The sequence below is a fragment of the Ursus maritimus genome, unplaced genomic scaffold, assembly GCF_017311325.1.
Source record: "Ursus maritimus isolate PB19 unplaced genomic scaffold, ASM1731132v1 scaffold_23, whole genome shotgun sequence".
NCBI lineage: Eukaryota > Metazoa > Chordata > Mammalia > Carnivora > Ursidae > Ursus > Ursus maritimus.
In genome coordinates this window covers 29,353,654-29,416,562 of record NW_024424786.1, presented here as the reverse complement: position 1 = coordinate 29,416,562, position 62,909 = coordinate 29,353,654, and the positions used below count along the sequence as shown (strand labels likewise).

The following is a 62,909-nucleotide window of genomic DNA, read 5'->3' as shown; positions in this document are numbered from 1 at the left end:
TCTCTCTCTCTCTCTCTCTCTCTCTCTGTCTCTGTCTCTGTCTCTCTCTCAAATAAATAAATAAATCTTAAAAAAAAAAAAAGGACATAGAGAAATTGGAGAGAGACCAAAGAAACCTGTAAATTGCTAGGGAGGTGAAATGTAATCAAGTACTATTGTATCTTTGAGAGAAATAAGGAGGTTTGACCTCATAGCCGTACACCTCGTATTTACAAGCATCTCTGAAGAATGGTTGCCATGAGGATGCCAAACAGTTGCTCCTCGTTTCCATTAGGGGTAGAGGGAAAGAATCTATTTTAAGAAAAAAAAAAATTTAGTTTACGCTAGGAAGAGTAAGTGATTTAAGAAGGGACTTCATATTCAGTGGTTTAGGAATGAGACAAATTAGTCAGGTAGTGGGACGTCAGTCCTGCTTTTTTTGTTGTTCTAAACTCGCATGGAGACTGGACTGGGCAACTGTTTGCATTCCCTTTAAGCGGCGCTTTGGGTAAATATTTGATGATTGGTTGAAAGGTAACTAGGGGCGGGAAGGGAGGGACGTCCCTGGCGAGTTTCAGTTACCCGCGCCCTCTAGTGGTGGGACTGGGAAAGAAGGGGCCGTTCACTGTTGGGCTGAGCACCCAGCGTCAGGGCCCTACCCTCCGCCCTTTAGTTGTGCAGACACACGCAGTGTGCAACCTCGGCATTCCTATTCCCAAGATTTCGCACCCACAAAGCCTACTTTGATGTTCTTTGAACGCTTCAGCTTGAGAACCTGTAAAACTTATAGAGACTTACGGATCTAAAAGCCAGACTCCTTGTTCCATTCCCAGCTCTGCCATGAACTCTCAAATTACTGGGCAAGGTACTTAGCCTTTCAGTGCTTCAGTTTCCTCATCTGGAAAATGGAGATGATGATGATGATGGTGATACACGTGCAGCATGGAATTGGAGCATGATAAAAGCCTCAGAATTGAGAGTCCAGGAACAAGACTCTCACATATCTGGGTATTTATTCAGGACAAAGATATCTTTATACAGAAGTGGGGTAAGGTGGTTCTTCTTGTAATGGCAATTAGTCAAACAGATATCCCGATGTGGAAAAAAGAAGAAAGAAAGAAAGAAAGAAAGAAAGAAAGAAAGAAAGAAAGAAAGGAAGAAAGAAAGAAACTTGACCCCTATCTCAGAACATACACATAAATCAATTCCAGATAGATTATATGCTTAAATGTGAAAAGTAAAACAGTAAATAAAGCATTGGGAAGATTATATAGGAGAAAATTCTTATGACCTTGAGGGCAGACAAAGAATTCTTAAATAAGACATGGGACGTGTTAACCATAAATGAAAAGATTGATAAATTGAACTACATTAAAATTATGAACATTTTTTTATCTTTTTTTTTTAGTTGAAGTATAGTTGACATACAATATTATATTAGTTTCAGGTGGATGGCATAGTGATCCAACAATTCTCTACATTATGCAGTGCTCACCACAGTAAGTGTTGTCACCACCTGTTAGCATACAAAGTTATTACAATATTATTGACTATATTCCCTATGCTGTACTTTTCACATTCATGACTTATTTATTTAATAACTGGAAGTTTGTACCTCTTAATTCCCTTCCCCTGGTTTGTCCACCCACCCCACCCTCTGGTAACCAGAGTTTGTTCTCTGTAATTATGAGTCTGTTTCTGGTTTTACTTGTTTGCTTTGTTATGAACCTCTGTTTATCAAAAAACATTATTTAGAGAGTGAAAAAGCAAGCCACAGAATGACACAAGATCTTTGTAACCCTTGTAATTCTTAAAGAGCTCAGATACAGAATAAAAAAGCAAAAATAGGGGCGCCTGGGTGGCACAGCGGTTAAGCGACTGCCTTCAGCTCAGGGCGTGATCCCAGTGTTCTGGGATTGAGCCCCACATCAGGCTCCTCCGCTATGAGCCTGCTTCTCCCACTCCCCCTGCTTGTGTTCCCTCTCTCGCTGGCTGTCTCTATCTCTGTCGAATAAATAAATAAAATCTTAAAAAATAAATAAATAAATAAAATAAAAAAGCAAAAATAGACAGGCAATGCAATATGAAACTAAGTCAAACTCGGATAGACACCTTCTCTCCCACGAGGGGTAGATATGCAAGATGCCAGTGAGCACAGGAAAAGGTGCCCACCTGCATTAATTAGTTCATGGGGGAAATACAAATAAAAACCACAAGATACCATCATAAACCCACTAACATGGATAAAGTTAAAAGGATGGACAAAACCAAGTGTGGGGGAAGATGTAGGCAACTGAAACACTTACACACTGTTGTTGCGAGTGTAAACTGATAACAAACACTTTAGGAAGCTGTCTGGTGTTATATGCTAAATTTGAAAGACCGAATATCCTACAGATTGCAAACAATATACCCTCCAACCTAACAAGTTAACCCCTAGCACATGCCTAGCAGAAATTTGTCCACATGTACACCAAAACACATTGTCAAAGGTTCAAAATAGCCAAAGTAAAATCAATGAATCACAGAAGTAGTAATTAGTAAAAATGTATACTGCATACATCAAAAAGGCAGCTTGCAAACCAGAGCAGTCAGAAGAGAACATGGAATGCTACCTAAGGGTATATTGTTATAAAGCAGTTTAGACAGAAAACAATGACCGTTTATTCTCGGTGATTGGTTACAATATGAAAATTTTCAGTGGTTACCCCATATTAACCTTGGGAAACTGTTCAAGTTTTGCTTATCCTTTCCAGAGGCAGAAGCAAGAAACAATCCAGGTCCAGTTAGTGCAAAAAAAAGGTAAATTAAGCTTTGTCTGCATGGCTACAACTGGTGCTGTCTGCTCAGGGAGCCTCCAAGGCTAGCCTCTATCTGTCCTTGACTTTCACAGCTTGTATGGAAATATTCACTGTAGTAGCATTCTTAGGAGTATTCTTAAACGGGAAACAGCTCAAATGTCTCTAAGCAGTAGGATGGATAAATAACTTATTGGTCACTCAAACAAAGGAATACTGTACAACAGTTAAAATGAGCAAACCATAGCTACATGCATACATTCAGGGATGAATCTCACACATGTTTTAAAACAGATTTTATTTTTAAGTAATCTCTACACCCAGCGTGGGGCTGAAACTTACAACCCCAAGATCAAGAGTCGCATGCTTCACCGACTTAGCCAGCCAGGTGCCCCTGATCTCACAAATTTAATATTGAACAAAAGAAGTTGGACACAAAAGCAAACATTTATATATGTACGTATCCACCATATAAAGTTCACAACCTGGTGTTAATGGCCAAAGAAGTAGAAACAACCCAAATGTCCATCATCTGATGGACGGGTAAACAAACGAACGTGGTATATCCATTCAGTGAAATATCACTTAGCGATAAGCAGGAAGGGAGTACCAGTAGACGCTTCACCGTCCACGACCCTTGAAAACATCTTGCTAAGTGAAAGATGCCTGTCACAAAGTAACCACATATTGTAGGAATCCATTTATATGAAATGTCCAGAACCGGCAAATTCATTGAGACAGAAAATGGTTTTCTAGGGCAGGGAGGGCTGGGGAGAAATGGGGAGTAACAGCCAATAGATACTGAATTTTGGGGAGAGGGTAATGAAAATGTTCTAAAACTGATCATGATGATGGTGGCACGACTCTGAATTCAACAATGGGTGAATTGTATGGCATGTGAATTGTGTCTCTATAAAGCTATCACTTAAAAAAATATATAAAGGGCATTATAAATAAAAAGTAAAGTAAGCCTCAGTTCCAGAGTGGGACTTTAAAAAGACAGGTCTTCCACTCAGAAATACCAAAGTCAAAAAGCAGTATTTATATCAAATTTGCATATAAAAGCACTAGTTTTTTTTATTGATGTCATGGGGTCTTTTATTTATCTGAATATATGCACTGGATTAACAGGTACAGTATTTTAAACAGATGAGTGTGTTGGTGTCCATATTAAAAAGATTTTCGGCTCATAAATTAGAAACAAAACCAAAAACTAACCTAATCCATGGTGCTAGATTTCACATGCCAGGAGGATGGTGACTACGGACCAGGAGGGAGGGCTAGAGAAGGGGGCACCTAGGGGAGTTTCTGGGGTGCTAATGATGTTCTATTTCTATTTCCCTCGGAGCCTTCCCAGACTCTTCTGCTGATCAAAGGAACTGAGGAAGCTGGACGGGCAGGATCTGAGTTCTTACGGACACACCCGGGTTTCTACCCGAGCAGGAAGCAGCCAGGATTATTGCTTTGTTCAGTCCTAAGGAGGCCTCACCCTCTGTCAACCACCAAGGGACAAGTTGGGCCTAACTTCCTGCTAGCCATGCCAGAAACTTGTAGCCTTGAATAAAGGACCAAGGAAATAGGCAAGTGAGTGCTTTTCTGATCTTTGCCGCAGCAGACCAAGAGCATACAGGATGTTCCTCTCCAGATGGGGGTGGGCCAGGGGCCTATGGCCAGCGGGGGATGGGCAAGCGACTGTGCTCCCATCTCCTGGGACTGAGACCTCAAGTCACCCCCAACACTCAGGAAAGCTGCACTCCATTCTCCCCACCCTGAGAGGCAAGGTCCCAGCCTAGATGTCGGACCACCCAGTAAGAAAGAGTAAATGCAAGAAAGAAAAACCAGGAGGAAGGGCAAGGGAACGGGGGTATGGCACTTGGTTTAATGTCAAAACTGAAATTTCAAGGTTCTTGCTCAAGAGGATGGCAACTACTCTTTGGGCTCACGGGAGGGAAGTGTGGTGTGTGTGTTTGCAGGTGTGTGTGTGGCGGGCACGAGAGGGACAAAGGGCACGTGTAACGGGCCTCTCAGCCACCAGGAAAAAGGACCTCGCTGCTGAGCCTTTCTCTGCTCATCTGTCTCTGAGGCCTGGGGAGAGATGACGTATTTGAGGTGACAGTTTCGTGGGAGAGTTGCCTCAGCCTGCCCTTAATTACAAGCCTCTGCTGGAGGAGTGCAGCCTCACGCACCGCCACCCCCTGAGACTGGGCTTTGGCCACTAACACAGAATCGCGGTCTTCGCTGAGATATTAGCATTTGTTCGCCCTTCCCTCCACCTTTTAATTTAAAAGGATGAAGTGCTAGAAATGGAACCTTCCTTCTCGAGGACATCAGAGACTGACTCCTTCTATGAAGGAAGCATCTGGTGACGGCTTGCTTGCCTTCTGTGTGGTGGGATATACTTTCCAAAGGGGTAGGATGAAGGGTGGTGGAAGGAGCCCACGTAGCTGCCACCCTGTGCCCCAGATGCCTGGGGCCCCTGAGTCAAGCCGGAAACTGCATGTATGTGACCTTTGTCCAAATCCTTCTGGAGTCAGGTAACCAAAACCTTCGAGCTAGCTGAAGCAAAAAGCAAACATACATTGGGAGGACACAGGAACATCTTGTGGGACCCCAGGGCCTAACATGCGTCTTGCTTTACTGGGATTGAAAGCAGGGATCATTAAAGACACTGGATACGGGGCAGCCATCCTCCCTCTGTTTCTCTTTCTCTGGGATCCCATGGTCTCCTGTTTGCTTCTTTTTGCAACCTTCTCCATTTTCTGTCTCTGAAGATGTGTTTTCTCTGCCTGCTCTGTGTACAAGGCCAAACATGGCTGCCCCGTAACTTCCAGCTGGTACTAGGAGAAGACTACCAGTATCTTTCAGATCCCGATTCAGGAATGGTGGCTGGCCTAGGATGTTGGTCCAGCCAGCAGGTGCAGGGGACGGGAGGCTGTGGTCCAAATGTGGAGAGAGGGCATCCCCCCATGAGCGAGGGGGGGTGGTAGAGATGGAGGTTCGTGTGCTGAGCAGACATTAATTATCATTGCCCTTGCTTATAAGGGTAGTAATCGTTCACTGGGCAAACCTGACCAAGTGCCTCCTGGGTCAGGCTCCAGGAAGGTTCTCAAAGATACAGGGTTGTGTTAGACATAATTCTTGCCCTTTGAGAAACTTACAGTGAAGGAAGCAAGCATATTAACATTTTTTCTTGTTATATGTTTCATGAGAAGTACAATAATAGAGTTTTGTGCCAACTAAGATCATAAGATCACAGAGGAATATTAATAGGGAATATTTGTTGAGTTTTGCTCTATGCCAGCCACTATTCGCTTAACCCTTGACATAACCCTGTAAAGTAGGGTCTGTTACATTCACTTTGTCTTAGCAATGACCTCCATTTGCCAAGGAGGACACAGGCTCGGAGCAGCTGAGCAGCCTCTAAATGACAGCTGGGAAGCAGGGAGCAGGGATTCCAATGCAGGTCTGGCTGAGTGTAAAACCTAAGGTCTTCCCGCTCCAGCAGCAGAGATTCTAGAAAATACCAAGGAATTCTATGTCAACGATATTTCAATAAAAAAATAAAGAGGATAGCGGCGCCTGGGTGGCTCAGTCAGCTAAATGCCCGACTCTGGGTTTTGGCTTAGGTCATGATCTCAGGTCCTGGGATTGGATTGAGCCCCACATTGGACTCCACGCTCAGCTGGGGAATCTGCTTCAGATTCTCTCTCCCTCTCCCTCTGCCCCGTCCCCTGCTGGTGTGCACTCTCTCTGTCTCTAAAATAAATACACTAAAAAGTCTTTAAAAAAATAAAGACGATAAAACTAAATTTAAATTGTTAAAAAAAAAAAAGCCAGCTATGAAATAGTACGTATAAAATGATCCTGTCTCATTTATGTATGTTTTTGGGAAAAGGTTACACGTGTCTCTAAATTTATAAAAACAAAGAGATAATGAGTCAGAAACACATACTAAAAGGTAGTAGAAGTCTGGGGTAGCTGGGTGGCACTGTTGGTTAAGTGTCCAACTCTTGGTTTCAGCACAGGTCCTGATCTCAGGGTCGTGAGATCAAGCCCCCTGTAGGGTTCTGTGCTCAGCGTGGAGTCTCCTTGGGCTTCTCTCTCTCTCTCCCTCTGTCCCTCCCTCCACTGCTCATGCTCTCTCTCTCACTCTCTCTCAAATAAATAAATCTTTTTTAAAAAGGTAATAGGAGCAAACATTGGGGAGGGTGACATAATTGTGTTTTCAGGGTCGGGTTACCGAGGTGGGGGAGGGATGGAGTAGGGGGAAAATTGACCCTATACGTTTCTGGACCGTTGAATTTTTAAAATATGCATTGTTTGATTTGTGGTTAATTAATACATTTTTTCAAAAGATGTACCAGGTAAACAAATTAGCTCAAAAAAAGAAAAAAGAAAATGCCAAAGGCAATGACTTCGCTTAGTCCTCATGCAAAGTTAACATGTCCCCATCCACAGTGAGGGACTTCTTATCAAGGGGTGAGGACTTTGCCTTCCTCTGCTCCCCACCATCTCACTCCCAGATGCCCCATAGCCCTGCTTCTTTTTGCAGAAGGAGGAGAGAGAGGGAGGTGATAAGGCCCTTCCCATGCCTGCCAGCAATTAGGTGGGGTCCAGGAACAAGATTCCAGCCTGTCCAGGGCAAATGTTCCTAGGTGTTCGAAATGCAGAGTCTGACTCCAGAGGCCTGGGGCAAGGCCTGGGAATTTGTGTTTTGAACTTCTTTTTACTCTTTCATTTTCTTTTTCCTTTTTTTTTAGTTTTTAAAAAAATTGGGGTAAAATATACTTCACATAAATATACCACTTTTTGATTTTTAAGTATATAATTCATAGCCATTAGGTACATCCACAATTTTGGGTGACCATCACCACTATCCCTCTCCAGAACTTTAAAAATCATCCCAAACAGAAACTCTGTGTCTGTAAGCAATAATTCCCATTCCCCGTCACCAGTCCCCGTATTCTAGTCTTTCTCTCAGTTTGCCTTTTCTAAGAACCTCATTTAAGTGGAATCATGCAGTATTTGTGCTTTTGTGTCCGGTTTATTTCACTTAGCATAATGTTTTCAAGGTTTGCACGTTGAAGCATACATCAGAATTTTGTTCCTGTTTAAGGCTGCATAATACTCTGTTGCATGTGTATTTTGTCTATCCGTTCATCTGTCCGTGGACACTTGGGTTGTTTCTACCTTTTGGCTATCGTGAATAATGCTGCTCTGAACATTGGTGTACTCTTCTTTTTAAATAATTTTATTGAGATATAATCTGCATGCCAAAAACACACACAGAGGCTAAGTGTGCAATTCAATGTTTTTACTACATTCACAGAGCTGCATACCGACTACCGCAGTTTTATTTTGGAACTTTTTTCTGACTCCAAAAAGAAGCCCCCAAACCCATTAGCTGTCACTCTCCATGCCCTTACCCCCGACCCCATCCCTGAACAGGCACTAATCTCTTTCCTGTCTCTAGACATTTGCTTATTCTGGGTATTTCATATAAATGCAATCATACATTATGTGGTCTTTTGTACTTGGCTTCTTTCATTTTTTTAAAAAGCTTTATTTATTTATTTGAGAAAGAGGGGGGTGGGGTAGGGGGAGTGGGAGAGGGAGAATCTCAAGCAAGACTCCACACCGAGGAGCCTGACACGTGGACTCAACCCCACGACCCTGAGATCAGGACCTGAGCCGAAATCAAGAGACCAACGCCCAACCAACAGAGCCACCCCGGCGCCTGCCATTCAGCATAATGCTTTTAAACTTCCGCCATTGCTACTTCTTTTGCAAGTAGCATGTTTTTAGAACCCAGCCCCACTCGCTTGTTAGCGTATGGTCAACGCGTGCTTTGAGCTACGAAGGCAGACTTGCCACAGGCGCTATGGACAGAAAAGCCAAAAACAGTTACTATCCAGCCCTTTATAGAAAAAGTTTGCAAACTCGTGACTTAGGCCCTCTGTGTTGTGACTTGGTATTTTTTGTTGTTGTTGTTTGTTATTTTTTGGCATCTAAACTGATAAAGGTCCTAAAAAAGAAAGAATAGAAGGAGGAGAAATTGATGCCAAGAATCCAGGTCAACAAAAGCCACCACTCTTGGGCCAGAGTCTCCTACCCAGCCGGCCAGAGAAACACCGTGCAAGCAAACCCGCATGGCCTGGGAGCCAGGAGGCAGAGCTGCTCAACAGGAGAAGTGACCTTTCCTACCAGGCGATGATGACTTGGGGCCCTGAGCAATATGGTGAAAGCTACAGAGAAGAGGATAGTTATGGGAACTGCACTGGCCTTTCCCGTGGAAAAATAAGCGGCAAAGTAAATGAAGGTTCTGTTAAGGGCAAGAGCTTCTGCAGACCCCGGATGCTGGAGCTAGAGAGGCAGCTCAGCTCAACATCCGGGTGAACCTTGGAACATCCTGAGACAGAGAACTCTCCCAGGGCTTGCTTATCTTCTTCCTCCCATGTGATCAGCTGCTTGTGGGCTGGGGATCATTTACACGACACTTACAAAGAGCCTCTGTGCCAGAGTCTCTTTGCCAGGGCTGGGGATTCAGACAGGAGCAGGAGAGGCTCCATTGCTACCGTCAAGGACCTTACAGTCCAGTGGGGGAGACACTTTCCTCCCTGTGGAGGAAGGGCATAGGGGCTCAGAGATCATGTCACAAGAGCGAATATATATTAAGCGCTAACTGTGTCCCAGGGACCTGCTCAACTCACGTGATCCTCACAACAATTTGTGAGATGGATTATTTTATTATTGCTACTTTACAGATGAGGAAACCGATGCACAGAAAGGTTAAGGAACTCATGTAAGGTCACACAGCTAGACAGAGCTGGGATTTAATCCAGGCAGTCTGGTTCCAGCATCCAAGTTGGGTGGATAAAGGAGGGCTTCTCTGAGGAACCAAGTGTTCACTGTTGTCCATTTCTTACTCTCTGTCTTGACCAAACTTTAGTGAGGCTTCTCTGTTGCCTACAGGCCGGTGAACTTTGCTTGTCCCAAGCCTGAGCAAGCACAAAAAAATAGAACGTGTCTCCCCTTATCAGCTTCTGGAAATGTGCTGACCACAGTCAAGACCCTGTTCCTATCAGACCCCACCGGTCATTTCCCATTGCCTGTCTGGTTTCCCCTCTAGAGATTCTGCTTGCCTCCTCCTTTATTCTGTAAAAGAAAAACTTTTTTTTCTGCTGGATATTGAGATGCTCGCAGATTTCTGAGACAGAAGTGTTCTCTCTTGTGCTATAGTCTCTTTCTAACAAAAGCATCTCCCTATCTATATCCAGATTTTGTTTTTATTGGACAATGTTTGAGCTGAGATTTGAGGGGGTAGCAGGTGCAACTCTATGAAGAAAGGAAGGTGTTGCAGGTAGACAGAATAGCATGTACAAAGGTCCTGAGGTGAGTGGGAATATTGAGCACTTGAAGAAATAAAAGATCAGATGTTAAGTGAAATAAGCCCCAGATCAAGCACCTAGGTTCCCTCTATCTTTCCACTCATCTGTCCTCAGATGTTGACTGCTTCCTTCAAGGTGGCAATATGGCTACAGCACTCCACACACCTTATGGAACCCTTCTTCTTGCTCCTTTGTAACAGAGAGAAAGTCTTTAGGGAAGCACCCCATCAGACCTGCCCCCAGGTCTCATTGCCGAGACCAGTCCATTACCAACGTGATTTAGACCAATCACAATTCACCCTTGGGTCATGGCCTCAGGGAGACAAGAGCTCACTGGACACTTGAACAAAATGAGGACTCTTCTGGCCAGAAAGAGCGGGTTATGGGTGAACAACCAGCAGTGGCTGCCATTTGCTCCTGTTGTGAACACAATTCTAAACCTGAGGAATTTTGGGGAGAAGGTGATGGGACGGAATTGACTCTTGCAATCTCAAAATAAGCTATGAAGCTACCTGAAAACATTCCTTACAATAACAGAAGGCTTTGTTAGTATTATGACTGGTATGTAACCATTGCTATTATTTGTAATAATATTATAATATTATAATAGTATTATTACACTAGGTGTCCCTGTCATTTGGCAAAGACGTGGTGGTGGCGGGGCAGTGGGGTGTGTGTGTGTGTGAAACCTTTCACATACTCTAAGGCCCCTAAATGTTTATGATACTCATTGCTGCTGGAAAGTGGTGGAAACAGCCAGAGAGACCCCCTTGGGGACCCTTGTCTTGGGGGAGGTGGGGAAAGAAGAATGTTTTAACTGGGACCGGCAAAGGGGCAATGCCTATTATCTCTGGTTCACAGGGATACCGCCATCTCGGCCTGTGGATTCCCTGTCCTATCAACCTCTCACGGATGTGACAGGCTGCTAAAGAAGTTATACTCTAAGAAAGAGGCGTGAAAGGTGGCCCGAGGCTGAATGCAATCCATGCAGGAGCCACGGAGCCGACGTGGTCGCTTATAAATTTGAGCCATTGTTTAAAAATCAGATTGCACATAAATGTTCAGATTTCCAGCTTCTTTGGCAACTTTAGACATTCTAGCGATATAAACCCTCACTCCCAAATGGCAACAGGTGACAGGAACTGAACTGCAAATCCCTTGTTTACAATTGTCCACCACAGTGCCCCCCGCCGCCCCCCCAGCTCCCTTCCTCATTTAAATTCCCGGTTGTCCCTGTTGGTGTTTTCATGAGTTCACTCCTGTGCTTTAAAAAAAAGGGGGGTTTCATCTTTCCTGAAAATGCAGCGGGAGGGAAGGAGCAGCGATCCACTGGGCAGATGAGGGCAGCAGGGACGGAGGCAGCATGGATTCCTGGCCTGTCTAGGTCCTGCCAGCTCACTCTCTCCCACCCAGCAGGCTGGACGGCGGCTCTGGGCCGGCCTCGGAGCTGAATCTGCAGGCCAGCGTGGCAGAGGGGACAAAGTCACACCCTTCTTTCTGCTGCGAGCTTCCCTCCAGGGATCGCATCTACTGTGTACGTCCTAGACGGTCTGCTCAGCATGCACTATGCATTGTCTCATCCAATTATCATAGTGCCGTCCGCAGTCGCAACTATTATTATCCTCACTCCACATATTAGGCCAACAAGGCTCAGAGACATCAAGTCATTTGCCTAGGGTCACACAGCAAGGAAGTGGCTAGGAAGCTGAGACGAGCGAGGTTAACTCACTCAGCTGAAGACACCCAGCCAACAGATGGCAGAGCTGGGGTTCCAGCTCAGGTCCAGTTGACTCCAAAGCCTAGAAGTTGAAAGCTGGTGGCCAGAGGGGGCACACTGGCTTGGCCAGCAGTATTTTTGGAAATGAGGAATTTTTTGCCCTTTGCTGGGCTTCCTGGTCCCCAGTTTGTCACAGGTCCCACTAATACCTGTTGATTCGCACCCTGGCCTCTTCCCTCACGCGTGTTACTTGCTTGGCCTCTGGAGAAGATGACAACCTTCATGTCCTTTCCATGTCCTCTTGCCTCCCTGCAGAGTCCAGCTCAGATGACTTGGAGCTCTTAGTTCTAGGCCAGAGCTGGAGGTCCGTGTTTGCCTTTGTCGACCCCACCCCACCAGGCATTATAGGAGTCGAGGGCAAAGATCAATGAAGTATGGTTAGGGGGCGCCTGGGTGGTTCAGTCTTTAAGCCTCTGCCTTCGGCTTAGGGCGTGATCCCAGGGACGTGGGATCGAGCCCTGCATCGGGCTCCCCGTTCGGTGGGAAGCCTGCTTCTTCCTCTCCCACTCCCCCTGCTTGTGTTCCCTCTCTCACTGGCTGTCTCTCTCTCTGTCAAATAAATAAATCAAATCTTAAAAAAAAAAAAAGAAGTATGGTTAGAGTTCAGGTTCAAGTTCAGGTTCAGCTCCATGACCATGATGCTCCATGCCTCGGTTTCCCCATCTGTGAAATGGGCATGCTAATAGGACCTGTCTCAGATGTTAACACATGTGAAGTGTTTAGAAGGGCACCTGGCATATGGTGAGTATCCAACAAATGTTAGTAATGATAATATAATAATAATAATAGTAATTCTTATTGAAAAATTATTATGGTGGTGCTCCACGGAAGGGCACTGGCCTGGATTCTGCCCCATGACACTGTGACCTTGGGCAAATCAGTCACAGTCTCCCAGCCACAGGCTTGTCTGTGGAATCTGGGGCTGGCCTCTCATTTCCATTATAAATTCCCCCCTGGGGGCTCAACCACAGCCTGCTGTCTTCCCTCCCCGCCGATAGTGCCTCTCCTCCCCCACATCCTCGCAGCCTTCCTCCCAGCACACCTGGGCCAGGTGCTCCAGCTCAGCGGGCTCTGCTGGCCCCGTGTCAGCTGGTTTCAGACCCTAAATTTGGCCCTTTCACAGAAACCAAGGTTTGTGGTGGGGGCAGGGCGAGAGTGAGGGCTGTGTCTGGGGAGGCAGCTTCCCCACTTGACTGGTGCTGTGAGAAGCAAGCAGGGTCAGGAGGGCTGAGAGCCATGCTGGACCTTGTCATCGGCCTGGGCACGTCATTTGACCCTTACGGGCCTTGGTTTTCTTATCTAGCAACTAAATTTCATGTGTGTTGATGCCTTAAATCATCACGTGATCTCTTCAATTAAAACAGCCTCCTTTTCTTTCAGAAGAGGAAAGGCTCAGAGAGGTTAAGTGATTTAGCCAAGTCCACACAACTAGAGTATGATTTGAGTCAGTCCTTTAACCCCCAGATCTAGTCTCCTTTCATCTTTATTTTTTTTCCTTTTATCTTTAGATGAAAGGTAAAAGCCATGGGTTTATGGTTGAGAGACAGACTGCCTGGGTTTGAATCCTAGTTCTGCCATTTATTAGCTGTGTGACCTCAGACAAATTGCTTAACCTCTCTGTGCCTCAGTTTTTCTCACCTGTGAAACGGGAAATGATAATTGGACCCACACAGAGTTGTTATGAGGATTAAATAAATTATTCATATGTGTAAAACACTTTCAGCAGCGCCTGACACTTAGTAACATTTATTTAAGTATTGCTGAAATAATAAAACAGCTCCCCTTCAATCAGGCACATGATCTCAAGCATGTAAAAAAAACACTCTAGATCAGGACCAGAAGACCCGTGTTCCACTTCGGGCTCCGCCACTAATTTGTTCTATGCCCTCAGAGACCTCCTTTATTTATTTATTTTTTTAAAGATTTTATTTATTTATTCGACAGAGATAGAGACAGCCAGCGAGAGAGGGAACACAAGCAGGGGGAGTGGGAGAGGAAGAAGCAGGCTCCTAGCGGAGGAGCCTGATGTGGGGCTCGATCCCATAACGCCGGGATCACGCCCTGAGCCGAAGGCAGACGCTTATCCGCTGTGCCACCCAGGCGCCCCCAGAGACCTCCTTTAAACTTTCTGTGCCTTAGTTTCCTTAGCTACAAAATGAGGGGCTTGGACAAGCTCATCGATGAGCGGCACTTTTTGAAAAACATCAAAACTTGTTTGATCATATTTTCTTATCTAATTCAGTCTATCGAATATTCCAGTGTAGTGGGTGTTGCCCGGGCAGCTGTCCCAGCACCCCTGGGGAACCACCCAGGAGCCCCGTAGCCGTGGTCTGGGTGACGTATGTGACTTTACTCAACCCAATCATACCTTCCTCCCAGGAATTGGAGAAGTGGACCCCAAAGGGAGACTGAACCATATCACAGGTGGCACTCAGGCAGGAAGGTCATGAATTCCTGCTCAGGTAGCTGTAGGGCTCTGGTTCCTGCTCTTGTTTTTTTTTTTTTTTAAAGATTTTATTTATTTATTTGAGAGAGACAGAGACAGAGACAGTGAAAGAGAACATAAGTGGGGAGGAGAGGGAGAGGGAGAAACAGGCTGAGGAGGGAGCCTGATGTGGGGCTCGATCCCCAGATCCTGAGATCATGACCTGAGTCACCCAGGCACCCCATGGTTCCTGCTCTTTCTGAGGCTTGGCCTATCTTGAATTCCTGAAATTCAAATATCACTCCTCCCCCATTTACTTAGGCTAACCTATCAATTATCTATCACTGCATAACCAATCACCCCATAATTTCGAGGCTTAAAACACCAATTTCCTGTTTCTCTAGATTCTTCAGGTTGGCTGGATGGCCCTTCAGCCGGGTGGCCCTTTGGCTGATCTTAGGGACACTTGTGTGGCTGAAGAGGGTGTTGGCTGGGGTGACTTAGTTCTCTTCCCTGCGGCCTTCCCATATGGATAGCTTAGGCCACCTGAGGGTGGTCTCCGGATTGTGAGGGGGAGAAACAGAAGTCCAGTTAAGGCCTGGCCTCCGAAGCCCCAGAATATTGCTTTTTCTGTATTCTCTTGGTCAGAGCAAGCACAAGGTTGGCCCTGATTCAAGGATTCAATAGACCCCACTTCTTGGTGGGAGATGCAGTGTGTGCATTGGGGGTGGGAGGAAAGGAAGGTGCTGGGTGTGCAGACAAATACCACAACTACTTGCAGTGGATTTCTTAGTTGCAGGACAAAAGTAACGTAAGTAACAGATCTTATGATTTACATATTCCCACCTAGCACACTCTGATTTCGTTTCTTACCAGCTCTCGGCCACCTGGGCCTTGCCTTTCTTCACTCGCACCAACCACACTCCCACCCCAGGGCCTTTGCACTTGCTGATCCCTCTGCCTGGCACATCCTGACCCCAGATCTTCCCACTGCTCCTTTGTTACTTTTAGGTCTATACTCACATCTTTACTCAGAGAGGTCTTTTCTGATCCCTGAACGAGTCATACCCCTGACATTGCCGGTGCCCTAATTAGGCCTTCTCTACTTCGTGGGACCTGCTGTGTATTATTTACTTTTTGTCTTTTTGTTTACTGTTGTTCTTTTCTCAGCAAGCTCCAAGAATGCCAGGACTACGGTCTGCCTGGATCTCTGATGTATGCCCGGCTCATGGTAAGTACTCAAACGTTTACCAAAAGAAAGAATGAATTTCATGCTTTTTAGATATTACACTATTTTTTTTAAGATTTATTTATTTATTTATTTATTTATTTATTTATTTATTTGACAGAGAGAGAGACAGCCAGCGAGAGAGGGAACACAAGCAGGGGGAGTGGGAGAGGAAGAAGCAGGCTCCCAGCGGAGGAGCCTGATGTGGGGCTCGATCCCAGAACGCCAGGATCACGCCCTGAGCTGAAGGCAGACGCTTAACGACTGCGCCACCCAGGAGCCCCTAGATATTATACTATTAATATACAAAAAGTTGTGATGAGAGGCAGCTTAAATGACATCACAGATGATTCTAGAAGGTGAGGCAGGGAGCTTATACCAAGGCTGGATAATCTCAATGACTCTTGCCCTTTCCAGTTCTGCTAGTCCATGACTATAAGCACTATTCAAAGTGCTTTGAAGATCTAAAGGCATGATATAAACACCTGTTATTACTACTGAGAGGGTGCTTGGGAGTTCTGTGAAGGACGGGGCTTGGGTTCATTGTACCTGTGATCGAATGGGGTTCCTCACTGAGCTGCGGGAGTAAATCCATATGTGTGTCATCTGTATTCCCTACACCTCATGGGTTACCAAGGGGCCGTTGTCAATGGAGAGCCTGCCATAAGAAGGGCTGTATTGCGGTAATGCATACCCCCAGTTGTCTTGGACTCTCCTCCCATGGGAAGCGGGGACTCTGTCTCCTACCCTTGATTCTGAGTGGGCTTGTAATTGCTTCAACCAATAGAGAAAGGCAGAAGGGACATGACGTGACTTCCAAGCCTGGATCAGAAAAGGCCAGCTAACCTGCTCTTCATGGGACGTGAACTCTGGTGGATACCAGTAACCAGTAAGGGGTCCCACCACCCTGAGACCACCATGCTGGAGAGGCCAAGCACAGATCAATAGTAAGAGGAATAGGCTATTTCTTTAGTGCTTTCTCCTTCCCAGAAACTTCTAGAGTCCTAATGTCCCATGCTCTGCTTGACATTCCCCACTGGATGATGTCTTGTTCCAACCAACCATCCAACCCCTCAGACTTAACATGCCCCAAAATAAACTTTTGTTCCCAAGCCCACCTCTCACCCCTTAGTCTTCCCTGTCCAATAAATGGCCCCTTCCCCAGTTCTGTAAGCCAGGGTCTGGCATTATTTTTGCATTCTCCCTTTCTCTCAACCCTACAGCCAATCCCTTTGAAAGGTCTATTGGCTTTACCTCCGAAATGCGTCTCAAATCTGTCCTCTCCCCTTCTCTAGGGCCACCACCCTGATCTAAGCCAGCATCATTTCTTCCTTGGCTTCCGCTGCAGCCTCCCGACTGGTCACCCTGACTCCCTGACGGTGCCTTTGCAGCCCTTGCGTTTCGTGCCCGTTCAGTCTCCTCGAAACAGCCAGAGGGATTTTTTAAAGTTTTATTTATTTGTTAATTAATTAAGTAATTAATTGCATTGTTAATTTTAATTCTAGTGTAGTTAGCACACAGCGTTATATTGGTTTCAGGTGTACAATATGGTGATTCAACAATTCTAGATATTGCTCTGCGTTCACCATGATATGTGTACTCTTTAACCCCCTTCACCTATTTCTCCCCTTCTCCCCCGCAGGATCGTCTTAAGATATAAATCAAGGGGCGCCTCGGTGGCACAGCGGTTGGGCGTCTGCCTTCGGCTCAGGGCGTGATCCCGGCGATCTGGGATCGAGCCCCACATCAGGCTCTTCTGCTATGAGCCTGCTTCTTCCTCTCCCGCTCCCCCTGCTTGTGTTCCCTCTCTTGCTGGCTGTCTCTATCTCTGTCGAATAAATAAATAAAATCTTTAAAAAAAAAAAAAAAAGATATAAATCAAGTCATGGCGCCCCCAGTGGCTGCCCATGGCACTGAGAGTAAATCTAACCTCCCTGGGCTCAGTGTCTCGCTCCCTAGCTGGAGCTTGGCCTCTGACCCCTCTCTTTCTACTCCTCCCTGTGGTGAGTGGAACCAAAAGGAACCAGTGTTTCCCAGTAATGTCAGGAAGTTGCTAAATCTACTTCTACCCCTTTTCCTATTTCTGGGATTTTTGTCTTCCCCTGTGAGGAGGAACCCAGTGGGAATGACCAGTTGGGTTCCCTAGCTCTGTTCCCGCCACCCTGACCTTCACTCTGGTCCTTGATCACGCCCAGCTCTTTGCTCTCCTCAGGGCCTTTGCATGGGCTGTAAGTTCTGCCGGAACACCATTTCTCTAGCTCTTCCTATGACTGGTTCCTTCCTATCATTTGGGTCTGAGGTTAAAAGTTGTGCTCACAGGGCATCTGGGTGGCCCAGTCAGTTAAAGAGGCCGACTTTTGATTTCTGCTCTGGTCTTGATCTCAGGGACTCGTGAGATCTAGCCCCAGGCTCCTCGCTCAGCATGGAGTCTGCTTAAGACTCTTTCTCCCTCTCCCTCTGCTCCTCCCCCACTGCTCTCTCTCTCTCTCTCAAATAAATAGATAAATCTTAAAAAAAAAAAAAAAGAGGGGCGCCTGGGTGGCACAGCGGTTAAGCGTCTGCCTTCAGCTCAGGGCGTGATCCTGGCGTTACGGGATCGAGTCCCACATCAGGCTCTTCCGCTATGAGCCTGCTTCTTCCTCTCCCACTCCCCCTGCTTGTGTTCCCTCTCTCGCTGGCTGTCTCTCTCTGTCAAATAAATAAATAAATAAATCTTTATAAAAAAAAAAAAAAAAGAGTTCACCGAGAGGCCTTCTCTGACTAGAAGAAGTTTCCTGTCTGATAGTCTCCATTTTGACTATTTGTTTGTCTCCTTCGTTGTTCTTACCACACTGTTTACAGTGTCTTGTCCTCTGCTTGTCTCACCAATGCGTGGGGCACGGTTAGTTCCCGATAAAGAGATGGTCGATTGTTGATGTTGATAATAGTGTTAAAAAAAGAAACCCACAGGCCCAAAAGGGTGTCCCCACCTAACTGCAGTTTCACCCCTCCCCATCCCCCCCCAGAGATGTAGGCTTAACCCGTCAGTCAGGATATTTTTCTTTCCATCATTGCCAATTGGTCTCTAGGTCTTCTCCATATCCCAGAGAAAGATGACGTAATCGGCATGATGGGACACTTTGCTTTTCCCCTAGCAAACATCTTCCTCTGGAATAATCCTTTTCCTTTGCTAATAACTCTCTTGCCCCCACCGTCCATCTAGATCAACTTTCCACTTTGTACAACTCCTCCGAGTTCCTCTCTCCCTGCTGGATGGGATGCTGGAAAGTTCACCTAAACACTCACATCCCACTTACACCTCTCAAAATCTTTTTCTCCCAAAATTATGTTTAGATGACCCGCAAAAACTTCGGTAGACACTAAACAAAATCAGACATCACCCTAAGCTAACTTTTCTTGCTGACACATTTTGCAACAGAGAGAACGTGAACTCATTTAATCTTTAGTAAACCTAGTTAGAATAAAATTATTATCTTTAATGCTGATCCCTCTAAATGTAGTTTTTTTAAAGTGGAGCCCAAATGCTGATCTCTCTAAAGACATACCTGTTTAAATTAAATTAAAAAAATTGAAAAAACCAAACCCTGAACTAGCTTTTATTTACAAAATATTATCCTAGGTCACAAGAACTTGAAAAACATTTGGGTTAATTTCTCTTATATTTCTGAGAGTTTTCAGAATCCTTAACTTACAAATGCACTTGTTTTTTAGCCAATTGAATAGAGCTCTTTACAAATAAATTTTAGTAAAACTATACAGAGGTAGGAATATATTTCACATTTACAACATACATGTGTTATAGACACACACATGAGATACAGACACACGCAAACGTACAGACAGACACAGAGAACTCACAGCTTTTGTTTTAAATGTTTAGCCATGAGATGGGTATGATAATGCAAACTTGCGAATTTATAAAAGATCAGTTGTATCCAAATTTTGTTTGGCAGTTGTAGTCTGAGAAATTCACCTGCTCAGATGGCTGAAAGCTTTTTTTTTTCTTTTCTTTTTATGGGGGGGAAGGGGCAGAGGAGAGGGAGAGAGAGGATCTTAAGCAGACTTCACGTCTAGCGAGGCTCAGTCTCATGACCATGAGATCATGACCTGAGCCGAAATCAAGAGTCAGGCTCTTTACTGACTGAGCCACCCAGACGCCCCAGATGGTTACAGCTTTTTACTAATACTTGTGGAGAGGACATTTTAGATTTATGTTTGTCTTTGAGATGTAATCTCTAATTATCTCCTAGGGTATTTACATGCCAATCTGGTAAAATTTACATCTTCAAGGAACAGAGAGAGGAGGTTCAGTTTTCTTCCAGGAGATTTAGTACCTTTGGATGGTGACCCCTGTCTCAGTAAAATGGGGTAGTGTTGCCTTGTCATTAGGGCAGTGCCCTGTAAAAATACTTCTCCGGACTTAAGGTCAAATGGGACCTCTTTAGAGTTGGAAATGGAAGAGGAGGTCATTTGGGTCACTGTGGTCATGGAATTGATAAACCCATTAGATCATGTCAATTTCGTGGAGCAGGAGATGGGCTTCATCTTGAGGTTTTCCACTCACTGTGAAGCTTAGCAGTGGTCACTGTGATAGAAGGGTTGAGCACGGAGCCAGGCAATCACCATCCCAGTGAGAAGGAGGGCCCTGGTACAAATATGGGTAGCTTTAGGGGCCTATGCTTTCCCATTTCCCTCTTCCTCCTCACTGGAGGCCCTGATAACCCTGCCAACTTTCCCTTTGGTGGCAGGGATGCCTCGAGAGGCGTGCTTTTAGGTCTGTCCAGTTCAGGGGAAAGCTGATGGGGCTCAGGATTGTGGGGTCTCTTTGAAGCATATGGCTAAGATGGATCTTTAAGAAAGTTATGGATTTGGGGGTTTTTAGAGATATCAGCCAGCTGACACCTTTTGGCAGCTATAACAACTCAGAGACTATTCCAAACGAACAAGAAAACCCACAGTAGCTGATCAGTTCCCCTCTCTTCTTGTGCATAAAATCTTTACTGGAGGTTTGAATTTCAGTTCAGGTATAGTTTTTGATCTCAGTTTCTGCTTATTATTATTTTTTAAGATTTTATTTATTTATTTGCGAGAGAGCACACGTGCGTGCAAGAGAGAGATCATGAGCAGGGGGGAGGGGTAGAGGGAGAAGCAGACTCCCCGCTGAGCAGAGAGCCTGATGCAGGACTCGATCCCAGGACCCCGGGATCATGACCTGAGCCCAAGGCAGACACTTAACTGACTGAGCCCCTCAGGCGCCCTCTGCTTCTTCTTTTATCCTATAATTTTAACCTTACTTGTTACTGGAAAATTTTGGATGATGTTACAGTGAACCCTCTTCGTAGATGGCCACTCCTTTCCAGGGTGTCCCAAGAGACTTCTCCAGGATTAGGATCTGCCTCCACTAGCACAATATACACCGGGTCTTTCGGAAAACCCCCCAGGCCTCTGGAGCCCCATTGCAGAGTCTTGGCTTGTTGGTATGCATGGCACCGAATAACGCCTAGAATGACATGTAGCACCCACAAGGGTCTGCATTTGTCAAGGAGCTGGTGTTCCTCCTCAGGGCTCTTAGGAGGCATTGGAACCATATGCTGAGGACATTTATAGGTCCATTATTTTTTATTTTTTTGGGTAGTGACGATAGCCTTGCTATCTAACCCACCCTCCTTAGCTCTCCTTGGCCTTGAGTCTATAAGACCCTTATGCACATTAATAGTCAGTTACAGCCTTTGTAATTAGTGGTCTAATTGTCTCATTAGGCCGTATGGCCTTGATCGTGCTGCTCTGGGGAGATCATTGGATAATCATGGCAGCTGTGAACTTTCAGATGGGGCTACCTCAGGCAACATGCTGCAGAGGCAGTATGCGACAGCCAGCCATGGTGTGACAGACCCCAGCAAGCCTCGTTCCTTTTCCAGATGGTGTCACCCACCTGACTTGGGGGGTCGGTAAGCAGGTCACAGGTAACAAGGGCATTCCCCCTGGTGAATTGCAAGGGCGATCATGCAATCCTGCCGACTCTACTGATCATTTTGTGTTGATCTCAGCCTGTCAGCAAGCAATGTTGTTTGGGACCAGCCCCTGTGGTTGCTATGATTGCAAGACACCCTTCAGCAATAACCATCAAGAAACTTTGAAAAAATAAAGGTTTATTACTCACAGGATCTGGAAACTACACGGCACGCCTGGGCCACACAGTGATGTGGGGGGCATGTGTGGGGGGGAGACGGAGAGAGTATGAGAGAGCACAAACAGGCTGTTCTACTTTTATTGGGGTCGAGGGTTTTGCGGGCTCACTCTTTATTGGTGAATTCAAAATATAAGAGTGGAAATTTAAAGTGTAGGAAGAGAAAAAAACCAAACAAACAAGTGGCCCAAATGATCAGTTACTGAAATCAACCAAGATCTTGAAAACAAAGGGGCCTCTGATGGGGGAGGCAGCCTGGCTCTTTGTCCCGTTCTGTGGCTGGCAATCTCTGATGATCTCTGACGTGGATGCTTCAGCCATCGGAGCTAAGTCAGGCACTTGCTTTGCAGAAAAGAAAAGAACCCCAACTGTCAGGGTTTACGTGATAGTGTCTTACTCCCACTTTTCATGAAATCCACACTCCATTCAGGGCATGAGGCCCTACTCACTTGCTTAGAAATCACCGTGAATTAGAAGACCACCCTCCCCAACCTTTCCCTGTGGGGCCTAAAAACATTAGGGAATTACCCCAAGGAGATGGAACGGAATGTGCAACAGAGTTGTGAAGGCTGTCCTGAGGCCCCGGGGCAGGGGTGGGGGGAGGAGAAGCGTCTTTCAGCCCTAACCTCAGGGAAGAAACACAAGTGTTCATGTATCACCTTCGTCAGAGCCAGGTCTGGACACCTGCGCAGGCAGCAGGATCTGGGGATGGCGCAGCACCACGAGGTGGGAGGCTCGGAGCCAGGACCCATGCTCCATCAGCCCCCTTGGGGATGCAGCTCTGAGAAGGCAGAGCTGGGAGGGCTACCTGGCTCCACCTCTAGGTCTTACCTGGGCCAGGTGCTCCTCAGGAGGGACGAATGACACTTCTTAGTGTCAGGGATTGGGGTGGGTGTTAATGACCCTGTGTGGCTCCCCTGTGTTCGAAAGCTGGGAACATAAGGTGCAGATGGTGGGAAAAGGGTGCCTTCCCATGAGGTACCCCATTCCCAGGCCAATTCCCAGCAGTCCCTGGGGGGGCCAGGGCCAGGGTCGGGGACAAATGATCCTCTGTGCCCTTCCATGGGGCCTGCTGGGCTGGATGCAGAGAAGAGGGAACACTTGTCTGTTTCCTCCTTCAGCCCCACCCACACTTTCCTCTAGAAGAAGGCTGATTTGTGGGGTCCAAGCTTCGCTGCCTGTCCTGGGACCCAGAGATGTGAAGTTCCCCAATTCCCTTCAGTTGGCCTCTGGTGGGGTCGCACCACCATCTCCCCTGAGTATGAGTGAAGACTTACTGCTGTCTCTTAAAGGTCGTGGCCTGTCCCCAACTCCAAAGGTCATGTGGAGGTAGAAGGCCCTGGAAGGGGGACAGGAAGGGGTGCTGCCTCCCTGAAAGCGAGTGCTCTTCCAGAGAACCTAACTGGCTGTTTCCGTGGGGTCCCTCCTCCCTAGGGGAGCACAAAACCCAGAAACAGGACAGGGGGTTGAGATAGGTTTGGCAACTTTCTGACATCACTGGACAATACTGGTTCCATTTCAACCACCAGACTGTGATCAGGTTTGTAAACAATACCCCCTCCAGATCACCTTCTCAGGGTCCAGAGAGATGTCTTCATGGCTATTCCGGCCCTACCCCAGGCCTTCTCCCTGACCGGGCCATCCCCGGGTCCCTGGAGGAGCTCACACGCCCATGCTGCTCTTCTCCTCCTCTTTGGGGCTGGGCTCCTCCTGAATCTTCTTCATCTCCCAGCCCCGGACCCAGGTGTAGGCCGAGGAGCCCCCCAGCACCATCATGTTGCTTGTCCACCAGAGGAAGCTCTTGGTCTCCTCGTAGTAGAGCACCGCCAGCACCGTCTGGGCACAGGCTTTCGCTGTGCCCGACACGTTGTGGGTCAGGGGGCTGGTGAACTTGATCTGTAGACCTGTCACGTAGCCGATGGCGAAGCCGAACAGGCCGCCCAGCGTCATCATACCCCAGAAGTGGGCGCTGCCCAGCTGGGCAAAGTCACGGAGGGCCTGCAGCTCCCCCAGCAGCAGGAGCAGGGGCAGGAAGAGGACACAGGCGTTGACATTATTGTAGAAGGTCAGGCGCCAGATGCTGCCGTCCACTGCCGGGAGCACCTTCTTGGTGTAGATGGCGTTGAGCGAGACACAGAGGCTGGCGAGCACGCCGAAGAGGGTGCCCGTCCAAGACAGGGTACCCTCTGCCCCCTCCTGGTCCACACCAAGCCAGAAGCCTCCTGCAGGGGGGAGAGGGGAGGGGCAAGGGGGATGAGGCCGGGGAGGAAGAAGGACAGAGAATTTTGCCACCCGAGTTCACAGACTGTAATGCAGTCTTCACCCTCCCATCCCTCCCTGCCCTCTCTGCAATAGATAAGTCCAAACGCTCTGTTCCAGGCAAAGCACCAGACAAGGGCTGGGAAGTGGCCCAGGACACGGACGCTTTCTCGGGAGCTTACATTCTAGCAGAGGAGGAAGACATTAAAACGATTCATTTCCCAATTATTTCTTTAATTACAATTGTAATGAGGGCCATAAAACAGTGCAGTGTGCTCTGAGAACCCATAACCTGCAACGGTGCTGGCCTCAGGCATCTGCAAAGTTATGCTGGAAATGAGCTCCAAAGGGCTGAGCGCTTCGTGGCTAAGGTGACTTTGGGCAAGTGACTTAAGATCTCAGAGCCTTGGCTTCCTTGTCTGTAAAATGGGAGCCTATAATGAGCTAGAATCACTTGTGGCCTGAGGTTTTTGGGGACAGTCCACTCTTTCAGACACTCTTGTCTGTGTCACCACCTCCTGCACACAGAGCCTCCATGGCTCCCCACTGCCCACCATCAAGACTCCACTCTTCTGCCTGGCACACTGGGCTTCCCGCACCCTTGCCTGTCTCTGTCCCCCGATTGTCCCAAGTCGTCTCTCTCACCTCCCTGCTGCTCATGCTGGGACGCAGTGTCCTTGTTCCTGTCCTGCACCAGAAACACCCCGCTCCTCCTTTCTGGGAGATTCTACGCATGCTTCAAGGTCAAAGCCAGCCTCTCCAGTGAATAAGTCTTTCTTGATACCCCCGGCCCCCAGACCTCCCCTTGGCCTCTTGCTGCCTGGGCTTCCCTGCAAGACCCCTTGCCTGCCCTAGGCTGTTAGACACCTGTCCTTGGGGACGACGATACCATCTCTTTAGTGAGACCCCACCTGCTGGGGAGGCAGGGGCTGAACCTTACACATGTTGTACCCCGGTAACATGGTGGGAGGGGAAGTATGAAAAGTTTTGATGTCAGAGAGATTCGGGCTCTAATTGGGTTCTGCCATTGAGAGGCTGGGTGGCCTGAGGAAAGCTGGCTAAACTTTTCTGAGCTCCCATTTCTTTCATCTGTAGAGACCTGGGTTACTTTCTTGACCCCCTCACTCCAACCAAACTAATTCCCACCTTGCAACCAGAATGATCTTCCTCAAGCCCAGAGAGATCTGCTTAAGTCCTGTCCTGGCTTAAGGCCCTTCCTTGCCTACTACCCTCAGGAAACCTTCCAGACTCACTTAACTTGGGCAGCCAGCCTCCTGTCTGGAGAGTCCTGCTGTGGCCCAAACAGGAAGAAACACACAGGTACTTTTTTCTGTCTAGAACATTCTCTCCTCACCTCTTCCTTATACCCATCTAGTACTTCCTCCAGAATGCCTGCGTGGATTACCCCATTTCCAACCCTGTCCTCCTCTCCACCCCCACCAGGTTCTCTTCTACGCCCCAATCGCAGTCTCACCCCCACAGCAGAACTCACTGCCAGGCATCACCACGGTGAACAGGCACCCCATCCACCTTTGCCAGATTCGTATCCCCAAAGTTTGGCATGGTCTCCGGCATGTGCCTGGCCATCAGTTAGTGTTTGCTGACTGACTGAGTGACCACAGGCATGGAGGTTGTTCCGGAGCTGGCCTTGAGGGTTGAAGGAGGCAAGGTGCCTGCAACAATGCAGGCACTCACGCGGGGTATTCTCTTCCTTGGCAGATCCTTGGCAAACATTTATCTGTACACCTGCTCCGGGGGTGTGGAGGGTCGGCCAGAGCACCCTCCGTCCTCCTGCTCGTTATTTCCAAGCCCAGAAGGGAAACCCACCATGAGGTTCCGCATCCTAGAGGGGCTCACACCCCGAAGGAGCTCTGAAAGGTACTATAAAAGGAGCAGGGGCCCAGGAATAATCACTGGAGACCCATCTTAAGGGGAAGCCCAGCCAAGAGGGGGCTGGGTTTGGGGCCGGCAGGGAGCACCAGCTGCCTAGGGCCGGCCCAGCCCCATCGGTCCAGCCAGCGAATGCCCTTTCTCAGGAGCTATCACACCATCAGCTACTTTGATTACTTTTAGGACCTGGCCTAGTTTCCCTATGACTTCACCTTTCTGTATGCAAATTCTATCCCCCCTCCAACTCCAGGTTCCCTCTCCTCCCCCTCCCCCCCACCTCCTGCTGGTCTTCAGGGCTCAAGTGAAGATTCCTGGGGCATTTGGCTTATTGAGGCCTGGGACTCTGCATCAGCTCTGGAGGGATGGGGGGGTGGGGGAGGCAGCTGAAAATCTGCCAGGGGTCTCAGCAGCTCCTTCTGCTCTAACCTCAGCCTTCTCCCCTCTCCCATCTTGGGGCTTGACTGAGGAGTCTGAGATCCAGCAATTGCTCGATGAGGGTGACATTTTCTAGGACAGGTGGCAGAGGAGGGGCCCGTCCCCTGCCACCCGTGTGCCTCGCCTGGGACTCTGAGACACCAGCGAAGCATATGTAGGTCAATCAACATGAACTTTAAGGCACGAGGAAAAACAGGTTTGAAGAAAGACCACATTCCTGGATGACAGAGCCCTGGGAGGATTCTGAGGGAAGTGGGTGCTCCCTTACCCAGAGCGCTGCAAAAAACCGTTCTGTGATGATGGAAATGTTCTACCACGTGTGCCGTCCGGTACCGTAGCCCCTGGCCCCATGTGGCTACCGAGCACTTGAAATGTGGCTACAGAATCAGGTTATAACACCTGCAACCGAAGAACTGAATTTTAAATATGTCACTGAATTCAAATGAATTTAAACAGAAATAGACACATGTGGCCAGTGGCTAAGGTACTGGCTAGTGCAGCTACGATCTCGAGGGCACAAGAACAGGGAGAGGGGTTAAAAGCACAGGCCTGGGAGTCTGGCCAGTCTGGGTTTGTACCCCCGCCTGGCTACTTCCTAGCTGTGTGGCCCTGGGCAAGTAACTTAACCTCTCTGAGCTTCAGTTTCCTTGTCTGTCTGGAGTTGGTGACGGTGATGCTACCACTCAGGGGACCTCTGGGGAACAAAGGAGGGACTACGTGTCGATGATCCGCCCAGTGTCCCCATCGATAATTCTTACTTTCTCAGGGTCAAGTGTGGAAAGACAGCTAAGACCTCTCAAAGCTTATTTCTCTCCACTCTCTTAGCCATTCCTATGAGCCTGCAAGGTCGGAGGGTGATGGTATATTTATTACAAGATGTGTTCTCTTCTGGAAATAGCGCTGGATGGGGAGTCAGGGCACTTGAATTCTTGAGAAGCAATACAGTGGTCAAGCATAGGGAGCCAGACTGCTGGAGATCAGATCCCAGCCCTGCCACTTATGAGCTGTGTGATGGTCAACGAATCACTAGATGTCTCTCTACCTTGGTTTTTTTCCTCTGTGAGATGTAGATTATAATCTCATTTTGTTATGAGGGGCCCTGGCTGGGCCCCTAATTTGCTGGGCGACCTCAGGAAGCTTATTCTCTCTGGGCCCCAGGCTCTTCCTCACAGGACTTTGGGCAAGGGAACCGGGACAGGTAAAGTCTCAAGATGCTTGGCAGGCTTGCTCTTTGGCGTTTTGGCCCCCATGCCCCCACGCCCCGTGGCCTCGGCTGGCCACTCACCGATGATGACCCCGCAGGTGAGCAAGGCATAGAAGGAGGTGGTCTGTTTGAGCAGCAAGTAGGAGAGCAGCACGTTGAAGACGGTGGTGAGGGAGCGGCCCACATTGTAGAAGGCCACCCCGACGTACTTCAGGCAGAGGTTGTTGAAGGTGATCATGCCGATGAAGACCACGGACAGGGGCAGGACGCTGCGGGCCACCCGCAGGTCCAAGCGCAGGGAGGGAAAGTCCATGGCACCAGGGCAGAGCGCGGCCAGGGTGCTGAGGCTCTTGCACAGCAGCGTGGTCACCAGGCACTGGTAGAAGGTGACGAAGATGGGGGTGTCGAGCTGTAGGGAGGGGCTGTCCAGCAGGTACTTGTTGAGGAACACCATGGAGATGGAGGTGACCCAGTAGAGTGACACCACCAGTGTGATCTGCAGAGCCCGGAGCAGGAAGGGCTTCTCCTTGCTGGCCTCTGCCTCTCCCGAGGGGTCGGAAGCCCCCATCAGTGCCATGTGCAGGATCCGGGACCGCTTCAGAGGGGCCCTGTTCATGGTAGCAGAGGAACTGGGTCACCCTACAGCCAGAACCGGAGTACAGGGCAGTCTCTCCTGTCTGCCTCCTGCAAGCCGAAGCCCTCAACTGTCACATGGGGGGTGGCCTAGAGGCCTCCCCACCCAGAGGTTCTGTTTTGGGGGAGCCCCACAACCTGCTCCCACTCTGAGGGAGCTCATGAGACAAGACACGGGGAGGAGTGAGGAAGAGGCTAAGGTTAGACGCAAGACCTGTCAGGGGAGAAGGGGTTGGTGCCTGGTAGGGATAGATCTCAGGAAAAAGGGAAGGGAGAGGGAAGGAAGAAGGGGGAGGGGGAGGAAGGCAGGGCGAAGGTGCTGGAGAAGGGCGGAGGACAGCGTGGGGAAGAGAGGGGGAGGCAAGGGAGTCCGCAGAGAGAAAGAGGAGGCATGCAGGAAGCTGAATGGAGGGAGGGCGTGCGGGGGCGTTTGCAAAGAGGGGTGCAGGGAAGGTCAGAGGTTTTCAGGGCGGGGTCCGAAGGACGCTGGAGGAGGCCGAGCCGGCCCAAGCCCGCAGCGCTCTGCCCTCCGGAGCCCCAGCTCCGGTTCAGCCCGGGAACCTCCGGACATCCGAGGCCGCGCTCCCCCGCGAGGCGGGCCCAGGACTCATTTCCTGACACGCCCCCGACCCCTCCTTAAAGGGCCCGCACGCCCGGCGTCACCCTTAAAGCCACAGCCCGATAGAAACAGCCTTCAGAGTCAGGCTGGCGTCTGGACCCCTAACCGCCTCTCCGCTCCTGTGCGCTCCCCGCTCGGGGATGGTGGGGGGCGATCGGCCTCCGCGGAAGGTTCCTATAGGTGCTTGAGCCTCGGCCCCCTTCCTGAAAGCCCTCCCCCCACCCTAGCTCAGTCTTCACCAGAAGCTAACTCTCCCTCCACCGCTCCCCTCACTTGCAGGTCTACCGCCCCCTCCCCCATCCTGGGTACGACCGCACCCCCATCGCCTCGGCAGCACCTCTCATCCCTGGGCATCTAGAGACCCTCTACCAGCCCCAGCTCACTCTCCCTTGTCGCATTCCTTTCCTTTTCCCCACTTTCACTTCCTCCATCGCTCTTCCCAGCCTGAGACCGAGCCCCCCCCCACCCCCCGCCAGTGGCACGCCCTTGAGGAGACTTCAAGTAATCTGCTTGATCCCGCCAGCCCCATTTGAGAACAGCCATATGCTAGCCTTAAGGCAACACACCCCCAGCTCCCTCCGCCTTCTAAAAAACCCCTTCCCCAAGCCGGGCCCAGCCGCTAGCTCTGGCCCCAGGGCTGGCGTTCCCGGGCCTCGATGGCAACCCCGCGCTCACCTCCTCTAATGCACTGGCCGCCCGCCTGCACTGCCGAACGCTGCACCTGCAGCGCCGCACCTGCAGCACCGCGCCTAAGGCCGCGCCCGCTGGGGACGACTTCCTGCTCCCAGCCCCGGGTGTGGGCGCCAAGCCAACCTCGCCCTCCTGCTCCCCACGTGGGGCCCGGAGGCTGCGGCGGGACGACCCGGGCCCCAGCCTGATCTTGGCGCCGGGTTATCCCGCCAGTTGTGGGAGCAAGCCTCCCCCTGTTTCCAAGGCCACCCGAGGCCCAATCCCCCTGCCCGGCCCGCCCGGGATACCCCACTCCAATTACCGCCGCTTGCACGTCCCGGGACCCGGCTTCATCCCTGGCCAGCCGCCTGCCCCGCGCCCCGCCTGAGCTTCCAGAAGCGCGCGCGGGAACCGCTTCCGGCCGCAAGTGAGCGGAGGGGTCTGTGCCCTCTTCCAGGAACCGAGCCTGGGAAGTCCGGCACCAGCCCTGGGCGACAGTCACCAGGCAGCCTGGAGGGCCGACTTCTCCCTGCTTCTTGCCCTGGGACCAACGTGGGGAGCTCACTTCTGAGTTCTCATTGTTGTAAAAAGGAGGGGGCCGGCAGGACTATACCAGGGGGCCCCAACTTCCTTGCTCATGACTCTGGCTGGTGTGGTTGAAAGTAGGGACTACCATCTGCTTGTAGTATTTCAAACACCATTTAATCAGTACCATTTAATTTACAGGTAAGATGTCTTAGATTTGCTTTAAAATACTCAGAATACTTACCAAAGAGAGAGAGAAAAAAAAAGAGGTGGATAGATAGGTAAAACAAGATAGGCAAAATGTTGATATCTTACTTTTGTGTACATTTGAAAATTTCCGTAAGAGGATGACACCTGTGGGGTATATTTAAAGTCTCGCATGCTAACTGCATAAACCCTGGGCCCAGCTTAACACAGCCCTTGGTGGGCTATGCGGAACCAGAGGGGTTACAGGGAAATAAGCACCGGCCAGTAGCCCCAAGGCAGGTGCAAAAGCCCCAGAGTGAGCTCTGCCCCAGGCCTATTCTCTTCCATCATCAGGCATCTGGCCCTTGCTCTCTTGGACCCGGACTACTCCCCCTTCCTCCAGAGACAGAACTTCTGGCTTCCTAGTTATGGGCTGGCCTCCTGGTGGAGATTGCCACCTGGTTACCTTGTCACTTTTGGGATCAAATTACCTTTTGGGGGACGAAGGACTGAAAGGGACTGCTCATCAGAATCCTACTTGGAGAGTCTCATTCCAGGACCAAACTTTGAAGGCTGTGGGTTTCAGTGTGTTAAGAACAATCCATGCCTCTTTGCTCTTCTCTCTTAGGCCTGATGTTTCTCTATGACAAATAATTTAACGACAAACAGGGCAAACTTGTCTGCAAGAGGCCCTGGTTTCCTGGAAGTGCCCTTCTCCTTGGCACATTAACAGAGTTAATTTGTCTGATGATTGTGCTGCCACTTTGAGCCCCTAGGGAAGAGACACATACTGTATATAGGTCAGACGCTCTTCATTGAGAGAGACCAGGGGCAGTCCATGCTGAGTATGTGGGGCATAGCCTTGGCTCTCCACAGGCCAGGGGACCAAAATGTATCCCTATCTCCAATCTCTCCCCTTATATTTTACCTGCAATTCCACCATTAGCTTCAGTCCCCTGTATTAAGGTTGTAATAGGCCAGTAAGGCAAGTTTCCCAGATTCCAATCCTTTTTGTTCCTCATGAGGGAAAGGGGGGAGGGGTGTGTTTCTTGGGGGTCTAAGGCCTCGGGAGGTGTGCACTTTGTACTTTTGATTTGCTTTCGAATTTTTCTTAAGGATTCGTAATTGTCTAAACCATTCATCAAGCGTGAGGTTTTAGGTCTCGTCAAGGGTAATTACCCAGTGTGTGAACTTGGTGCGAGGCAGAACAGAAGGTCATCAACGTGGCAGGTGGAATGCTGTAATAATCCAGGACGGAGGGCCCCTTATGGGTGTAGTTCTATTCTTGCCTTGGCTGGGAGCCACTAATGATGTCAGAAGGCAATCTCTACCAGACAGAGTGACTGGAACCAACCTCCCAGGTGTAGGGGACAATGGATCTGTCCCAGCAAGGCCTGAGAGTTTCTGGGAACACACAGGTGTCAACTATCTCACCCTTGAGTTCAACAAGGACTCCTGAGCCTACTTTGTGTGGTGGACACTACCAGTTGCCTACCAAAATTCTTTCTCCCATTCTTCCAAAATAATTGGATGGTAGCTGGTCACGTGGTTGCCCAGCCAGAGACTACATTTCCCAGCCTCCCTTGTGGGGAGGTGAACAATATGACCTCACGGATGGTAAAAGCAAGTAATACATGCTACATGCAGGGTGAATGTCTTAGCTGTTCTGCGAGCAGTATGATGGAAAGAGCCAGGGTCCCTGATTGTGTGGCGCAGAGACACTTGCCGACATGGACGGCCTACCTTGAAAGTGCTAAACGAGAGGGAGATGAACTTCTGTCCTTTATGTACCTATGCAGTTATAAAGGAATCTGTTACAGCAGCTTTGCCTTTAGCCACGTACCCACTGGGGTCTATATTCCCTTCTTCTTACATACATATGCTTTAGGCAAAATTGAGAAGGCGTGGCATAATTATCATGATCTCTGGCTCTCTCTCTTGCTCTCTCTCAGTTTATTATCTACCTACCTATCTATCCGTCCGTCCATCTATTCATCCATCCTGTCCTTATCCAGGACCTGACACACACCTGCCATAGTAGGTGCTCAGTACCTGTTTGTGGAATGGATGGAAGTCAGACCCCCAGAAGAATTGCTTGAAAATCAAGGCCAATTTAAACCTTTATTGTCCCTAAGCCCTGAAGTTTATGAGGCTCCTCATTTATATGTAATTCAAAATTAAAAATTAATACTCAGCTGTAAAATAAATGTAAGCAGAGCCAAAAGTGTTCTGATTTTTCTTTTCTTAAAAAATATTTATTTAAATTCAATTTAGTTAACATATAGTGTATTATGGGTTTCAGGGTTAGACTTGAGTGAGTCATCAGTCGCATAAAACACCCAGTGCTCATTGTATCAAGTGCCCTCCTTAATGCCCATCACCCAATTTCCCCATCCCCCCACCTCCCCTCCCCTCCAGCAACTCTGTTTGTTCCCTGTAGTTAAGAGTCTTTTGCGGTTTGCCTCCCTTCCTGTTTTTATCTTATTTTATTTTTCCTTCCCTTCCCCTGTGTTCATCTGTTTTGTTTCTTAAATTCCACATTTGAGTGAAATCATAATTGCTTTCTCTGACTGACTTATTTTGCTTGGCACAATACCCTTTAGTTTCCTTCACGTTGTTGCAAATGGCTAAATTTCATTCTTTTTGATGGCTGAGTAATATTCCATTATATATACATACCACATCTTCGTTATCCATTCCTCTGTCGATGGACATCTGGACTCTCTCCATATCTGATTTTTCTTATGAAGAGTGGGATGTTCTTTCAAAAATAATATATTCTTTCCAGAAAAAAATATTACGTCTTTCCTTTGCTGTTACTTGTGGTAGACACTACTAATAGTCTACCCTGGGAGTTGGCAAACTTTTTCCGTAAATGACCAGAAAGTAAATGTTTTAGACTCTGTGAGCCATACAGTCTCTGTAGCAACTACTCAACACTGCTGTTGTTGTGTTATGAACAAATGGGTGCAGCTGTGTTTTGATAAAACTTTATTTATAAAGATAGGCCATGGGCCAGATGTGATTCATTGCTTGTAATTTGCTGACCCCTATTTTACCTTATATTAATCTATCCTTTTTCCTTAAAGACATTACCCATATTTTATTTGTATGTCAGCATTTCCCCCTAAGAATACTTACTCCTCAGACTCCCTCATAGCTGGATGTGACCATGCGACATACTTGTAGCCAGTGAGGATTTCTGGGAAAGCTTTACTTTTTGGATATAAGTACAGTCTTTGTTGCTTCTTTTTCTTGTATGTTCTGTTTTTTTTTTTTTTTTTAAGATTTTATTTATTTATTTGAGAGCGAGAAAGAGAGAGGGAAAGCACGGGGGAGAGTGACAGGGAGAAGCTGACTCTCTGCTGAGCAGAGAGCCCCACATCGGGGCTTGATCCCAGAACCCTGAGATCATGACCTGAGCCAAAGGCAGATGCTTAACTGACTGAGCCACCCAGGTGCCCCATAGGCTCGGTCTTTAATGCACACCTGAGGTCTGGATGGGCAGCAGCTATCTTGTAACCATGAGACAAAAGATCTGAGGAAGAAAGCTAAGGATGGCTGGGCAGAAGCATGGAGATGAGCTGTCATCCCAGCCCTTGGCTGCCTACTCCTCATTGTAGGAGATGAATAAACCCCTATCAGAGCGAGCCATTGCTGCACAGTATTCTGTCTTTGGCAGGCAACCATAGCCCCAATTGCGGTAGTACTCTAATGGGCAATTCATTGTTGCTGGAACTCATGTGTAAGGTTCTGGGAAGGCTTGGGATTGGCTGGCACTGGGTCCGAGCCAGCAGTGCAGGGGATACAATAATCAGGGAGTGAAGCCAAGCTGCAGAGCTGGCGGTGGGTGGAGGATTCTGAAGGCAGGGCTCATTTGCCAGAGAAGGATGAGGCGCAGAAGAGCCAATGTCAGGCTAGGCAAATCCCAAAGCATGGGGTACATGGCCAGGGATGAGGGCTTGTCAGCAAAAAGGAGGTCCCCACATGGGAAAAGAGTGGGAAAACTGCCGAGGATTAGCAAAGAGCTAGCTGCTCTTTAACAAAAAACGTTTACCAGAGACATCACCTTTTTTTCCGGGTCTGCCTTCTGGAAAGCACCTGGCTTTGGACTGTGCAGGCCTTTTTGTTTCTGTGAGATCTAGAGTAGCCAGAAGTGCTACTCCCTACAGCCCCTGTAATATGCATCCGGGTCATCTACAAGCAGGCTGGCCGTCTCGCCCAGTTTAGCAGTTTATCTGTGGGAATCGAGTACCGCTGTCAGTCCCTCTCGGCTGAGTTTTCCTAACAGCTAACACACGTTGGAGGGCGGATTCAGGCCCAATGTGCTATATGCAACATGTCAGTCCTTGCAGTGATGCTGTGGGGGCAGTCTCATTAGCACCCCTATTTTACAGATGAGGAAATTGAGACCCAGGGATGTTGAGTCACTAGCCCAAGGCCACCCAGGGAGAAGGCGAGAACCAGATTTGTACCCAGGAGAGTTTGACTGCTGAACTAAAGTTCGTCCTGTTGCGTGAACTCAGCTCATCCTGAGCCCAGGTTTTCCAGTTGGTCTCCTGGGTCCCGGGGCCGAGGGAGTGACCCTGGTCTCAAAGGTAAAAGGCTCTGATTCTCATCCCAGATGGTGTATGGAGTGGCAGGGGAGAGCTTGTGGAAGCCAAATGGAATTTACTGGCTCAGGTCACTGGAAAGTGCAGGGAGATTCCTGGCTTTAGTGGTAGCTTGACCCAGCAGCTCAAAAAATGTCATCACACAGATCCTGGTCTGGGCCCTTCTCGAAGTATTGGCTTTGTGCTCAGGCTCCATGGGATGGCAAAAGGGCTTCAAGCAGTCTCAACCTTATAGCATTCAGAGTTTTGTTGTTGTTATTTGTCTGTTTGTTTTCAAATAGACTATTTTTACAAAAGATTTTATTTATTAGAAAGAGAGAGAGAGAGAGCAGGAGCTGGGGGGAGAGGCAGAGGGAGAGGGAGAAGCAGACTCCCCGCTGAGCAGGGAGCCCACTGCAGGACTTGATCCCAGGACCCTGGGATCATGACCTGAGCCGAAGGGAGACGCTTAACCCACTGAGCCACCTGAGTGCCCTAAACAGACTATCTTTAAGAGCAGTTTTCGGTTCACAGCAAAATTGAGCAGAAGGTACAGAGATTTCCCATTTCCCCCGACATTCAAGTGTTTCAGTTTGGTGGGAAAAAATAATTCACTGTTTCTCAGAAGCCTTGAGGTTTACTCTAAGTGGTCTGGCTCAGGTCATATAATCACCCTTGACTAATCATTGTGGTCAGTTGAGTAGACCCAGCCTCTGGCTTAAGCCCTGCGTTCATCGCAAGCTCCACCCCTCAACCCAGCGGAGGTGGTATGAGGGTGGCTCTGGAACAGACATGTAGGAGGTGTTGTCAGAAGAGGGAAGGATCTGGCAAATGATCAGTGTGCACTGTGAGGGGCCAGGATTGGACGGGGGACAGGGTATCGGGAAGGTTGCACAGACCTCTTCCTTCCTTGTTTCCTGTGGTTCCGCATTGCTCAGGACTCCCCCACACTCACCCCTAAACCTGGCTAACTTCTTGTCCTTCAGAAGTCAGTGCAGATCTGACTTCCACAGGGGACCCTCCAGTTAGATTAGATCTCCCTGATAGGCACTCCTGCTGCTTCCCTCTGTCGATGAGAGGCAAAGAGAGTATACAAAGGAGATACTGATTCTCTTTTTGAGCAAGAACATTCCAGTCTCACTTTAGGAGTGCGCCCTCCTCCCCGCTTTTGCAGTCTTTGGGGGGGCCATCAGTTCATAGGCTTGCTTTCCTCCGGCCACAGGGGTGTGGGTACACGACATAGGCCAGGCCAATGAACCCATTGATAATTTTGTCTTCATTTGAAATGGAACCTGGAACAGAAACAGCAGCTGCCACCACGAGAACTAAATTTGCCTACGGCTTCCGTTTCCTGCCCCAGAGCTGCCCGGCTTGCTGTTCCTTCCCAACGCCATGCTGCTTTTTCCTCGGTTCTGCAAGCAACCCTGAACTCTTCCAGCGCCTCTTTTACATAAACCGGCTGAAGTCCACATCTGCTGCTTGCAGTCCGAGAACCCTAGGTGTTACTGTGGGCATTTCCTTCTGTCCAAGAGGAGGGGTCAGGGTAGAGACCAGCCAGCTCCAGGGAATAAATATAGTTTCCATAACCCCATTTCCCCCCAAGGGCTGGGGTTCCAAGAGCAGGGTGGAGAAAGGAAAAGGGCAGGGCAGCAGGAAGTGTAGACCAGAATGTGTAAACACTGGCGTGTTTGCAGAAGGGCTGCCAGCAGGCGGATGTAGTCAAAGTTGGCTTCTTTCTCTGGGTCTTTGCTCTAAACCCAGCTGGGGGTACATAGCAGTGGTGAAGTGGGCTGGCGTGGCTACCTTGGAATTTGAAATTAATTTATTTAACAAACATCTTCTCAATGGTCTTTGTGTGGGAGCCCTTTCTCTCCCCCTTCCCCTCTTTTGGACTCACTCTTCACTTCATAGGATTTATGGGAAGGCTTGTGCTGGTATGCTGATGGCATATATTGGGGCCAGGGTGCACCCATGTCTATCCTGCACACGGCAGTGTAACAGGTTACTTCTCTCTGACCAGACTCTCTCGTTTGCCACTGTCTCTCTGGTGCCTAGCACAGAGCTCAGCACATGGTGGCATTCAATAAAGGTTTGTTGCCGGGCTGTAGAGCGGTTTCTGGCGTGCTAGGGGAGCCAACGGCCCTGCTGACTTCCTGTAAGAGACGTCCCAGGGCTGATGAGAACCATGGTAAGTCAGCATGCCCCAAAGTTTGGTTTCAGCCTTCCAACTCAGCCAAGCCCTCCTCTTGGATCTGGGCTTCAGCCTTTGGAAGGTCAACTAGTCGAATGCCTATTTCAGTGTCGTTCCCGAGATCTTGGGAGACTGTGCACGATTGATGTCCCTGTCATTAGGAGACAGACATCATAGGTAACCAGTGTAATTACATCAGGAATACAAGCAAGGCGGGTCATTTGAATTTATTATTAATATCTGAACATTTTCAAACATAGGTAAGCATTTTAGAAGTAACTCAAACTGAAAAATCTTCTGTTGTGCTTTATATATTGAAACGATTTCAATCAGTAGGTGAATACACATATATGTACGATATCATACACATGTATGATTCTAGGGTGAAATAGTACAATGACCAATGATAATTGAAAGATGTTAATTTTATGTGCAAAATAATTGCTAAGTTTCAAATATTTAAATCAATAGGAAAATAGACTGATAGGAAAATAGACTCACATGCATGTTAAGAGAGAATGTGTTAGCTAGATAACTTTAGGAACCTATTATTCTTTTGGAACCAGTAAATGTTTATACAAATTTAAATAAGAGTAGTAGGCAGAATAATAGAGTTTCAATTATCTTTTATAATTCCAATCTTTATGGAATTGTTTGGCAGAATAGCATTTTTAACATTACATAAAAGTAACTTCTAGGAACTGTATTTAATTTGTAGTTATTTAATTCTACTTAGACTATTAATCTTTCAGGAAAAAGTCGATTTGGGAATTATTCATGGTTTGTGGTATCAATTAAGATCAAAATGGCTGTTTTGCCACCTCTCAATTTTACAAGAAAAGTTCTACTAGCAAATACAGTAAAATCAGTGATAAATTAATTTCCATTCAGACATGATAAAGAATACCAAAACCATGAAGGAAAAAGGAAGGGGGCCAGAAATGTGGAGGTACCCCCTCTTTCATAAATACAAATCTCTTGCTCTTCGTGAAGCTCAGTCGAAAACGAGAGACTGCTTAGTGTGGCAAATGTGCAGCATATAATAGGGAGAGTGATATAACTGCCGATGGCACAAAGTTGAATTCCTGCGGATAATCCCGAATTTCTCTAAAGTTGGGTTTATGGAGGTGGACGTTACGTGCAGGAAAAGGTATCATTTTAGGTGTATGGTTCTATGAATTTGACAAATGTATACACTTGGGTAACCACCACAATAATCAAGGTAGAGAACAGTTCTATCATTCCAGAAAGTTCCGTCTCGTCATCAGTGAACTGATCGCTGTCCCTATTGTTTTGCTTTTTCCAGAATGTCATACGAATGAAATCATAGAGTAAATAGCCTCTCGTGTCTGTCTGACTTCCACTTAGCATAATGCTTTTAAGATTCCTCCACGTCGTTTGTCTCAGTTTGTTCCATTTACTGTGTGTCATAATTGAATTATACAGTCACCAGTTGATGGACTTTTGGGTTGTCTCCAGTTTCGAGGGGGTTATCCTTTCACCATAAATAATAATAATTTAATATATTTATAATAAATAATATAAACGTGATTTCTGCAGCTTTATCTTAAATCTTCAAGTCAGGTACTATGGACCCTCCAATTTTGACTCCTTTTAAAACAATGCTTGACTAGCCAACATCCTTTACTTTCTCATGTAAATTTTAGAATTAGCTTGCCAATTTCTTCTTTTTCTAACTAACGTATAATGTATTATTGATTTCAGAGATACAAGTCTGTGATTTCTCAGTCTTATATAACACCCAGTGCTCATTACATCACATGCCTTCCCCACGTCCATCACCCAGTTACTCCATTCCTTCACCCCACCCCTCCTCCAGCAACCCTCAGTTTGTTTCCTGTGATTAAGAGTCTCTTATGATTTGTCTCCCTCTCTGGTTTCATCTTGTTTTATTTTTTCCTCTCTTCCCCTATGATCCTCTGTTTTGTTTCTTAAATTCCACATATCAGTGAGATCATATGATAACAGTCCTTCTCTGATTGACTTATTTTGCTTAGCATCATACCCTCTAGTTCCATCCACGTCATTGCAAATGGCAAGATTTCATTTTTTGATGGCTGAGTAATATTCCATTGTATATATGTACCACATCTTCTTTATCCATTCATCTGTTGATGGACATCTGGGCTCTTTCCATAGTTTGGCTATTGTGGACATTGCTGCTATAAACATTGAGGTGCAGGTGCCCCTCTGGATCACTACATTTGTATCTTTGGGGTAAATACCCAATAACGCAATTGCTGGGTCATAGGGTAGCTCTACTTTCAACTTTTTGAGGAATCTCCTTACTGTTTTCCAGAGTGGCTGCACCAGCTTGCGTTCCCACCAACAGCGTAGGAGGGTTCCCCTTTCCGTGAATCCTCAACAACATCTGTTGCCTCCTGATTTGTTAATTTTAGCCATTCTGACTGGTGTGAGGCGGTATCTCATTGTGGTTTTGATTTGTATTTCCCTGATGCTGAGTGATGTTGAGCACTTTTTCATGTGTCTGTTGGCCATTTGGATGTCTTCTCTGGAGAAATCATGTCTTCTGCCTATTTCTTGATTGAATTGTTTGTTCTTGAGTTTGTGTTGAGTTTGAGAAGTTCTTCATAGATCTTGGATACCAGCCCTTTATCTGTAACGTCATTGGCAAATATCTTCTCCCATTCCATAGGTGGCCTTTTAGTTTTGCTGATTGTTTCCTTTGCGGTGCAGAAGATTTTTATATTAATGAAATCCCAATAGTTCATTTTTGATTTTGTTTCCCTTGACTTTAAAGGTGTGTCTTGGAAAAAGTTGCTTTGTCCAAGGTTGACAGGTTGCTGCCTCTGTTTTCCTCTAGGATTTTGATGGATTCCTGTCTCACATTTAGATCTTTCATCCATTTGAGTTTATCTTTGTTATGGGTAAGGGAATGGTCCAGTTTCATTTTTCTGCATGTGGTTGTCCAATATTCCCAACACCATCTGTTGAAGAGACTGTCTTTTTTCCATTGAATATTCTTTCCTGTTTTGTTGAGTATTAGTTGACCATAGAGTTGAGGGTCCATTTCTGGGTTCTCTATTCTGTTCCATTGATCTATGTTTGCACCAGTACCATGCTGTCTTGATGATTACAGCTCTGTAATAGATCTTGAAGTCCAGAATAGTGATGCCACTAGTTTGGGTTTTCTTTTTCAACATTCCTTTGGCTATTTGAAGTCTTTTCTGGTTCCATACAAATTTTAGAATTATTTGTTCCTGTTCTGTGAAAAAAGTTGATGGTATTTTGATAGGGATTGTGTTGAATGTGTCGATTGTTCTAGGTAGCATAGACATTTTAACAATATTTGTTCTTCTAATCTATGAGCATGGAATGTTTTTCCATTTCTTTGTGTCTTCCTCAATTTCTTTCATGAGTGTTCTATAGTTTTCCGAGTACAGATTCTTTGGCTCTTTGGTTAGGTTTATTTCTAGGTATCTTATGGTTTTGGGTGCAATTATAAATGGGATTGACTCCTTAATTTCTCCTTCTTCTGTCTCATTGTTCATGTATGGAAACGCAAATGATTTCTGTCCATTGATTTTTATATCCTGCCGCTTTGCTGAATTCCTGTTTGAGCTCTAGCAATTTTGGGGCGGAATCTTTTGGGTTTTCCACATAGAGTATTATGTCATCTGCAAAGAGTAAGAGTTTGACTTCAGCTTGCCAATTTCTACAAAAAAAATTTGCTGGGTTGTATTCAGATTGTATTCAGTACACAGATCAATTTGGGGTGAACTAGCATCTTAAAAATTGTAAGTCTTTTGATCCATGAACATCATATATCTTCATTTATTTAGGTCTTGGTCTCATGAATAGTTTATCGTTTTTTTTTTTTTTTAAGATTTTATTTATTTATTTGACAGAGATAGAGACAGCCAGCGAGAGAGGGAACACAAGCAGGGGGAGTGGGAGAGGAAGAAGCAGGCTCATAGCGGAGGAGCCTGATGTGGGACTCGATCCCAGAACGCCGGGATCACGCTCTGAGCTGAAGGCAGACGCTTAACCGCTGTGCCACCCAGGCGCCCCTAGTTTATCGTTTTTAGCACAGAAGCCTTGCATGTGTTTTGTTAAATTTATCTCCAATTGTTTCAGGTTTTCTGTTACTATTGTAAGTGGTACTTCAAAAAAAACCTCAATTTTTGCTTATTTATTTCTGTATATAGACCACAATTGATTTTTGGGTATCGATCTTGTATTTTGCAACCTTGCTTAACTCACTTATAAGCTTTAATAGCTTTTAAAAACAGCATTATTGAGATATAAATCACACACCATACCATTTACCCACTTAGAATGTACAATTCAATGGTTTTTAATAATATTCATAGGGTTGTGCAACCATCACCATGATCATTTTAGACTCTTTTCATCACCCCAGCAAGAGCCCCCCACATCCCCTAACGGTCACTCCTCATTTCCCCCAACCCCCTCAGTCCTAAGCAGACAATAATCTACCTTCTGTCTGTATTGACTTGCCTGTTCTGGGCATTTCATATAAATAGATTCATACAATATGTGGTCTTTTGTGATCGACTTTTTTTTAATCAAACATAATGTTTTCAAAGTTTATTCATGTCAGAGAGTTTCTAGAAATTGATGGTGTAAATCCCAGTCTGAGGGCAGAAGATGACTGTGGAAATGTACAGTATGGAGATTCCTAAAAAAATTAAAAATAACATAAAATCCAGTAATTCCACTACTGGGTGTTTACTCAAAGAAAACAAAAATGCTAATTCAAAAAGATGTGTGCGCCCTTATGTTCATTGCAGCAGTATTTACAATACCAAGATATGGAAGCAGTCTAAGTGTCCATCAACAGTTGAATGGATAAAAAAGATGTAATACACACACACACACACACACACACACACACACACACACACACAGAGGAATATTATTTAGCCATAAAAAGTAATAAGATCTTGCCATTTGTGACAACATGGGCGGACCTAGAGGGTAAGTGAAATAACTCGGACAGAGAAAGAGAGATCCCATATGATCTTACCCATGTGTGGAATCTAAAAAACAAAACAAATGAATAAAGATACAAACAAGCAAACAGGCTCATAAATATTATAAAGAACAAACTGGTGGTTGCCAGAGGTGGGGGGGCTGCGGGGGGTGGAAGGTCTGAACGGGAAGGCTGCAGACCTGGCCGTGTCACCCAGACAGAAATGGATGAAGGGAATTAAGAGGTACAGACTACCAGTTACACAATAAATCAGTCACAGAGAGGAAAAGTATAGCGTAGGAAATAGTCAATCATATTGTAATAATGTTGTATGGTGATGGATGGTAACTACATTTACCATGGTAAACATTACATAATGTATAGAATTTTCCAATCACTATGTTGTGCCAATAATACAACACTATATGATGCTATGCTTCAGTAACAAAAATTTAAAAAGGGCACAAATCCCTCCTTTCTCTACCTTTTCTTGTACGCTCTCAAGGGATTAGATGATGCCCAACCACACTGGGAGGGCCATCTACTTTACCGAGTCTGCCAGTGCAAAGGCTAATCTCATCTGGAAACACCCTCACAGAAACAACTAGAAATAATGTCTAATCTGGACACCTTGTGGCCGGTCAAATTGACATAAAGTTAACCATCAGAGGCTGAATAATATTTCAATGTATGGATAGACCACATTTATTTGTCTACTCATCAGTGAATGCACATTGTGTTATTTCCAGTTCATGATGTCATAAATAAGGCTTCTATGAATGTTAGTGTTCAAGTGTTTGTGTGGACCTATGTTTCAATTTCTGCAGTGGTTGGGTGGAGGGTTCTACATAATTCCGTTATACCTACTTGGTATATAATGTTGGATAAATATTGATTTCCTTATTGACCTCTGTCTAGTTGCTCTATCCATTTCTGATAGTGGGATATTGAAGTCTCCAACTATTATTCTAGAACTGATATTATGGACTGAATGTTTGTGTCCTCCCCTCCAAACCCATATTTTGAAGCTCTCCCCAGTATCGCTATAGTTGAAGATGGGACCCTAAGGAAGTAATACAGGTTAAATAAGTTGATAAGGGTAGGGCCCTGATCTGGTAGGATTAGTGTCCTTTTAAGAAGGGACATGAGGGAGCTCTCTCTCTGTGCATGCACACAAAGAGGTCATGAGAACATATAATGAGATGGCAGCTGCCCATGAGCCCCGAGAAGAGGCCTCCGAATGAAACCTACTTTGCTGGCACCTTGATCTTGGACTTCCCAGCCTCCATTATTGTGAGAAATAAATTACTGTGGTTTAAGCCATGCAATCTGGGGCATTTTGTTAGAGTTGCCTGAGCAGACTAATACAACTGTTTCTCCCTTTAATCCACTCAGTTTTGCTTCATACGTTTGGGTCCCTGTTGTTAGATACATATATGTTTATAATTGCCATATCTTCATGATGGATTGACTCTTTTATCAATATATAAAGTCCTTCTTTGTCACTTGTAACAGTTTTTGTCTTAAAGTCTATTTTGTATAATATTAATATAGTCACCCCAGTTGTATTTTAGTTACTATTTGCATGGGACATCTTTTTCAACTTTTTATTTTCAGTCTACGTGTGTCTTTGGATTTAATGTGAGTCTCTCCTCTTAACTATAGGAAAGAAACTGAGCATTGCTGGAGGGGAGGTGGGAGGGGGAATGGAGTAATTGGGGGATGGGCATTAAGGAGGGCACTTGAAGGGGCACCTGGGTGGCTCAGTCTTTAAGCATCTGCCTTCGGATCCCGGGGTCGTGGGATTGAGCCCCGCATCGGGATCCCTCCTCCGCTGGGAGCCTGCTTCTTCCTCTCCCACTCCCCCTGCTTGTGTTCCCTCTCTCACTTGCTGTCTCTCTCTCTCTGTCGAATAAATAAATAAAATCTTTAAAAAAAAAAAAAAGGAGGGCACTTGAAGTAATGAGCACTGGGTGTTGTATGCAACTGATGAATCACTAAATTCTACCTGTGAAACTAATAATACAGTGTATGTTAACTAAACTGAATTTAAATAAAAGTTAAAAAATAAAGTGAGTCTCTCGTAGTCAGACTATAGTTGGATAACGTGTGTGCATGTGTGTGTGTATCTGTTTTGCCAGTGGATTTCCATTTGCTTGTTAATTGGAGAACTTAATCTATTTACATTAAAGTAATTACTGGAAGGAAAGACTTCTATCATTTTGCTGTTTTTCTATATGTTTTATGTCATTTTTGTTCCTCAGTTCTTCTACTGTTGCCTTATTTTGTAATTAGCCATTTTTTTTCCTAGTGTGCTATCTTGGTTCCCTTATTTTCTCTTTTTCTGTATATATTTTAGTTTTTTCCTTTAGTGCTTATCCTCAGGATTACAATTAAAATCATATTAAATCTACACTAAATCTAAACATCTAAACTAAATACCAATTTAGTTTCAAGAGTATAAAAACTCTGCTCCTCTATAGATCCATCCCCTTCTCCTTATGTTGTTATTGTCACTAATTACATCTTTATACATTGAGTGCCCATTAACACAGATTTATACCTATTGTCTTTTTTTTTTAAAGATTTTATTTATTTATTTGAAGAGATAGAGACAGCCAGCGAGAGAGGGAACACAAGCAGGGGGAGTGGGAGAGGAAGAAGCAGGCTCATAGCGGAGGAGCCTGATGTGGGGCTCGATCCCACAACGCCGGGATCACGCCCTGAGCCGAAGGCAGACGCTTAACCGCTGTGCCACCCAGGCGCCCCAGATTTATACCTATTGTCTTATACCTTTGTCTTTCAAATCTTTAGGAAAGGAAAGATTATGAGTGAAAAATACAGAAATACTGCCTTTAACCATTTTTAACCATTAACCATTTTTAACCATTAACAATTTTAACCATTGTAGCTATTTTTACTGTTGTTTTAAAATTTCTTCATAAGGCTTTGAGTCTAGGATCCTTTGATTTTAGCCTGAATGACTCCCTTTAGCATTTATTTTAGGGCAGATCTACTAATGATGAGCTCTTTCAGCTTTTGTTTATCTGGGAATGTCTTAATTTCACCTTCATTTTTTAAGGGATAGTTTTGCTGGATATAGAATTCTTGGTTGATAGTTTTCTCTTTCAGCACCTTAAATGTCATCCCAACTGCCTTCTGGCCACCATAGTTTCTTTTCTTTTCTTTTTTTTTTAAAGATTTTATTTATTTATTCGACAGAGAGAGAGACAGCCAGCGAGAGAGGGAACACAAGCAGGGGGAGTGGGAGAGGAAGAAGCAGGCTTCCCGCTGAGCATGGAGCCTGATGTGGGGCTCGATCCCAGAATGCCGGGATCACGCCCTGAGCCGAAGGCAGACGCTTAACCGCTGTGCCACCCAGGCGCCCCCACCATAGTTTCTAAAGAGAAATCAGCTGTTAATTTTACTGAGAATCCCTGTATGTAACGAGTCACTTCTCTTTTGCTGCTTTCAAGAGTCTCCCCCTTTGTCTTTGCTTTTTGACAACTTGACTGCAATGTCTTGATGTGGATGTCTTTGATTTTCCTGCCTGGAGTTCACTGAGAGTCTAGGGTTTGTAGATTCTTGTCTTTCATCAAATTTGGAAAGTTATCAGCCATTATTTCTTCAAATATTATCTCTGCTCCTTTCTCTCTCTCTCTTTTCCTTGGAACTTCCATTATACATATATTGATAAGCTTGATGAGGTCCCAGAGGTCTCAGGCTCTGTTCATTTCTCTTGATTCTTTTCTTTTTCTCCCCTCGGACTGAATAATTTCAATTGACCTATCTTCAAGCTCATTGATTCTTTTCTTCTGCCTTTTCAAATCTACTCTTGAATCTTTCTAGTGGGTTCTTCATCTCAGTTATTGCATTTTTTCCAGCCTCCAAATTTCTGTTTGATTCATTTTTGTAATTTCTGTCTCTTTGTTGGTATCATCTCTTTTGTGATACATCATTCTGGTTTCCTTTTGTTCTTTGCCTATGGTCTCTGTTGGCTGTCTGAGCATGTTTCAGACAATTGATTGAAAGTCTTTTTTTTTTTAAGATTTTATTTATTTATTTGACAGAGAAAGAGGCAGCGAGAGAGGGAACACAAGCAGGGGGAGTGGGAGAGGGAGAAGCAGGCTTCCCGCTGAGCATGGAGCCTGATGCGGGGCTCGATCCCAGAATGCTGGGATCATGACCTGAGCTGAAGGCAGACACTTAACAACTGAGCCACCCAGGCGCCCCTGAAAGTCTTTTTCTAATGGTTGAATTTTCTCAGGAATTGTTTCTATTAATTTCTTATTTTCCTATGAATGGGCCATAGTTTCTTGTTTCTTTGCATGTTTCATACTTGTTTTGGTGGAAAACTGGGTATTTTGAATAGTATAATGTGGCAACTCTGGAAGTCACATTCTTGCTTTCCCTGGAGTTTGTTGTTCCTGCTTGTTGTGGTTGTGGTATCTCATTGTTATTTTAATTTGCAGTTCGCTAATGACATATGATGCTGAGTATTTTTTTTCCATATGCTTATTTGCCATCTGTACATCTTCTTTGGTGGAGTATCTGTTTAAATCTTTTGTCCCTTTTTTAGGTTGGGTTGTTTGTTTTTTATTCACTTTTAAGAGGTCTTTATATATTTTCAATAGAATTCTTCTATCAGATGGGTGTTTTGCAAATATTTCCTTCCATTCTATGGCTTACCTTTTTATTCTCTTAACAATCTATTTGGCAGAGCAGAAGTTTTAAATTTTAGTGAAGTCCAAATTATCAATTTTTCTTTCGTGGGTTGTGCTTTTGGTGTTCTGGTTTTGGTGAGTGGGGATTCCTGTCCACATTTGAGTGTTGAAAAAACAGGTTTGAAGTGACCTGCTCAGGGTCAGTCAGTGCCTGTGCAGGAGCCAAACTCCACCGCTGTTTCCTCATTCGGGACATTCTTCACACAAGAGGTTGCGGGGGAGGGGCGCGCACATGTGCGTGCTTGCAAATATACAGGCGTGCACACGTTTGATGTTGAGAAGCAAGTGGACTGTTGGGTAAAAAGAAATTTGGTTGAACAGTGAGATGCAACTTCTTACCTCTCAGAATAAAAACAAAAAATTAAAAAGCTGACACTAGGAAATGTTTGCCAGGACGGGGAGCAAATGGGATTCTTATACACTGCTGGGAGGAAGTAAAATGGTACAGTCACTTTGGAAAGTATTTTGGAAATTTCTTATATAGTTAAACATACATTTCTCATGTGATCCAGGAACTTACTGTTAGGTATTTACCCGAGAGAAATTAATAATTATATTCAGATTAAGACCTATGTAAAAATCTTCATAGAAGCTTTATTCGTAATAGCCAAAAATTGGAGACAGTCCAAATATCCATCAAGAGATGAGTGGATAAACACAGCATGGTAGTTTCGTACAATGGGATACTACTCAGTAAAACGAAAGACCTGCTTGCTTCAAGCAACAAAGTGGGTAACTCTCAAAAACATTTTGCTGAGTGCAAGAAGATAGACACAAAAGGGTAGTGCCAGACACGTCATTTTATGTGAAATTCCGGAACAGACAAAACTAAACTCTGATTATAGAGAACAGATCATTGGTTGACTGGGGGGGAGGGGGATGGGTTACAAAGAGGCACAAGGTTGTTCTGGGTGTTGGATGTGTTCAGTCTCTTATCAATGTCAATATCAATCAACACCTTGATCGCATGGTTGTTAAATGGAGATATATATATATATATATATATATATATATTTGTCAGAACTTAAACTCTTGCACTTAAACACCTGTGCATTTTATTGTATGCAATTACACTTCAATAAAGCTAATACGAAAAGGTTGGTTGAAATAGTATTTCTGGCTTGTTTTTTAAGTATTAATTTTTATGCACCATGGAGTGGCCCTGAAACTTTAAAAGTGTATTTTAGCTTTTATTGGTATCTCTTTATGCTCCATCTCCACCTCCAGACTTTTGGGTTTTTAATTTCTAAGTAATTTTCCAGCAATTATGCATTTGTCTGACAAAGTTATAACAAATTGTAAAGTTTTCTCCCTAGGTTCAAGTGAATCAACCGAAAGGAATTTAGTTGGAAATGAATGTTTACAGCCATTCGATCATGTCTTGATAAGGTCGTTGCACCCTGGAGAGATTTTGCAATTTTCATATGCATTTTGAAAGCAATTCTGTCTGCCTTCTAGGTTGTTTCGTTTAAAAAATTCATTTCCAGTCATCCATGTCCACTTTACCTATTTAGCTATGTTTTCACAAATTCCACAGAATATTTCTCCTCTCTTCGAGAGGAAGACAGAATTGACAGTTCACAGAAACATTGCCAAACAAGCAGAGCGGGCATAATGAACTGAAAAGAGATTAGGACATTAAATTAACAAACAAAAATCCAAGGTCTGAAAGGGAACTGTAACAATGCAAGAATATTGCAACACAAATGCATAAAAGATGATTTCATAAAGTTCCCCAATTCTGTCACTGGCTTGCTTTGTGACCTTGGGTAAGTTCAGCCTTTTCCAGCCTCGTCTCCTGGCCTGAAAAGCGGTGACTAATAATAGAACCCACCTCATGGATTATCACGGGGATTAAATGAGAGCATTCATGGGAAAGCCTAGATCCCAGTGACAGACAGAACAGGCATTTAATAAATATTTGCAATTATTATTATTGTTATTACCTCCATGGTGTATAACTACATTGGGGAAAAAACGTGAGTGGACCTATTGTCCATCTTTTTTGTTATTTCACCGAGGGTCATGCTGGGGGTGTGGCTGGCCGGCTGGTGGCTTAGAAGGTGATGTTGTTACTGGTCTGCTGGAGGAAAAGGAAGGGCAGTTGCTGCACAGAGAAGGCTCGGAGGCTTAACTCTGAGGGTCATTTAGTCACTCAACCAACACAACTGATTCCTCAGTGTTCCGCCAATATAGCTCTGGGGTCTTGCTCACAGGTCAGTGGGGAGATGACACCGAGGGTGGGTTAGCCTAAATGGCCTCTAAGCTCCCGTCCACCCCTCAGATGGAAAAGGAGCTTCCCAAGGCTGAGAATCACTTGAAAGACACCTGAGCAAAATCAGGCTGGGAGCTGCCGCTGGCCCCAGGCTGACCCACGCCTCCTGTGATCGTAGCAACTCATTGTAGAAAGTGCTTGGGCCAGTTCTCATAGAGGAACAGATGCCTTCACCTGGGAAGTAGTGACATTTAGATCTGGCGGGGATGGACGGGGAGCACCTGGACACAGAGGAAGGAAAGACTTTTCAAGTGAAAATGAAGAGGCAGGAGAACAAGAGATGTATCTGGGAAACATCCAGTACTGTTTCTTGTATCATCGGACTTACCCCTCCCAGCCCAGAAGGGCTTCCTGGAGGAGGAGACATTTGGGGGCTGACACCGGGATCTGGGTTCTAGGAAATGACCACACTGCATTGTCACAGTCATCCTGCCTAGGAAGTGGGTGTTATTATGATTATTTTTCTTTTTCAAGATTTATTTATTTATTTTGGAGAGAGGGGGTGGAGGAAGGGCAGAGGGAAAGGGAGAGAGAGAATCTCAAGCAGATTCCAAGCTGAACATGGAGCCCCCAGCAGGACTTGATCCCACGACCCTGAGATCACGACCTGAGTCGAAACCAAGAGTCTGACCATCAGCTGACTGTGCCACCCAGAGCCTGCGAAGTGGGTGGTATTATTATCCCCATTCTGCAGAGGTGGAAACTGAGGTGCAGAGAAGGGAAGTGCCTTGACTAGTGGCTTGCTCAAGGTCAGAATCCCAGCAGGTGGGTTCAGAGCCTGCCCTGGCTGTCCTTCCTCTCCTCCTTCCTAGGGCCTAGCCTGCCCTCTCCTGGGCCCAGGCTCTGGCCAAGCCGAGTGAGCCTTTCAGGATTTCGGGCAGGGCAAGGCCAAAGAGACAATTCGCAGGAGTGGAACTGAGAGGTCGTGCTTGCAGTGTAGTAAGTCTGTCAGTCTTATAAATGTTTGAAACCGAGAGACAGTTGTCCTTTATCTCCCACCCCAACTTGGATCTCAAGCCCCTTCAGGCTCCATGTCTGGGAGAGGTAGCTGGGACAGAATGACGGACAACTTGGACCAAATGCTGATGGGAAGAGGGGGCAGGAGGAGACTGGAGGACTCCTCCGAGGGGAGCCCCTCTTCCAGTCTTAAGAGAAGTGGACGTGGTGGGAGGGTGGCTGGGTGCGGGCACCCACGGGGCCTCTGCCGATGCTGCCTGCAAAGGGGCCCTGCTGCAGGAGCATGAGGTGAGTGGCTGGAATGTTCTGAAGTCCACATCTGCTATTGTTGGGTGGGGTCGTTCATTTCCACCCTTCTGGGGTTCAGGACCTAGCAAGGGAGATCACACAGGGTGAGGTCACAGTTATGAGAATTTCAAGTATGTGTCTTTGGAGAGCTGCAACATAAAAATGCTAATAAATGTTTATGCACTGCGTTGGGAATCACGCGGAGCCCCTCAGTTAAAACAGATTGTCAGAATTGCAGTTTGCTGGAGTCGAAGGAGCTAAGCGAGTTGTTAAGTGGGAGCTGTAAGCCCGCCACACGGAGACGTTGTTTGGTTATGAAATACAATCTCTATGCATGCACTTCCGTTTGCATGCATCCGAATTTCTTCTCATTTCTGTGGGAGATGCTGGAGACAATTGGGCCGTTTTCCCAACATTCCCAACATTTAAAGTTATTATAACTTTAAATCTTTTATCTGTATCCCGTAACAATGTCATCCAAGTGTTCTCTAAGTGGTGCTGCTGAAAAATGCACCTGAAAATCAATAACGCTGGAAAGGAAGTGAGATGTGATAAAACGTGATGAAGGAGGCCAAACCACCGGCAGGAAATGCTGCGCTGTTAATTTAGCAGAGAGCACTCTGTGAAATATTAGAGATAATGCTGGGAAAATAAAAAGCGGCGTTAAAGCAAAAATATGCCACAATGGGGGTAGATTTATGCAACACAACCTTGCTACTTTGCATTCATTTCCACGGCAAAATTAGCCTGGAAATATGCATGTTTTGAATTATGCAGGATCTTCAGGAACATACATTTTGCACGAGGTAAGACCGCCCTGTTTCTAATCAGGGGGTGGTGTAATGGGCCAATTACTTTAGGGCTTTCTGACGCAGGGCAGTTTTATCTTCTGGTCCTGGCTTGTGCCTCAGTGACCCCATCTTTAAAACGGAACTGTCCGACTGGCTTCTCTCGCTCTATTAGACTTTTTAGAGACAGGCACCATCCTATGTCTGTTCCGAGGGTGTCTTTTCCCGGATGGAGTCCATAGTCCACACTGCGCTCATCTTTACTAAGCTCGCTTTCCTTCCACCCCCAGATATCACAGACTCCGGCCCTGGTGATGACGGGTGGGAGGTTAGAAGGCCCACTGGGTGAGCAGGAAACAGCCAGGTGCGATGGGGACCCAGCGCCACCAGGGGGCAGCACCAGCACACAGCTGAGGCCGACTCTCCGGGGTGCGGTGTCCAGAACGCATTCCACTCACCGCGGCCGACCAGGAGCCAGGCACCTTCCTGGGTGCCAGGTATGGGGGCGTCGGGAGATGGGCTGGGGGAACAGGACACCCCAGCCCCTGCTCTTACGAGGTTTACATTCTCCTGGAGGAGACAAAACGAACACTTAAGCACATTACTATAGGAGGCAGTTTTAAATAGCCGTAAGCAGCAATATCGCGGCGCAAATAAAATAGTGAGAGGGTAGGACACCATCAGGGAGGCCTGTTTGGGGAAGAGACCGCTGCCGTGAGGTCTGCGTGGGAAGCAAGCGCAGAGATCTCAAGATCTAGATGCAGGCAGATACAGGAAGGGTCTGTCTGGGGCCTCCAGAGGGACTGGGGAAGTGTGGGTAAGGGACAGCAGCTTCCTCACAGAGGAGAAAGCCAGGTCACAGTACATTAGGGGCAGTGTCTGACAACCCGGAGGAGAACTTACCTTCTACATCCCTAATTTTCTTTGACTCTTCCTCTCCAATTGGCCTGGTGACAAGAGGTTCCCCACCACTCCCCATTCTTGACCATCATCCCCATAGGGCGACCGGGCAGGGGTCACGGGCCGTGAGCTGGCACACGTCCTCTCCCACTCTGGGTCTCAGCTTTCTCAGTTATAAAACGCAGGGTCCCCCAAACCTCTGAGCTCTGGATTCTAAAGGAGCAGCTCGCAGGGGACTTCTGACTTCTGGTTCCTGCGCGCCCTCTTGTGGACAGCTTTGGAAGCACATGGTCCGCGGGAAAGGACCGTGGGGAAGCGGTCAGGGCCAGTTTCCAAGGGGCTGGTGGATTCTTAAGGTATCCCTGAGTGAGCGTGCATACGTCTGGGTCTTTCTAAGTGTGCCGTGTTTGTATGCGCATGCATGCACTCATCTGTGCTCGTCTGTGCCCGCGTCTGTGTCTGTCGGTGTCTGTGTGTACAAGTCGGTGAGGATGTGTATTTCAGCAGCTGGGACATACCAGGACGATATGGAAAGTCCTCAGTCTTTCTCCCAAAGCCCTATCCACTCGTGCTGCAGCCAACCTGCTCCCCTTGCTTCTGTCTGAACCACCACCTGACTTCCCCCACTCTGGGATTCTGGTCTCTCCTCCCTCACTTCTCCCCTGCACTGTGTCCCTAAACGTCTTCGACTGTTTTTCTCTTTTGTGTCACATGAGGCTCATTTGAAATGTCACAGATTCTGCTCCGTTCTACCCGCTCGAACCATCCGATTCGCGCCCCCCTTGAGTGGGGTTGATCACCCACTGCCCTATGGTGGGGTAGCAGACACACGTGTGCCCTGGAAGGGTGAGCAGAAAGCCAGGCGTGTGGTGGCTAAGACACGATGGCATGTTAACCCAATGCTCTGAATTCCCCTTGCACGTGTGTCATCTCATTTGAGTTCCGTGACAATCCCTCAAGCCTAGGCGAGGCGGGCCTTATCCCCATTTTACAGATGAAGACATTGAGGCCCAGCCAGGGAAGTGATAACAGGGAGCCCTGGAGTAACTCTCGAAGCAATACGCAAATGCTCTCACCTGGTTTTCGTCACACCCTCGGAGGTGGTCATTATCAATTCCCTTCTTGAGCAGACAAGGACATTGAGGCTTTCACATTAGGTGAGTGCCTGGCGCTGTCAGGCCGGGCGGCAGCATAGGAAAGATTGGAACTCGGCCTGGAGGTTAAAGGCCGGCCACTCTGGCACAGTGGCCCTTGGGAGGGCTTCCCTGCCGTCCCTGGCTCAAACTCACTGCACACTGTTCTCTCCCCATGTCTCCAGGGCTCCTTGCCTAAGAACCTTCTCTCAGGGCCCCAGGTGGGGCCAGCCTCTGTCTGGCCTCCCTTGGTCCTCCCCGAGTGGGGGTGGGAGAGTTGGCTCACCTGCTCTACTTTCTGAAGCTGCTGGATGGGGGCTGAGCATTAATTATGCAATGACCTCTCTGTGGTGTGCCTAAGTGCCTGATAACCGTAATTGAAGCTTATGGATTACACCAACATTATTGCCGGAGGTAGTTAAGGCAGTTAATGGGAAGCTGTACCCGCGTTGTGATATTTGCTTCTGATCTGCCGGCTGGCCCTATTGTGAGCCCTTTCGTGGGGTTGGAGGGGGCCTAGGGGGTGCAAGGGGGCGGCAGGGGGTGAGAAATAGCACAAATATCACATCCCCTTTACAATCCCGGAGGGCGCTGTATTCTTTGCCAAGAAACGCTGCATGGCAGGTGGCATTGTCATTTTATAAATGAGAAGGTAGCATAGGGAGGTTGAGATTTTCCCAGTTTCATTCTTGATCATTCCTATGGGCCTTTCCAGCATCACCTGGGACCTTTTGGAAAGGTGACTCTCAGGCCCCACCCTGGACCTCCAGGCTCAGGATCTGCGTTTTAATAAGATTCCCAGGTGAGTCATATGCGTGTCCTAGTTTGAGAACAACCCAGGGCTGCTTTGTTTACTGATTTATTTATTTTGCCTACAGGGGATCCCTAGCGTCTTACTGGGGTAACAGCACTTTGATTTCCCTTCGGGAAACAAGCCCCCCCAACCCCATCTGAGGCCACAGTAATTGCTTTAGGGGAGTGTAGTGACCCCAAACCAGGCCAGTGAGTCAGCTCCAAGCTTTTTGAAGCACTGTTGAGGAAGATACATCTGACCGGCTTATTTGGTGACCATCTTTCTTCCTTCCCTATGCCTGCCTGCCGTGGCTTGCTGAGGGGGAGTGTTCTTCCTGCCCAGGCGATGGTGGCCTTGGCCATCTGACTCGTTCCTGTCAATGGGATGTGAATAGAAGTGACAATGTACCAGTTCCCAGCTAGGCCTTAAAGAAGTGCCTCATGTTTCCACTTGCTGCTCTTGACCTTGACCTTCATCTGGAGTTCCACAGTGGAGAATGCGAAGCACATGGAACTCAACCTGAAGACTTGAGTCCAGCCTAACCCAGCTGATATTAGCCACACATACCCCCCCTGCCCCCCCACAACTAACCTATAAACTCATGAGTTTGAAATGAAGGATTGCTACTGCAAACAATTGTGATTTTCAGGGCTGTTGTTAGACGGCACCATTGCAACAGACACTTGACTGATAGAAAGAAGATGCGTTCTTTCCAGAGTTGCGAAGCTGAATCTGGACCAGGAGGGCAGAGCCTGACTAAGGCTGAAACTAGCGCAGAAGGAAACAAAGCTAAGCTAGAATGAGAATCCTAATCATGAGGACAACCTTTGGTTTTGTGGATCTGGCCTTACCTGAGTTAGTCAAGACTTGTTAGTCCACTGCTCTAAACCAGAAAGGTAATTAGTGGCTCACATAATGCAAAAGATCAAAGCTGTTCCAGTTTCAGGTAAGGCTTGATCCAGCAGCTGACTGATGGACCAGTGTCCTTGTCTCTTCATTCTGCTTCCTTTGTGTTCATTTCATTTGGATGCAGTTCCTCTTGTTATATAGCGCAATGGCTTCCTTACTCAGGTCTAATAGGAGAAAGGGGTCCTTCTGGCAGCAAGGAAGCTTCTTTCTCAGGGGCTGGCAGCAAAAGTCTACTCAAGCCTCACTGCCTCACATTGGGTCGCACACCCAACCCCTGAACCATTCTCAGAGGCTGGGGAGATGGCATATGCTCATCTGCGTAAGCCAACGGATGGGAGCAAGTGAGCTTTATAGAGCCACACGGATCCTCAAGAGAGAAGCAGGACTCGTGGACTATGGGGGAGGCGGGAAGCGCTGGCGAGGAAGAGGTATTAGTTTCCTAGGCTGCCGTAAAAAATAACCACAAACTTGGGGGGCTTCAAACAACAGACATTTATTCTCCCACAGTTTTGGAGTTTGGAAGTCTGAAGTCAAGATGTCAGCAAGCTTGGTTTCTTCTGGAGCTCCTGAGGGACAGTCTGTTGTACACTCTTCTCTTCTGGCGGTGGCTGGAAACACATGGCTTGTGGATGCATCGTTCGAGTTTCTGGCCCTCGTCATCACAGTGTCCTGCCTGTAGGCTCTGTATGTGTCTCTGCAGGGCCTTCTTAGAAAGATGCTAACCTGTCGTCGGATTTAGGGCCCTCACTTAACTAACCACATTTGCAAAGAACCTATTTCCAAAGTCCCCTTCTGAGGTTCCAGATGGATATGAATTTTTGAGGAGCACTGTTCAGCTCAGTACAGAAGACAATCAGCAAATGCTCGCAGGATGATAATTCTTCTATACAAAAATAGGATTATAGGAGCCGTTCTGTTAAAATTTTTTTTTAATTTTGAAATAATTATAGACTTACAGAAAAGTTGCAAAAATAGTACAGAGTATCCTTAATATCCTTCGCTTAGCTTTCCCTCATGTTACCATCTTGCATAACCATAATGCAATTATCAGAACTAAGACAGTAACATTGGTATAATACTATTAGGTAACCTACACACCAGATTCAAATTTCACCGGTTTTTCTATTAATAGTCTTTTTCTGTTCCAGGATCCAGTCCAGGATTCACGCTGCCCTTACTTGTCAGGTCTCTTTAGACTTCTCTGGTCTGGCCAAGTGTCTCTGTTCTCCTTTGTTGCTCACAACCTTAACACTTTTGAAGAGTACCCATTACTTATTTTCTAGAACATTCCTCCATTTGGAATTTTTTTTCATGACTATGAGATTGTGCCTGTTAGGCAAAAATACTCAGAGGTAACGTGCCTTCCCAGGGTTGGGGGGGGGTACACGACATTCATGGGTCTATCACAGGTTTCGTTAACCTTGGTCACTTGGTTTAGTTGGCATCTGGTGGGTTCCTCTCCTGTGAAGTTACTATCTTCCCCTTTGTAATTAACAAATATCTTGGCAGTGGTTGGAATTCTTCTGTCATAAAAAAGCTACGTTTTCTCCCCCATTCATGCTGTTTATCACTTTATTCACCACTTAATACTAACTCTTAGATCCCTACATCTGCCCAGTAGCCCCTGTATGACTCTATCATGATTCTTACTCTTTTCTCAATTGCTAGACGTTATTTACTCATTTTCTCCCAATTACAAACAACATGGCCGTGAATGTACTTGTAATTATTGTGACCCCCTTCCGGGAGGATTTTTTGGGGGGGCTGCAATCCCCAAAATGGGACGTGTGAGGTCAGGGGTATGAGCATTTTTAGTTTTTAATAGATACTGCCAAATCGGCCCTCAAAGAGATTGTACCAGGCAACCATACCATCCAGTGTATGAACATCATTCATTCATTCATTCATTCATTCATTCATTCAAGGGGCTTGCCATTGCTCAGACTTGCAGAGGGCACACAGTGGGTACATGAAGCCCCTCGGCAACTCCCAGAACCTTTACCATCTTAGCTCCCTCTTCCTGGGCCCTTTATTCCCTTTCCTGTCTCATCGTCTTTGGCATGGATAGAGTCCCCGTGTACAATGTTTCAGAAGAGCATCTTTTTTTTTTTTTTTTGAGAAGGAATTCATACAAAATTTACTCTTCTTAGGAGTACAATGTAGTGGGTTTTTCCGTGTATTTACAAGGTCATGCAACCATTCCCACTATTTAGTTTCAGAACATTTTCCCACCCCAAAAAACAAACCCCATCCCCGTTAGCAGTTACTCCCCCATGACATCCTACTTTGAGCCCACGACAAACACTAATCTATTTTCTGCCTCGATGAACTTGCCTGTTCTGGACATAGAAACGGAGTCAGGCAATACATGGCTCCTTTTCATTTAGCATCATATTTGCCGGGTTCATTTGGATCATAGCCTGAACCAATAGTTCATTCCTTTTTTACGACTGGATACTATTCCCGTGCATGGCTGTATCACATTCTGTTTATCTGTTCATCAGTTGACGGGCATTGGGTTGTTTACACCTTTTGGCTGCTGTGACTAATGCTGCTATGCACTTTCACGTTACAAGTTTTTGTGTGGACATAGATTTTACTTTCTCATGGGTATATATACCTATGAGAAAAAGCACTGGGGCATATGGTAATTTTGTTTAACTTTTTGAGGAACTGCCAAACTGTTTCCAAAGTGGTTGCACCATTTTATTGTCTTTTTAAAAAAAAGATGTATGTATTTATTTGAGAGAGAGAGAGAGTGCACGGGGGGAAGGGCTGATGGGGAGAGTCTTTTAAGCAGACTCCATGCTGAGCATGGACCCGATGCAGGGCTTGACCTTACGACCCTGAGAGACCCTGAGATCACGAGAAAACCTGAGCAGGAGCTAAGAGTCGGATGGCCAGCCGAATGAGCCACCCAGGAGCCCCTTATTGTCTTTTCAATTCTAGCCATCCCAGTGGGCGTGCAGTGAGAGCTCACTGTGGTTTAGATATACATTTCCCGGATGACGAATGAGGTCGAGCATTTTCTCGTGCACTTGCTGGCCATTTGAATATTTTCTCTGGAGAAATGTCTGTTCGAGACCTTTGCCCATTTTAAAATCGGACTGTCTTTTTATTGTTGACTTGTAACAGTTCTTTATATATTCGGGAAACTAGACTGTTGTCAGATATGTGATTTGCAGACATTTTCTTCCCTTCTGTGGCTTGCCTTTACACTATCTTAATAATGCCCTTCGAAGCACAGATGTTTTAAATCTTGAAGTCCAATTTGCCTATTTTTGTTGTTGTTGTTGCCTATGCTTTCAGTGTCATAGCTAAGAAAACATTGCCTAATTCAAGGTCATGAAGATTTATAACTATATTTAGAGCAGTGCACTTTTCTTTCTAAAGTTTTTATTTAAATTCGAGTGTAGTTAACACACAGCGTGATGGTAGTCTCAGGTGTCCAGTGTAGTGATTCAGCACTTCCATACATCACGCGGTGCTCATAGGACAGGTGCCCTCCTTGATCCCCATCACCTATTTCACACCGCCCCCCACCCCCGCCACCTCCTCTCTGGTCACCATCAGTGTGTTCTCTATAGTTAAGAGTCTGTTTCTCGGTTTGCCTCTTAGAGCAGTGTACTTTTTAATATTACTTTTTTGACCACTACCCATGGAAAAAAAACAGCATGTCTTGAGATCTAGAATCCCATAAGTGGATACATTCCCATACATATATATATGTTTCATTAACATTTCATAAAACAATATTCTTCCTATTTTCTATCCCATTCTGTTTTGTTAAAAACGATGCTGGTCAAGACCCACTAAATGGATCTTGCGACTCATTTATCGGCTGAGCCCTGCAGTTTGACAAACTACCGCTGACGAGCTTACAAAGGGCCCTTGCGTACCTGACTTCATTTTCTCCTCAAGGCAAATGGGGAGGCAGGTGATATTGGGTCTGTTCTACAGATGAGGAAACTGAGGCCCAGAGGGCTTTAGTTACTTCAGGTCATATGGCTGACCCTCGGAAGGGCTGGAATTCTAATGCGTGCTTGCCCATGTGCGTCTTTGCATTCAACATCCTCGTGGTGATTCCCGCTTAAGAATTCCCTGTGCTGGTTTGTTAAAAAATGCAGATTTCCAACCTCTGACCGCCTCTCCTGGAACAGAGGACAATGAGAATAACTGGAGTTTGCGGAAGGGACACAGATCTAGGACTCAGGACGCCTGGTACTCCCCTTGCTAGCACTGGCCTGGGCTTCCAACAATGTCCCCTATTCCTGACTGAGTACTTACTGTGTTGGCCTGGGGAGATGGCCGGGGACAAGAATGCAGCCAGGCCTGGAGCTCAGGAGCTCACACTCCAGTGAGCACATTGATGAGTGATGGGATTGGAGTTTTAGAGGTTGCTGACTCTGGTCAGTGGGCTAGAGCCAAGAAGCAGTAATGTTTTGTTTGCCTGAACCGTGTTTGTTCATTCTCTTGACAGGCGAGCCAACGTATCCAGATAGGAAGATTTCATGCGATCATTTCTTGAAAAGTCCAATGATCTTGTGTTGTTGCGTGGCCGTGGTGGGCTGGGGTCGGGCTGGGTCTGCACCTGCTCAGTTATCACCCCCCCCCCCCCCCCCCGCTGACTCCCTGCTGTCTCCTAGCCCACCAACCCCTTCACAGCCTGCCTCACTCCTGTAGGCATGTCACAGTGTGGCCCCCCAACTCCACAGTGCCCAAAGCCCCTCCCCGCTCTCGCTCTGACACAGATTTTCTCCAGCCGCTCTTGACCCACATTTGGGGGCCCCTCAGCTTTCCCTCTGTCCTCTTCCCCATGCTCTCTCTTTGCTCCCTTTCCCTCGGCTGTGTGCTTTTCTCACAGAGAAGACTGGGGTGATCGAAAACCCACAGGCTCTGGAGTTAGACGGCCCCAGGTTTCAGTGCCAACCCCATTGTTTGCTCACCAACTGACCTTGGGCAAGTGATCAAACCTCTCTGTTAAGTAACCTCTGTTTTCCCATCTGTAAAATAGGGAGAACACTTCTCACCCACTCCTGAGGTTTCTTTCCTCCACATAGAGGAAGCATCCATTTGAGGAATGTTCTGGGCTTCTCCCACCCCACCCCAGTCTTCCCCTGGAAGGAGGGGTGACATGTCATTGGTATACTGGGGATGAAGTTGCTGCCATGTGCAGTCCCCCTTCTCTCTTTGGGGATCTGCCCATGCGCACAGGGCGTGCATTCTCCCCAAGTTTCACAGGGCTCTGTCTCCGCCACGGGAGGCCGAGGGGTGGGGTGCACACAGTCTAGGAATGAGTGTGTTTGTCTATCCTTGAGTTCCAAATTAGGAAACTATAGACTTAAGACATTGTAAGTATCCCCAGTCAGCCCTCCCAATAGTCGAGAGTCCATTTGAAATTCATCTGCGTGGGTCAGTCTCTCTGTTGGCTCCGAAAAGAGGCTGGGAAGAGGGGCTCTCTTCGCTGAGTCCCCTCAGACCCCCTCAGACAGTAGTTTCTTTGGAAGTTCTTGTGACGGCCAGGGCATGACATATAGAAGGTGCTCAATAAACAACAATTGTTCTTTTAAAAAATACCGCTCATCCTGTTTTAGTTCCTACATTCAGAAATTGGAAAGCAGGGCCAGTCCCGGGGGGTGGGTTCCAAGGAACAGGAAGAAACGGGGAGATAAGGAGGAGAAAGCAGTCTTGATAATACTTTGCTTGAAAACTGCCTTCCAGGGTCCTCAGAAGTGAATGCAAATTGTATGCAAATCCCACGCATAGTTATTAGCAGCCCTCCTCAGGAAGTCTGACGGGATGTGGCCCTGGGGAAAATTTGGGTGGAGGTCACTGGATTCCAGGGAGTTTGTGGTCAGAACCAGGGGAGCAGTTGCCTGGGAACAGTGTGGATGGAGGGGGTGGGGGGAAGGGTAGTGGTGGGCAGAAAGGGAGGGATGGATAGGGTGGGGCTGGGCTCTCCGGAGTGGGATGGGGGTGGAGGTGGGGGGTGGGAGGAGGCCACTCACGATGGGGACAGAATCCTGTGGGAGGAGGGACACCTGAGTGAAGGCACCAGGGGCCGCCATGGCAAGGGGTGGCTTGCAGTCCCGTATCCTGCACCCTGCATCAGCCAGCAGCGGCGGGGCTCCGCCTGGGTCCCAGGTCTGCTCCTTAGCCATTCCTGAAGCTTGGAAGCACAGTGTGGGATACTGGATCAGGCAGGGGTCTGGCGTCAGACAAAGCTCATTTACTTCTGGTTGCATGTCACGTCCAGCGGTGTGACGGTGGGCCAGTTACTTAGCCTCAGTTTCCCCTTCTCTCCCTCAGAGAGTGCTCATGAGGCTTGTGGAAGATGAGGAGCAGTGAGGCCTGGGAGGGAAGGTTCACAGCCAGCGTGACTTGTTATAATAGCTGCCCCAGAACCGTCACAGCTCAGCTTGGATCTGCTGTGTCTGCATTTAATCCCCATGCGCTCCCTGCGTGTAGACACCACAGTGGTCCCATTGTACAGGTGCGGATGCTCGGGTCCAGGGAGGTTGAGAGCAAGGACAGAGTCAGCTTTGCGCTTGGGCCCGTGCTCTCTCTCACGATACTCTGTTGCCTCCTCCACAAATGTTAGGTCGGGGCAGGGTGGGGGGCAGAGGTTCTCAGAGTTAGGCAATCTCTTCATTTTATAAACGAAATGAAACCCAGAGAGGCTGGGTGACTCGCGCACAGTCATTCAGCTAGTTGGAGGTGGAGCCAGAGCTAGACCCCTGCGTCCTGACTGTGGTCATGCTTTCTTGCCTGCACATAGATTCAAGACCCACCCTCCCAGCCTGACAACCGCGGGGGGTGGGGGGAGCGGGGGGAGGGCTCTGGTTTGTCTTCTCTGAGCACAAGAGGACCAGGGCCCATCTTGTGGCACCAATTACAGGAGGTGGGTGCTGGGAGCCCCTGGGGCCACAGTCTTGTCTCTCCGGGGTGGGGCCGGGGGTGGAAATTGCAGATCCTAGCAGCCCAGCTGGAGGGTCCAATGGAGGCCTGCTGGGAGCTTTTGGGGGCTTCCTGCTCACTTCCTCTTCCTCTCCCCCTGGGTCTCTCTGCCCCCACTCCTCAACTGTCCCATCCCCTTTCCCAGCTCCGAGGCTGTCCGTGTTTGGGGGAGATTATGCAGTGTTGACATTGGAATATGAATTAGGCAGTGACAGCAGCCAAATATTGGAATTAGGGAAAGCGGGAGCCCGGGCTGGGATCCGAGAGCAGCTGGAGCATCTGTGTCTCGGCGGTTCCAGATGCCTGACCCTGCCGCCCACCGAAAAACGGTCGGTCTCAGAGCCACAGACAAGCTTTGCCACAGCCAAGGTTTGGTCCTCCAGTGGCCAGCTGGGAGTCCCGCAGACCTTGGCCTCATCAGCATTCTCTGTTCCAAGGCCCAGGAGCAGGCAGATGCTTCTGTTGTGATTTCAGGGACAGACGGAAGCCTGCCCAAGGAAGTATCCTGCATTGAAGTGTCTGCAATCTCCCCTTTAGTGCTGTTGCTACTGGTCAGGTCAGTATTTGTCAAAATGTGTTTCATGGACCCCCAATTCTGCCGACTGTTATGAAGTTTTCTGTAAAAGGGGGTTTCATGGCCACGATTAGGGAATGCTGTGTTAAACAGAATTACTGCAGGACTTCTCAGAGCCTTTGATAATTTAAGAAGCTTTGTGATTTTTCAAAAGGGGGATAGAGTTTGTAGTATTTCCCAAACTTGCTTGACAGGTAACCCTTTCCTTATGCAGAAATGTCGGGGCTAGGGTTAACAGATCTTACTATAGCCGAGCACCTGCTGGTACCACTATCCAGGGGCTGGTAGGAGGTAGGCGCTCAATGCACATGGTTTGAGTCAGAATCTCTTTAAAACTGTTTCTTGCATCTGTAAAATGGAATAGCTGCACCTGCCCTGTGTGTTTATTTAACTTATTTTTTTGGTCAAATGGGAGGACATCATGTGTGGAAGTGCATTTCGAACTGCAGACGTGCACGCATTTCAGGGATGATACTGATCAGCCCTGTTTCTTCTTTCAACTAATCTAATAAATGGAGACACACTGGCAGCTTGGTGATAATGCTTCCCCAGGGGCTTTTACTTTCCTCTCCAGGAAGAGGCCCCGTTTAATGCAGCATTTGTCAGTATAATTCTGTGCTTTCATTAGCCTTCTCACGTGGGATCCTT

General features: G+C 46.9%; 1 protein-coding gene across 2 annotated transcripts; it reads right to left on the bottom strand.

Moving 5' to 3' along the window:
- Nucleotides 1-21,724: 21,724 nt before the first annotated feature.
- SLC35C1 (solute carrier family 35 member C1) lies at nucleotides 21,725-30,121 on the bottom strand. 2 transcript variants are annotated; one of them, XM_040638994.1, is made up of 3 exons: nucleotides 29,498-30,121; nucleotides 27,652-28,178; nucleotides 21,725-24,004 (listed from the first exon to the last, which is right to left on the bottom strand). In XM_040638994.1, exons 2-3 carry the CDS (start codon nucleotides 28,145-28,147, stop codon nucleotides 23,445-23,447), a joined length of 1,056 nt encoding a protein of 351 aa, XP_040494928.1. In that variant the 5' UTR covers nucleotides 28,148-28,178; nucleotides 29,498-30,121; the 3' UTR covers nucleotides 21,725-23,444. The 2 variants fall into 2 exon arrangements, with proteins under 2 accessions (XP_040494928.1, XP_040494927.1); XM_040638993.1 differs by lacking the exon at nucleotides 29,498-30,121 and having other exon boundaries at nucleotides 27,652-28,898.
- Nucleotides 30,122-62,909: the final 32,788 nt, after the last annotated feature.

Excerpts from the sequence above, each read along its gene's own strand:
- SLC35C1 (XM_040638993.1), bottom strand. The coding sequence starts at position 28,186 with ATGAACAGGGCCCCTCTGAAGCGGTCCCGGATCCTGCACATGGCACTG. Across the intron at positions 24,005-27,651 it reads CACCTGCGGGGTCATCATCG|GAGGCTTCTGGCTTGGTGTG; the intron begins GTGAGTGGCCAG and ends TCCCCCCTGCAG.